Source organism: Adiantum capillus-veneris, chromosome 27, assembly GCF_014529385.1.
Source record: "Adiantum capillus-veneris isolate H3 chromosome 27, ASM1452938v2, whole genome shotgun sequence".
NCBI lineage: Eukaryota > Viridiplantae > Streptophyta > Polypodiopsida > Polypodiales > Pteridaceae > Adiantum > Adiantum capillus-veneris.
This window is the reverse complement of record NC_140957.1, coordinates 34,126,816-34,198,904: the sequence shown is the minus strand read 5'-3', so window position 1 is coordinate 34,198,904 and position 72,089 is coordinate 34,126,816. Positions and strand designations below refer to the sequence as shown.

At 41.4% G+C, this 72,089-nt stretch overlaps 4 pseudogenes; all 4 read left to right on the top strand.

Annotated features, from left to right (window-relative positions):
* Positions 1 to 20,539: 20,539 nt before the first annotated feature.
* LOC147421754 (uncharacterized) lies at positions 20,540 to 24,948 on the top strand (annotated as a pseudogene).
* A 2,888-nt stretch (positions 24,949 to 27,836) lies between these two features.
* Positions 27,837 to 40,150, top strand: LOC147421753 (putative complex I intermediate-associated protein 30; annotated as a pseudogene).
* Positions 40,151 to 45,024: 4,874 nt separating this feature from the next.
* LOC147421752 (uncharacterized) lies at positions 45,025 to 49,438 on the top strand (annotated as a pseudogene).
* A 2,003-nt stretch (positions 49,439 to 51,441) lies between these two features.
* Positions 51,442 to 52,077, top strand: LOC147421751 (putative complex I intermediate-associated protein 30 pseudogene; annotated as a pseudogene).
* The last annotated feature ends 20,012 nt before the right edge of the window (positions 52,078 to 72,089 follow it).

The window sequence follows — 72,089 nt, the reverse complement described above, 5'->3', positions numbered from 1 at the left end:
TTTGATCACCAATCCATTCAAGTTAACTAGGGAATTTATCTCAAGTCCTACAAAAATCCCTAATCTTATTTTTACGCAACAAAACGTACGAAATGACTGTTTTGATGAAAATGTACTAGTCCATCAACTTTGGAGGCTTGGTGTGACCAAAAGATGAGAAATTTTACAAGTTTCTTATTTTTTACATGTGTAGTAGGCCTTGAACTATAACCTCATGAAAGGATTTTACAAAATGAGTGGATCTACTATGGTTTTGGAGGTTTTTTTCAACACCCTGAAAGGACACTTTTATGTTCTGTTAGGTTACCAACCTAGTGTTAAGCGAAAATACCCATGCATGCTGGAGTAATCATCAATGAAAGTCACGAAGTACAGGTAATTGCCCAAGGAGAGAGTTTGCATGGGCCCACAAACATCACTATGCACAAGCTGCAACCTGCATGTGGCCCGTACCCATGCATGCCTGGAGTAATCATCAAAGAAAGTAACGAAGTATAGGTAATTGACCAAGGACGAAGTTTGCATAGGCCCACAAACATCACTATGCACAAGCAGCAACCTGCATGTGGCCCGAACTGAACCATCCTTTGGAAACTTAGAACACTGCATCTTACCCAAAATACAGCCCTCACAAACATGTTTGACAGGTGCTTCAAGAGGCAACAAAGAAGCAACCATATCAGATTTCTGCAAACGCAGCAAACTGGCAAAATTCAAATGACCAAAACGTGCATGCCAAAGTTTTGCATCTGAAATAGCCCTCGAATCTGCAACAGCATTTGCAAAATTTTGTCCACACTTGTCATACAAAGTGAGATTATACAGCCCACGGCACAAAAGCCAAGATGCAACAATTTCATCAACCAAAACTGAGATCATGAACTGTACATCTGTCATCCACAAATTTTACTACAAGTCCAAGTCTAGCAAGTGCGGATACAGACAAGAGATTCTTCTTGATCCCTAGTACATAAAGTGCATCAACAAGTGTGAAAGAATTTCCATTAGTAGAAGTAAGCACAATCTTTCCAACTCCCTGAACTGGATAAGAGGCATTGTTGGCACAAGTGACTGAATTCCCATGAGGGACAGACTCGAGAGAGGTAAACAATTCACGATGTGAGGTAATATGCTTTGTAGCACCACTATCGCAATACCACATATGTGAATCTGCAGCGACTGACAAGCATGCATCATGGACAACAGGATTGTAAGTGCACTCTGCGCTAAAAGCCCATTCTGCATCAACATTAGCATTAAAGTCTCCTTTCACAGAAGACTCAACAATGGCTACATTTGTAGTGGAACCAGCATTTGTAGTGGAACCACCCTCTTTCTTCTTAGCCTCTTTGGCCTTCAACTTAGGACACGACTTGATCAAGTGATCATTAGCTTTACAATAATGGAAACACATCTTCTTTTTGCCCTTATCACCAGAATTTTGAGACGAATTGCTGCTAGCAGAAGCATTAGGAACATAATTTTTGCCACTCGCAGCAGAACCATAAGAAGTGGCTGCATTGCTTTTACCACCCTTTCTTTGAGAAGCAATAAAAGCCTGTTCAACTGCATGCTACCTAGTCCTGTTTTTTCTGGAAAGTGACTCTTGTAACAGCAATGTGCATAATGCATCAAACTTGACAACTTCAGGATTTCCTTGGGTCATAAGTCTCCAAGTACTAGCAAAAGTCTGGTAAGAATCTGGTAAGGCATCAAGAACAGTCTGCACAAGGGAACTGTCTGAAATGACTTCACCTACAGAAATAAGTTGCTCATTGATATCCTTGACACTAGCAAGGAAAGTGTCCATATCATCTTCCTCATGCATAATCTTCGACTCCAACTCTTTACGCAACAAAGCAATTTTAGCCTCATTGCGGCTTGCATAAAGAGCTGCTAGAATATCCCAAGCATGTTTTGCAGATCTCTCTGAACGAATGTGAGGAACAATGGTGCGCTTCACAGACAATGCAATCAATGCATGAGACTACGCATCCTTAACATCCCAACGAGCTTGTTCTGCCGTAAGCAAAACAACTCTAACAGCAGCAATCCTTGCAGCAAGACCTGCAACATCCTCAACATCGCCTACATCCTCAGAACTAGGACGTACATCAATGCCTTGCACAATGTTCTAGACACCTTTTGAAACAAGAACATGTTGCATCATATAAGCCCACATAGGGTAGTTATCATTCAACCTGTCCTCAACAGCAAACATCTTGAACACATCTGTGTTGTTGTTGTCAGCCATGGTAAATGCTGCACCTGATGGGAAAACTGCCCGAAAATAGGAGAAACGGAGCGGGAACAACTTGTGGTATATAGCACAAATCGTAGAAGACTATGAGGCACCTGTTATTCAAAAAACGGCACTAACAGAAATTTTGCACAAAATGACGAAATTGCTTGTGCAGACCTGCCTATAGTGGAAACAGAGACCGAAATGAGCCCGAATCTGAAATTTGAGCAAACTGAGGTATACGAGCTCTCCAGAAATATTTGTCGACCTACGAATGCTCGCCAAACCTCACTGAAATTGAAGAAAGTGAGCAGGCGTGTGCTGGAGCAGCTGGCGACTAAGCCCGAAAGGATGCAACCTGCTCTGATAATTAGGGTTGCAGAGAAACTCACAGAGCTTGGAGAAGACGAGGGAAGATCAAGGCACACAATATAGAGTGTTTTTCTTAGTGTGCAATGGAAAGATTGATAGCCCTAGAGAGATGAGCGTATATACAATGCACGGGGGAAAAAATGCCTTGGCGGTCCTAGTGTGTTCACACACATCACTACCACACGTATATGGTAACACCAATGGTGCTTTCAAGGGGCAATAATCCTTAGTCACTCCCTTAATTGGGAAATTGAGGCTCCATGTCCAAAGCTATGTGGACAAGGAGGTTTTCTTTATCTCTCCTCTCAAGTGAGGATGCAATCCTAGGGGCACCATGGTTTGATCGCATGGCTGCCAATGTTAAGTTCCCTGAAAGGAATATCTACTTTAGGTTCAGGGAAAAAGATATGTACATAGATGCTAAGGAGTTGGGTAACACCATACCCATTGTACAAAAGAAAGATTTCAACGAGTCAATAAAGATCTCTATTTTCATGTATATGATTTTTGTTAAAGATTCTCACAATGAACCTAATGTTTTAGCAAAAGAAAATATAAACAATCAAAAGGAATTAGAGTTATTCAACTTCCTCAAGGGATTCCAAGATATTTTTATTGACGATATCCCTTGTGAACTACCTCCCAATGAGGTAATGACGACCATGCAATTGAACTTCTTCCAGGAAGGTCACCGCCTAATAAACCTCTTTATCGAGTTTCTCAAGCTCAACAAGAGGAGATTATGCAGTAAATGTATGAGCTGGTTGAGAAAGGCATGGTTAGGTCTAGCTCATCTCCATTTTGTTCACTAGTGGTATTAGTGTGAAAGAAAGATGGCACATATCATTTGTGTGTCAACTATAGAGCACTAAATAGGATCACTATCAAGAATAGGTTTCCCGTTCCATGGGTAGAAGACCTATTTCATAAGCTACATGGGTCGACCTACTTCAATAGAATTGGCCTAAAAAGTGGCTACCATCAAATAAGGATAGTTGATCAAGACATTGTAAAGACTGCATTTTTCACTACATTTGGTCTTTATGAGTACATTGTCATGCCTTTTGGCTTGACCAATGCACCTACCACATTTAACCGCTTCATGATGAAGCTATTAAGGCCTCATCGAACCTTTACTGGAGTGTTCTTCGATGATATAATCATCTACTATAATTCACTAGACGAACACAAGCAAACCTCCAGGTAATATTTCAAGTTTTTTGAGAGAATAAACTTTATATTAATCGAAAGAAAAGTGAGTTTTTTCTTACAAGAGATTCGGTATTTAGGTCACATTATCTCTCAAGATGTCATCCAAATGGATCCACCAAAGCTAGAGGTAATAAAACAATGGCCTAATCCAAGGAATCTACATCAACTAAGAAGATTTATAGGTATGTGTGCATACTATAGATGCTTCATAGAAACGTTCTCACAAATCACAGGACCATTACATGACCTAAAAAAAGAAAAATGCTAGGTATACATGGTCTACCAAGGAGAACAATGCTTTCAAAAGGCTTAAAGAAAAGCTTATCTCCCAACCTATGCTTATATTACCGCATATCTCAAAGCCATTTGAGGTCCAATGCGACACCTGTGGTGATTCCCTTGGAGCTATTTTGCTTCAAGAAGGGCATGCCATAGCCTACAAAAGTCAAAGGCTCAACCCTGTTGATAAAGCTCTAGGGATATGAGAAGGAACTCTCAGCAGTTCTACATGCTCTAGACTCGTGGAAGCACTATTTATTGGGGTCTCCTTTCATTCTACAAACGGATTACCAAAGCCTTAAGTACTTTATGACGTAGACCAAATTCTCTGACAAACAAATGAGGTGGGAAAATTTCCTTGCGCAATTTTATTTTCATATTGCTCATGTTGCTGGCAAACATAATCAAGTGGTTGATGCACTCTCAAGACGACCGAGAGTGAATGCAATATCCATAGCAACTCACAATGATCTATCTTCTATGATAGATGAGTATGCTATCAATCACGATTTTAGAGATGTGATTTCATCCCTTGCAATAGGGAAGAAGGAAGAACCATTTACCCTACAAGATGGTTATCTTCTTTATGGCAATAGACTATGTGTTACTAACTCACTACATGAGTAAGTAATGTATGAACCTCATGCTCCTCCTTATGCAGGACATAGAGGGATTCAATCTACCCTAAAAGGGATAGAAACCTAATTCTATTGGCCTACCATGAAAGAGAACATATAGGAGTATGTCTCAAAATTCGTGGTTTTCCAAAAGACAAAGTTTGATAGGGGGAATCAACTTGGTTGGCTTCAACCTTTTCCAATCCCTAGTTCACCGTGGGAGAGCATATCCATGGATTTCATCTTTGGATTGCCCAAGTCTATCCATGGGAATATAGGAATATGGACGATAGTAGACAAGTTCAACAAACAAGCTCATTTCATACCTGTCAAAAAGACTATCAAAGCCCATCAAATGGAAACCCTCTTCATATCACAAATCTTCAAGTACCATCGATTGCCAATGTCCATAGTGTCGTATAGAGATCCTAGAATGACGAGTAAATTTTGGAAGGGTCTCTTTGAGAATTTAGGTACAAGGCTAAACTTCTCCTCGGCCTATCATCCCCAAACGGATGGCCAAAGTGAAGTAGCTAGCATAAACATTTTTTATCTACTAAAATCTTATGTCACAGAAGTAGATCAAAAGACCCAATGGTAGAAGTACTTACCCTTAGTGGAGTATGCTTACAGTAACACTGTACATACTTCCATGGGAAAAGAACCTTTTGAGGTCATAGAGGGAAGATAAAAAAGTCCCTTGCTACTCAAGGTACATGGGAAGATCTTCGCTAACTCCAGATGAATATAGCCGAGACCTATAAGAATATTTCCAAAAGATTAAGGATGTTATATCCATCTCTCAGCAAAGGCCAAAGGCTAATGCCGATAAGCAAAGAAGAGCCTAGCCTTTAAACAAAATGATTGGGTCTTGCTTAAGTTTCTCAAGGCTCGATTAAGGCACACAATGGGCAAGAATCCTACGGGACACCAAAAGCATTATGCCAAGTTAGCAAAATACTATGGTCCCTTCCGGATTCTTAGACCAATCAATGAGGTGGCCTACCGACTCAAGTTGCCCAGCTATTGGCTCATACACAATGCTTTCCATGTGAATCTATTAAAGCCTTACAAAGGAGAGCCACCTCAAGAACCAATTATTGAAGACCCACCGGAGATCGAGGACCAAGAAGAGGTGTTGCAGCCCGAGTCCATTCTACGACATGAAGGCAAGGTATTAAGAGGTGGTAAGATTATCTGACGGTATCTTATTAAGTTTAAGAACTATCATTTTGCATATGCTAGAGGGATGTAAGGCATACAATTAAAGGATAATCTAAAACTTGTCAATGCTTACAATCCTTCCCTAGAGTAAGCAAATGTAAAAATGTTTAAATGAACAAAATTTTTGTCTTATAAGACTCTCTGTTTCTTTATTGTGCACAAATGTGAAGAAATTTGCATGCTTAGGATCAAGTTTGCAGAGACGACGTCTCCCAAACACCAAGTAGAGCTTGTCACTTTACTATGGAAGATTGATAGGACTAATGCGCAGACATGCGTGCGGCAGCTTAGGCTCTCAAGTGCCAAATGGACTAGTCATCCATTCTGGAATGGTGTTGTAGAGGAAAATAGGGATCCTCTACCCGCTAGAAAAAGGACTAATGACTAGGCTTTATTGGCTCTACCTCATAGTCATAAAATAAGTAATATCTAATTCTACTAAATGATTTTCTCATGTTAAAGTTGATCATTTAATATGAGGAAGTACCAGGGGAGAAAAAGCTAGAATATTGGTAAGGCTAGCATACTGGTCACAATAGGGATCCAAACAGCGACCATCTGCAAAAAAGCAATGTGAATCAATGGGCTTCAAAAACCCTAAGGTTCAGCCCATTAAGACTTCCAAAAAGCTTACGTTCCAAAATTCAAATGAAATGTTCAATGGTCAATCCTTACGGAAATTGGATGCTTTGGGATGACCACAAAGTCTTCCCACATCCCTAGATGAGATCGAGGGGGTGAGCCCTAAAGGTATGATAAGAGAGAGAAGAGGTGAGAGAACATACACACACTCAAGGCTTCCCTTTACACAAAGGGCATATTAGACACATGTCAGGTTCCTAGCCCAGTTGCCCCCAATTTCTATTCAAATCCTATTGGATGGACATAGAGATGGACCAATGAGAATTAGGCTAGAGTAAATTTAGTCTAATTAATTTAGAAACACTTGATAAAAGAACCAATAAAAATTAAGTCTCCTAGAAGATTATTGGATAGCCTACCAACGGGTCCAATGAGAATTAAGCAGCCCAATGGCTTGCTTAATTTCTATTGGCAAGAGGGAAAAAAGAACTGAATGGAGATTTAAACGTAATATTTGAATTACCTAAACTCTCACTAAATGAGAAAGAGAGAGACTTCTCACAAGGCTCTCCATTTGACCTCTAATTTCCTATTGGGTAATCTTGGCATGAGCCAATGAGGGGCCAAGAGGAGGAAATAGAAAGAGGGGTCGACCAAGAGTGAGAGGGGGCTGATTTTGCAAGGCATTATGGCACACAACCTCACACAAACTCATGTGTGAAGTAAAGAAGACTATCTCCTTCTCAAGATTTAATGAAACCAACAATCCTTGGCTTTGTGATGCAAATCCAACCAAGAGCCAAGCTCCAATGCATGCTCATCTCCTCTACCATGCTAATTACTAAGCTATGCTAAGATATTAAGAGTGATTATGTGAGGATAAATACTTCTTTCTCATAAGAATACTTCTTCTTCCTCTATATCTACTCTCATACCCTGCTAGCTCTCACCATCTTCGAAGGTGTGTGAGATCTTAGGTCTAAGACTGTGAGGGAATTGCTGTTGTGTTTTTCAAGTGTAAGCTTGGTGCTTGAAGCTTCCATCTTCATTGCACCAGCAAGTTATTGAAGGAATACAAAGTATTGTATTGTAAAATGTGTCCCTTGATGGGGGAAACCTATAATATAAATCCTTTTGGAAGGGGGACCGGCTCCATGTACATCCAGTCCTCAACTATTCTCAATAGCTTAATTTATCTCTCTTTTTGAAGTATTGTTCATGCCTAATTCTAACGCGATGTTATGATTTTTTTGCTCTCTCTCCAACCAAGCACTATTGCTATGATCATTAGGAATCTATTCCTAATGAGATGCTCACTATGTCTATGTTAATTTCCGCTACATATAAGTTACTACCCCTTGTAATGTTAAAACACCCTTAGTATAATATTAATTGGACATGTGAAGTTTGGCACGTCTTTTTCTCCAAAGTCAACGACGCTTTTGGGGGGGGGGGGGGGGGGGGGGGGGGAGAATAGACAAGGGGTCTTTTCTATCATAAAGAACAAGGCAAGATACTAGAAATATATGGCTCTCCTTATGGCTTAAAAAGAAAATCCACCACTTACATAGTGCAAGGACACTCTAAAAAGAAAATAAGCAAAGGCAAACACTATGACTCTATACCTCTCTCTCTCACACACACACACATCCTATGAGATTATTCCTAGTCGTGTACAAAGGTGTCTCTTACGATCCCCTCTTTTGCCAGGCATCATCCTCCCGTTGTTTCGCATCTGATTGTTCACTGCTTTTAGGTTTATCGGACAATTTATTTTCATCACACGAAGCCGCAGTGCTTCCATCTCTCTCTCTCTCTCTCTCTCTCTCTCTCTCTCTCTCTCTCTCTCTCTCTCTCTCTCTCTCTCTCTCTCTCTCTCTCTCTCTCTCTCTCTCTCTCTCTCTCTCTCTCTCTTTGCGCACTCTGCAGGTTCAGAGGGGGTGGATGTCGTGCGGCTCCACTTTCACGATGGGAAAAAGAATAATAATATGCATATCGGGTCTATTTGAAGGATAATCTTAGCAGTTCATTAACAACATGATATGCTAACAGGTTATGCTTAGCAATAGTTTGATCCAAAATGTTGTGCTCGACAATGTTAATCAGCATAAATTTCCTAATGTGGTGCTATTATCAAAGCAAATACCATCACTTGTAATGCCTCTATTGCGGTATATACCGGGTTTGATGGGAAGGGATTTCTCCAAAAGCTATCATCTATGTTTTCATCTTGAAGGCAAGCGGCTTTACCGTAAGCCTATGACATAGACAAGCGAGATTATTTGCCAGCTCAACGAAAGCTATCAAAGGAGCATATTACTCTAGGCAAAGCTGTCAAAGAAGGCGACTTTGGATTTGGGATTGATGACAAGAGACAGTCAGGCGATGTGCAAAAAGGAGTACCTCACATGGATGGGGATGCTTATCGTGTACATGAAGGCCATTGCCGGATAAAGTTTTGTGACTCAAGATTGCTTACGATTAATGGTGGTCAAAGTGGTTGCAGCTCCCATGGATGTGGCGCCTTTTATGGTAAGCTAACCAAGAACAGAGTGGAGTCTGGATATGAGGTAAAGGGTGGTGTGAACCAAAGGCAAGCAAGGTTTTTTTTAATGTGAAACTGAGGACTAAATAAAAGAATAGTGACGAGTATAGTTGTGTCTCAAAAAAAGGGTGCTACTGCCACAAGCAGAAGAATGTGGTGAGGTGCATGTGAGAACTGAAAGGAGAGTTTTTGCGCTATCAACTGGGTAGTAGGAGATGAGTGGGATGTAGATGGCATGGCTGTGTGCATAGGACCGTAAGCAGAGAGCCAAGCAGCTGTAGATAAGCAAGGAGCCACCGCCAAGGTGCTGGGGACTGCAAGGGGCCGGAGTCCTCATACAAAAAGGAAGGGCGGGGCCTTGTGTAAGCAGGGAGAGTTGAGGTGCCACCTCCATGAAAACAGAGAGGTTCCAAGAGGGTGCAGGTGACGGGAGATAGCGGCATATGAACAAGGGGGTGTGCCACCCACAAGGAGCTTTGGACGTGTTTCTAGATAGCAAGTTAGAGTACATGCTCAATAATTCCTAGTTACAAGTAGGAGTTTTCACATTTAATCTAGCAACGAAGCTAGCAATTTTCTAATTCATCTAGCAAATCACAAACTCCTATATAGCAACTTGCTCTTGGACATGTTGATCTAGTAAGTTCATATAGTAAGTCATAAACTCCTATATAGAAACCTATTCTTGGACGTCCTTATCTAGTAAGTTCATCTAGTAAGTTATGAACTCCTATATAGTAGCCAGCTCTTTGGCATCCTCATCTGGTAGTTTATAAACTCCTATATAGAAAAGGGTGTTTCATCTAGTTATTTATCACTTACAATGGATCAAGTAATTGTAGTAAGTTTGTCTGTCCCTAATTTCATTTTAGTAAAAATTCATTAAGCATAGTTAAACAACTAATTATTGAGAAATATCATGGTTACTCGTTCGATATCAATAAGTTTCTTAATTGATATATTTGTTACTAATACAAATAAGAAAACAAAATAAAGTCTCATAGTTGTAGACGAAGCTATAAAAGGAAAGGGATCAAAACATTTTACATCTCACACACTCTATCATTGATATGCAACTACCACAACTGCACACATTGTTCTTAGAGAGGAAAAGATATTACAGAATGATGGAGATTATTGTAAATTTTTTGAATAATTTATGTTATATTCATCCAAGTAATATTAATGATACAATTCTTAACACAAACTAGATCACAATCTATACGAAAAAAACATCCAATTCAAATGTAAGTTGGATACCCTACAAGTACAGTCCACGTTGTGTTGATTATTCAAAAGTCTCATTAACTTCTTCACAAGCTTGGGCCACTAGCATCAAGTTATAAATTTATTAAATCAAAATATTTACATCTTCCAGATTATGCTAGAATACAAGGTCAAAATATCAATGTGGAGGTATATTTAAAACCTAGATTTCTTCAAAGTTTTCAACAAGCTTAGTTGATAACACCAATTTAGGAATTTTGGGACTTATTCAAGTCCCATTTTTAAAAATGAGAGTTGAGCTGTAACATTTAATGGCCTAATAACTTATGTGTAGCGGAAATTAGCATGAACATAGTGGGCATTTCATTAGAATAGATTCCTAATGAAAATTACAAGAGTGCTTGGGTGGAGAGAGCAACAAAAAGCATAACACCTAGTTATATAGCATCGACAATACTTTCAAAAGAGAGAGAAATTAAGCTATTGACAATAGTTGAGGATAGGGCTCGCCCCCTCCCATGTAGGGATGTGCAAAGACTTTTAGGGCACACACAAAGCATCCAATTTTCCCTAGGGTTGACCTTTGGACACAACCTTTGAATTTTGGAACCTTAGCATTTTGGAAGTCTTAATGGGCTGAACCTTAGGGTCTTTTCAGCCCATTGTTGCACATGGCTCTTTTGCAGATGGCCCCCCCTTTGGATCCCTATTTTCCCTCCTTTCGATCCCTACTGTGGCCGGTCTGCTAGCTTAACCAATATTCTAGCTTTTTCTCCCCTGGCCTTCCCCACATTAAATGATCAGTTTAATATGAGAAAATCATTTAGGATAATTAGATATTGATTATTATGACATGAGCTTTGAGCTTTTATTGGCTTACTTTGAATACTCATACCCTTTGAATAACACCAAATTGTTACTAGAACACCGATTTAGGTTTCATTTTCAAAAGGGTCCCTGCAAGGTAACTCTTAATTGACACGTTAAACTATCTAAACACACAAAAAAACCACCATTAATCATAAAGAAAACATCAAGATAATTTGCACCTTTTCAAGTACATATCTTAAATAATTCATGCAAAAAAATAGTGGATTATTTTAATGCTATGACTCTAGAAGATCTTATCAAGTGCTGATTTTTTCTATTACAAAAACATGAACTGTCATGTTTTCTATTCGAATGTCATATCTAGTTATTTGAACCCTTTGTTAGGGATTCACAAAAGTATTTTATTCATTTACTAAATGCAAGATACCAGACATCCTTACTAATATTTGGAGTTACACTTTGCAAACTTTATCCCTTGTTTTATCACAAGAAGTACATAGGCTTCAACACATTAGTATGGTAAGCGTAACAAGCTCTGTTCTATATCAAACTGAGGGTGAAAGAGAGAGTACATAAACGATCACAAGGACGCTGATGAATTTAACTAAATATTTTCTACAATGAGAAAGAGGTTTCTCCATATGGGTATGATTTGTTCCATCTTGCTAGCTTGTGATGATACTCTCTATTGACCAAATAGACACTTAGATAGCATGTGGTCAACTTCACCTTTTTATTGGGTCTAGAAACCTTAGTGTTGTGTTTGTGGCTCCTTAATAAGTTGTTTGTGATGTTATTGTGGCTCATGAGGTTTCTCTTGTTCATTGAAAAATCCTTTCACTTTTCGACATGCTATTCCACACATCCACATTATATTTTAGAGGTTCTTTCCATCAATGTGATGCACAAGTAGATCTACCTCAAGTCTCCATTGTACATGAAAACTTCAAGCTACTCATCTAGACCTCGTCTACAAATGTGGGGACTAAACCATTAGTTCATTTTTGTGTCACGCTCAAATTAAGATCTAGAGCATTATTCAAAAGATTCATTACTTTGTTAGCGTACAAGGTAAAATCACAGCACTGCGCTCTCATTAACCCACGTGGCTACTCTTTAAAAATGCGGGGACTAAACCATTAGTTCTTGTTTGTGTCACGCTCAAATTAAGATCTAAGCATTATTCAAAAGCTTCATTACTTTGTTAGCTCGGAGCTTTGTTTGCAGGTTTGTCTCTGGCCACTGTTTGAGAGAGAGAGAGAGAGAGAGAGAGAGAGAGAGAGAGAGAGAGAGAGAGAGAGAGAGAGAGAGAGAGAGAGAGAGAGAGAGAGAGAGAGAGAGAGAAGGCTATAAAGCGAGTAACATCTTTTTGACGCTCCTCCTTTTAGCCAAAGCCATCATCACAGCACGTTATAATTTCCACACACATATTCACAGGAGTAATTGCTACAAGAGGCTGTGACTTTTTTCTAGCTAGTACTAGCTAAAGGAAGTAACAAGCATTGCTGGATGTGGGTCTACAGATTACCCTTATCTTTCTATGCTTTTCTTCTGTGCTCCAAAATAGTGTGCATTTACCCTACGCTTAAGCAACTTATTAGGAGATTAATTAGCTGCTATGGCCTGGAAGTCAAAATCCAGATGCAAAGTGAGGGCCTCTCTCCAGCTGCAATCACCTACGCACAGGCATCTAGAAGGCATGTGGCTCTGTCGCGCTTTTCTAATCGTTGCAGTCAAAATTTAGATGCAAGGTGAGGGCCTCTCTCATGTTGCAATCACCTATGCATGCATAGATGCAATCACCTACACAAGCATCACATGTTGCAAGATTTTGTAATCACACATCAATCACAGGCGTTGACGACTTTCAAATCTATCATGCTCCCTATCAGGTGTTCCGTTCACAATGTCAGCAGATGCGAAGCGAGGGCCTATGTTTCGATGCAATCAACTACGCATGCATCTTGAAGGCATGTGTCTCTTTGCAAGATAAAAGATGTCGTGCCTTGCACCGTCTTGGTCGACATGTATGCTTAATGTGGTGCGCTTGAGAAAGCACAAAAAGTGCTTGGAATGTCACCTCTTGGAATGCATTAATTGTTGCATGTGCCCAACTAGCTATTGTACTGGCACCTTATACCTGTTCACATGAAAGCAAAGAGCCATGAAGAAAAGACTACCTCGTTGACATGGTGAGCGCATTCTTCAGTAGCATAGAGTCTCTAGGCCAAAGCTCCTCCCTATTCATTCTAGCAATAGAAGGTCGACAATGTCATAGTTTGCCTCATCGGCATATTGGCATCGACTTTCTTTTGCAGTGAAGCCTCTGTGCCTTCCCCGTGTAGCAATCATAACAGCTTTGTGTGCAACAAGACCCAGTGGCTAGATGAATAGTATGTCCAACTTCAACTACCTTACTCAGCTTGTTTCTGCAAGTGCAACTAGTTATGACCAGCATTATGCCGCTCCAAGTATAGCACATGGAGATTCAACAACCCTGTGCCCTCGACCATCCTTCAATGTTCATGGAAATGATATACAACAGGTCCCATGCCTAATTCTCAAGATTCACACCATTTTCATTCCGCGTAGTATGCCCGCGTAGCAGCAAGCCGGACAGACCCAGAAAGGAGTATCAAAGATCTTTCAAACCGTGGTAATATTTCATAGATCATGAAGCTGGACAGTACTTCAGATGCTTGCCGACATGATAGCACTCCCAAAGCTCAAATATTTCACTCAGATATCTCATCAACCTCCTCCATGGTCAATAGTATGATCGGGCGTCGTGCATGTCGAGCCATAGTGATCTTGATTCTTTGATGCGGCCTCCCTCGATGCTGTGTAGTCCTCTGCCAGTCGTGGGCGTTTGGATCTTAATCCTAGCTCTGTCGCTTGGTTGATCAATGTGCCTCTGGTGTGAGGAGAATGTGGGATCTGCTGTGGTAGTAGCTGGTCCGATGGTTTAGTGCCCGCTCTAAAGAAGTCTGTGATCCGCCTTGACACTCACTAGCTTCTCCTCTTGTCAGGCTCTTTCTGTGCGTGCGCAGCTCGAGCAAAAAAAAATCCCAGGCATCGATTATTATCTCTGGTCCTCATTCCCCATGACTCTAGAGAGTGGTCCAAATCCCTCTCTGAACAAGCAATGGAAGCGGCCTCATATCTTATAGTTAACGGGACGTGTCCTGGCCTATGTTGGTACTCCGTTGTATCGAAGCTGGTGTCTTGTCACAACGTCGTCCTTCGCAAGCTGGAGAAGACGCGCTATATAGAAAGCCATCTTCGTGCCTAGCTCATGTGTGGGTTGTATCCAAGATCACAATTGTGTACCATAGTTACCCAACTCTGACAAGCCCCAAAGTGTAAGATCACAGCTCGAAGAGGTGAATGCACCCATTCGTAGTAGAAGGCCCACGTTCACACCTGAATTGAGTGGTAGTTTACATCTTGAATAGAGGGAGATCACTGATTCCTTTAGAGCACTTCAGAGCCAACTTATACCAGAGGCATTGGACTAGATCACTGATTCCTTTAGAGCACTTCAGAGCTCAGTACGACTATTTGCATTGGCGGACATTGACCCGATGTCGGTGTCCTCGGGCATTGATGATGATGATTTTAGTCTCACTTTATGTCAGTTTTTTTTATACCAAGGCATTGGATTAGATCCATCAATATTAAAAAAAGGACCTTTTGAAGAGGCCAGCTCTATTAACATTTTATTTCATTTCATTCACACACTCTCTCTCTCTCTCTCTCTCTCTCTCTCTCTCTCTCTCTCTCTCTCTCTCTACCCTATCGCTATCGCCAGCACATCTTTCTGCACGCGGGAAACCTCAGTACCGCTTTGCTAATTGCAACCGAAGCTAGCTGCATCCATGGCGCCCTGCATTTAGCAGTCGAGCTGCATCGCGCCAATCGACAGCTAGCCGTGCGAGCTGCTGCTCAAGCTCCAGACTCATTCGCTGCCCTCCCAGCCGACGTCGAAGATGTTGGCACGTTGGAGAAACAGGTATTATGTTAGTTACTTAGCACTGCACGCGCGCAGCCCGCCCACCAATTGATTATTGCTTTGATACAGAACCCAAGTTTACTGTGTGCTGATAACATCTCTAATGAGAATGATATTGTAGGGAATGCGGATGCTGCTTGCAGAAAAGCCGGCGAAGGTACGCAACAGCTTGGAGGGAAGAGTAAAAGGGAGGTCAAGAGAAGGGATGCAGAAGGATACGTCCACGAGCTGCAAATTTGCAAGTTCTTCGCAAATACACCATCTTCACAAGTTCTGACACACAGTGTATGTTGTTAAGCAATAACTACTTCCATTGTCCATGGAAACGTCACATGGCTGTGTTTCTGTAATTGCCTCGTTGCAGTCTCCAAGTGCATATCCAGAACGTTGGCAGGGCTGATCACTTGAACACCACACCTAGAAGCTTTCTGCTGCCAGGACCTATATATGGTCAGACCAGTTCGAGTTTGCAAAACTAGACTTGTCTAAGTTCTCAGGACGTGACCAAGTAAAACAGGCTAATGTTGTTTGCTTTGTGTAGCAATAACGAGTACATCCACTGGAAGATGATTACGCCAACATAGGTTCACCACATAAAAGAATCCCAAAAGCGACGTTCTGCAAGCCCACGTCGTCCCCACTCGATCTGCAACAAATTTCCAGCAGTAAGTTTTTTGACGCATAGTCACTCTCACTCACTCCGAGAGAGAGAGAGAGAGAGAGAGAGAGAGAGAGAGAGAGAGAGAGAGAGAGAGAGAGAGAGAGAGAGAGAGAGAGAGAGAGAGAGAGAGAGAGAGAGAGAGAGAGAGAGAGAGAGAGAGAGAGAGAGAGAGAGAGAGAGAGAGAGAGAGAGAGAGACACAGTATTTTCTACAGAGTCTGTTTTTCAAGTCATTTTTTTCTTGCATTCATGCATGTCAATAGGTTCTACATTACTCTGAGCAAATGCTGCATCAGATCAGAATCCTTCTAATTGAAAAGCTTGTGTTCTTGTTGCAAAGCTACAATATGACACAATTGGCTAGAACATAAATCCAAAAACGTTAGCTTATCCATCCTAATAGAAAGCACGTGTTCTCCATGTGTCATGGACTCTGGCTCAGACAGGTTTAGACCACCGTCCACAAATAAAATGGTCCACACTATGGAATTGTGCGCAACTTGCCAAATATTTTTGTGTCAAAGTGTGGAGTGCAATAAGGAAATATGACACCAAGAGGAGGGCAACAAAGAGAGAAAAACGCAAAAGAAGAGAAGTGGCTACTAAAATAGGACGGACTCATGAGAGAGACACTATGTGAAGGCAGGCATATTTGTTCAGCTTTATACAAGCTGCTCAACCTGTTGCTACCCCATCCTGGCCAGCTAGCATCGTCTTACCGACACAGCCTTGACTGCCCCTGCCCTGCCTTCCCTTTGTTGCTCGTAGCACCTTCCGTCTGTTGTGTTGGCTGTCACTCCTTTCTTGTAAGCCTTTACATCACCCTCGCTTGTGTCAAGTAAACAATGACACCCTGTTGGCTCCAAATGTTGGCACCTCTTGTGGTATTTCTTTACTCTTACTGCACTTGAGAAAACCTGTAAACAATGACACCATATTGGCCCCAAAGGTTGGCACCCCTTGCCGCTCTTGGAAGCCCACGTGCACTCTCCACACCATCTCCGAGGACCCCCATTTCGCAGCTCCTCCTACTGCCTTTGCTAAGATCGCGTGCTGCTTCTCGCTCAATCAAACCGCTAGCTAGCGCTACAGTGCAGCCCGACTTGCGTGCCCACTACATGTTGTATTAATAAGCTGCCTTTTAATATTCACTTCCTAGCTATTTATCTATATTGAACTGCAATATATTATCTCCTCTCTACAAGGTTATTCCCGCAACGTCAAATCAAAGAAGGCCGTAATCGTCAGGTGGTCCGTGCGAAGCTGCAAAGAGTATAGTGGTTCGCTTCTTTGAAACATGTGCTAAGAGCGCCCTCTGCCAGCAGCAGCTGAGCGTCCAAAAGCCAGCTGCGCGCCGCTGCACAGGGCCCGACTCATGATCATATGAGCTGCATAATATAAAGCTGCGTGCCCACCTGCTGTAAGCTCTTGCTAGCTAATTAGCTGGATACTGCATTCGACTGCAATATAAATCGTCTGTAGGAGGTTATTCCTACGACATCAAATCAAAGAAGGCCGTACAGCTCGTCAGCTTGTCCGCGCGAAGTTGCAAAGAGTTATACGGTGGTTTGCCGCCCTAAAACATCAGCTATGACCGCCTTTTGCAGCAGCTAGCTGAACGAATTCCTCTTGCAAGCCTTCGGACGTGCGCGTCTTCGGTTAGTTGTGCGGCGCAATTGGTGGCGGACCAAATTGGAAGCTAAGCATCGTCTCTGGATCAGTGCCACCTTAACAAGTTTCCATTACCAGCCAGGTATTTATTTCCAATTTTTTACCAGTGCTCGAAAAAAACATTTTTTCAAAAACTTGCCAAACCTACATATGTGAAACAACACAATTTGAAGGTTTTTATACCAAATTACAGTAAATTTTTCCAAATCTTGTAGGTTTTCTCACTTTCAAATATAAAATTCAGAGGTAAATCTCAAAATTGGTAGGTGGGATTACACTAAACCTAGGTTTTTTTCGAGCTTGTAAATTTCCACCAAAGAAAATACATTTCTTAGCCAAACAGAGGAATGGCACAAATTGGTAATTTCAAGCATCGAATCATGTCGGTTTTTATGTCAAAAAAATGAAGCCTTTATCACAATATTCTACAAAGTGTGCACCTTTTATTTGCATTTACGATTGTATTGAGGGAATGTAAATGCTGCTGGTATTGAAATTAGAATTGGAATGTAAATGCTATTGGTATTGAAAGTTCATTTGGAAATGGTGGTTGGTGCCATAGTTGGGAATGGTATAAATTTATCAATTCAATTTAGCATTGCACTCTAGAGTCTTTGTTTGTACTCTTGTTTGTAGCGCGAGACCCTAAAGGGTCTTCCCTAATGACCCTAAAGAGTTTTATTTGCTACAAAAATATATTCATTTTACATTGTACTTCTTTGATTATTTTAAGCCTCTGCTTTGTAGGTTTGTAGTAGTATTCATGTCTAGCTGTATTTAGCTTACATTAGGTCTTGAGAATATAGCTTGATGTGAATTATTTAATGTGAATTGTAAATTGAGAGGGGTAAGATTAAGCTTTCAAGTTGAAAGGGGTGTCACTCTGACTAGCCAGTGTTGCTTGTGGTATCCACTACAGATGGCTGGTCAAAGTGAGCAAACACTATGTGATGACATTGATAGTGAAAGTATAAGTGAAGTGCGAGAATATCCTATAGAGAAACGCAGAGAATTTGTAGACTTGCAGTCACAAATCTTATTTCATGACTTTGGGCAGGATAGTGCTTGGCCAGAAGACCAATATCTATTGTTTGGAAGGTCTGGGAGAAAATGGAATGTTTTAATCATTTTCATTGACGATGTAATGGCATGGGATGTAAATGTAAAGCTTTTGAATCTCAAGAGGAAGCTAGGACTTGTTGACCGCTACAAGGTAGTATACCGCTCAAACGAGGAGACCATGTCTATGGTCACCTTGATGGACAGAGCGAAAGTGATAGGACATATCATTCCTAGAAGAAAAATTATTTTGTATCGACTGCCTCCACCATATCCCACTGCACAACCACCTTATTAAGTTTACTATGTACTCTCCTTGCAAAATGGATGACTATTTCAGCATCTCTTAATAATATTTGATCACTAATGTACTCATTTAAAGGTGTTTATGTTGTGCGTTCTTTGATTTGTACAAAAGTTCACACGTATATTTATATTTGGTCTGCAGTCATGGGCACAATAACTTCTTGGAAGTGCGCGTGTAATTATAAGTGTTCACACTCTATTAACGGTTGGGAGTTGGTGTCAAAACGGACCTTTTATTTTCATCAAAATCAAGACTCATTAGGAAAGCTACATCCTTCTGTGACCAAGCGTAGAAGGGTACAAAGTGACATTGATTTGGATGTCACACGTAACATCACAGAACGAACAGAAGATCGACATGTAGAAAGAACTGAAGAGTCCAATAGTGATGGAAGGAAGGCTTTCTGCAACTATTCTTTCTATTGCTATGGCGGGCGGTTTGTGCATACTTCAACCCTTTATCGACACCAAATTCTTTCAAAGAGATTTGGGAGCTTGAAGCTCCATTTTGGTTTAGATGTGCCACATGTAGCACCTTCCTGGAGTGAAGGTCTCAACGTGGAGGAAGAGAAAATGGAAGATTCAAATGGCGGTGACCATCATGCAGATGGTGACGACCATTTACAGGCTGATGCTAGCGTGCAAGATAGCAGGGAGGAAAATGAGGAAGGGACATCTAATGTTCTCTTTGAACTAATAGAGAGAATAGTAGAACTTCAAAGTTTATGGGATGAACGTAAAATGCCGATAGGTGTTCAAGATCAAATGCTACGTCTTCTGTTTGGTGACCTTGGTGGAGCTAGGGTAAAGAACTACTCTTCGAAAAGAAGCCTAGCTAAATTGTTGGTTCAGTTGCCAAAGACATGGGAAGGTGAGCTTGGAGGGGTACAAGTACCCGCGTGCTGGGATCAATTACAAACAATGTTGAAAGGTTTGGGGATGGTGACTGCCTCTCGTTATCGTATTTGTACAGGAAGTAATGGAGCAAAGCACGCACCAGAACTTCTATACCCAAGTATAGAGGACAACTTTGTAGGAGAGGTTCTAATGTGTGCCTGTTCAGGTGCTTCAAACTCCAAAAAGCTTAAACGTGACTGTATTACTTGCTATGAAAAGTGCAGAGTATGCACAAAGCCAAGAAAGTCAATGCTTGCTTTTGATTATATTCCAATAGGACCTCAACTGAAGCTTCTTACAAGGAGTAGAACCTTTTGTCATGAGCTATTGAGTTTGTGGCGCCATAAAAATCAATGGTGTAAGGGAGATGCATTTTCTACGGGAAGGCATATAAAGGAATTTTGGGATGGAACAAAATTCCAAGGAGTGAAGAACTTTTGGGACCCATTGTTAACATATGAGCTGCCAGTTGTTTGCTCTACACCTGGATGTAAGAAGTCTTACACAACTTTTCCCTTTGACAAACGCTCTCAAAAACTTGAAGATGCATGGGATGCTGATCGAGCAGTGTACACTTTTATCTGCTCCGAATGCAAGGAAGAAATCGAATGTGAGAAAAGGTTGTGCAAGGATGATGTCTATCTTCCTCTTTTTCTTAGCAAAATATACGCTGAATGTCCTTACTTACTCTGATTGTTGGTGTGCATAATCAGGGTGACCCTAGAAATATAGCTCTCTTGTTGCATTGGGACGGGTTTCAAACTTCAAGAACCACACAAAAAGGTTGTGGGGTTGTGGAGATTATGGTGCTCAATGCTGGAAAACAAAACTCTATGGATATCATGCCAGTCTTGTTTATTCCACAAAGCTGCAAAAAGATTATTAAGTCTTCCGGCGATGTCTTCGGATCATTTCTGAAACCATTAGTGGACCGGATGAGTTGGAATCACTGTATATTGATGGAGTGGATGTATTATATGAGTATCCACTAGAAAACATCTTTGATGATACGAGGGTGGAATCTAAATTCTGTAAGATACGAATTATGGTTATGATGGTTACCGGAGACCATCCGGCCCAATGCAAGATTGGCTTGTTCAAAAATGGGGGACAAGAGTTCTGCAGGAGAGATAAGCCACATGCATCACTTGCAAGAGATAGGCGTGGACTAGAAGGGAGGTATATTTACAATGAAAATCGCTTACAAGTCAGATACCCACCAGTTGCAAGAACAACAAACGAGATGGTTCATGCCATAGCTGAGGCAAAGAGGTGTTGTAATTTTGCTGAGAAGGATGAGATTTGGAAGAAAGCTGGTTTATCAGGGGAGTCAATACTTTGGAGACTCTTTGACTTATATGGATTTGACCCCTCTCTTGACTTGGTTTTTGATGTAACGCACACCTTGTCTCTAAATGTTTTCAAGAAGTATATTGCACACTTATTCCAGAATGCAGATTCTTCAGTGAAGAAAAATATTGATGAAGCCACTTTGACTGTTACAAAATTGGCACCAGCATCTATTCGCTATGGTCGGTGGCCAAACTCACCAAGTGTCTATTATGAATCCTTCAAGGCGGAAGAGAATCAAAAGTTTATGCAGTGGTGTCTACCATATATTCTAAGAGTCGTAGATGGTATTCCGCATGAGATGCAAACTTTAGGAATCTTGTTGGTGGACATAGCACATAGCTTTTATGGCTACAGTCGAGAACATGGAATGTCGACTACTGACATTCAGGTTATCAAATCCTTGATGCAATCTTGGAGAATCCGAAAGGAGGAATACTCAGGAGCAAACTCATCACCCTTGGAGCATGTAGCTGGAAGTGGGGAACTACTTGAGGATATTTTGCGGCATGGACTACATGACATATATTGGTGCTATATGTTCAAACGTTTAGTGAAAGCGTACAGTGCTATCAAAACAAATAGCATAAATGATGAAGCATCTTTTGTACAATTCTATCTGAGAATGTTTTTCACAAAAGTATTCCAAGAAATCCAACATGATAAATATGCCCTGCTACCTTGTGATAGAGTCCTACAACAATTGCATAGTGTATTGGGTCAAACTACTGCAGCTGATTGTGCAATCGGGGCCTCCATTGAGTGCTGCACTTCACATCTTGATGGACTATTCAACGTTACTTCTATTGGAAAGGCAAGATCGTTGTGGAACGACATCTTAAAGTATGGCAAGAGAGCATCTTGTACTGATAACATTCTTATGAAGGGTATTGCAATATCAAAGAGGAGGGGTAATTATAGGGTTCCAACATCTGAGGAGGTTACCTACTTAAGGAGCTTTTGGAACATCGATGATGAAATCTTTTCATTTGGTGATGTGCAAACATATGACAAAGTCTTCTATAAAGGAGAACTTTTCAAGATTGGCAATGATGTAGTTGTAAAGGTGGACGCGTTAGACACCTTGTCTGAGGAGAGAGGTCATTGGAAAGCTCGCATAACCTCTTTCTTCTCCATGCAGCTTGATGGGAAAGCAATGATGTTTTTTGGTGCAACTTACTACAAACAATGTATTACAGGAGACAATTATTCAGAGGAACTAGTCATAGATACAATGACTGGAATGAGCATTCTTCAGAAAACACCGCTTCCATTTACTTGGGATAGTGTGCGGCCTATCTATTCTTTGCTTCATAAATTTATCCCATTGCCATTACCGAGGAGCCAAAGATTGATTGCATATGAAGTTAAGGACCTAAAGCAGAGGGCTAAGCTACTAATGGAAGGCAATTGTGGGAATGTACCCTTGTGGTTGGAGCATGATGACATTGTCAAAGTCCGTTTAGAAAACAATGGTACAATACAATTCAAGCATGCTGTTGTAAGATGTGTACAATGTGACAGCAAAATCACAAAGCTTGCTATTTTGAAATCTGATGCAAGTGATCCTCATATATGGAAAGTTCATGAGGAGGAAAACACATGGAGAGATTGGGATTCTTGTGTTCTTTTAATCAAAGATTGGATTGTACTAAAACGTAAAAAAGTTAGAAATCTTGGAGAAAGTGATCGATGGATCCCTATTTTATGGAGATGTCCATAAGTCAAGGACATGAGAAAAAGACATTCATAAAGTACTTGATCACATAAGGCTTTTGCTATTAGAGAATTAAATGATTTTGTGGTTTGAATTTTATTATATGGTTGAGCATTGTTCTCTCTATGATTTATTTTCATCTTAACTTTTTGTATTGTTCGAGTAATATCTCAAGTGGCACAAATTGAAACTTTTTGGAGTCTATCTTATCTGCATATGTCGACTACTCTTGTAGGGCTCGCATGGATCTTCCACAGTCAATTTTTCAGCAACTAGTTTCACTTCCTCATGAGGAGACTGTGAAACTACTCGACGCTTGGAGGGAACATCACTCTTTGGGTAACAAAAGGGTTGTTGGTAACTCAACTAGTTCTCTTCCATATGATCCGATCATATATGATCAAGTCTTTAGAGCTCCTCCTCCTAAACATAGAGAGCACAATAAGTTGTATGGTAGAGAATTTCTTAAAAAAGAGGATCATGGTCAGTATAGAGTGTTGTGTGCAAATTATGGGATGGTGCGAGGGTGGTTTGCAAAGGTAGGGCCAATTGCAGATTTGAGACATAATAGCAAGGGTAAAGATATGGTTTTGAGTATCATCCGAGAGAAGATGGGTGAGCTAAAGCCAGTGAAAGTATATGGTGTGGAATATTTGTGGAAAGAGTCCGACATTTACAATTGGTGTATAAAGTCATTGGCGTCCAAAAGAAAGTGGACCAAACAAAAGGCTTGCAAAGGCGCTATAATGGTATAAGTTTTTGTATTATCTTTTTATTTTGCTTTCAAATCATATGCTATGTAGATGTTTATCTTATTCTTGAGTTATGTTACATTTTTAAGGATACTCATGATGTTCAAGAGCTTGACAATGATGGTGTAGAGAAAGAGACAGAATTATCATCAAAGGTAATAATATAGAATGATTTTTAAGAGTTTTGATATTAAGTTTCTTATTGAGTAATTTTTATTAGGACGAGGATGCTTCCAAGCAAAGTTATGATGAGAACTTTGTAGATGTGGTAGAGGGCGATAAAGACATCTCAGAATCCACACTGGTAATTGATATATACTATTCTTTATACAAGTGTAATGCCGATCTTTTAAGATTTTTTAAAGTTTTGTGTATGTCTTATGTATTCAGAAAGAACCTGATGTATACATTCCAGAAATATCTTGGGACAATGATGAAAATCATATGGTTGCATATGAGGTATATGAAGATCATGCTACTTCTTTTGCTCTCTCTCATTTCATATCTACATGATGATTTATTTATGTGAAAATGTTGGCTTAGGAGTATCAAAATTTTATGAAAGAAAATATCTTTTCTAGTGCACTAGGAGATGTGGATTCAATGTCTTTGTCTGCTGGTGATAAGTCTCATGAAACTTCAATCGAGAAGCCGGTGAGATTTTGTTCATGTTTTCTTCCCATTGTGTAACATTTTTAGAGATGTAAAAAATATCAAGTTGTGTTTTTTGTGTTGGTAGATATCGGATAAGTTAAATAAAGTTGAAAAAATTGCATCTAAAGGGTGCGATGAAGAGCATTCTAGAAAGAGTACTCGAAAACGGAAGGTATTCAAATTATACTATTAAACTAATGCTAATTGTAAACTTGTTAAATAAATGTCATTAAAGTAAGCTTGGGTTATGTCTTAGGCTACAACTAAGCTTTCTGAACTCCTTCAAAAAAGAAAAGAAGGGTCAAAAGCTAAGAGGATTCAAAAGTCAAAGGTAGCTGTTTTGTTTTTTGTTGATGGCTCTAAACACTTATACTATGGTAATAAATCTAAAGTAATGTGTCTTGTCTCTCTTTTTAGGATGTTGAGAAAGATGTTTTTGTTTCTAATGAGAAGGCTACCTTGGAAGTGCAGGTTTGTTTTCAATCTTACAAATATATCTTATGCTTACTCTCGAAAAGATTGCAACCATATTCTCTAATTTAACTCTTTATTGTGTAGGCACGCAAACTCACTAGAGAAGATCAAGAAACCATTCTGATGAAATGGTTTGGGGTTAGAAGAGTGGAAGAAGTGTATCCATTTGTGAAGCCTACTTACATGGCTTTAAAAAAAATGAACTCCTTTTTTTGTAGAAAAACGTGTGAAACTAGCTCTTCTACTATGTGTGAAGATTTGGTAGCTTGGCTTTTATTAGAAGGCATGATGATTGTAAGACTTGAAAAGATTGGCTCTCTTTCTTTGAAGGATGTAGAAGTAGCTAATGATAAAGACTAATGGTTGTATGATGGACTTTGTAAGAATTTTTGAGAGACATCTATATGAAAGTGATCATTTTTAGTTTTCTATTTAATCTTTATCTCTTTTAGTCAAAAAGTATGTGCTATTTTGTATATGTTATGTTAAATTGATTATTTATGTGGATTATTATAATACAACTACATAGATAGCATTGTGTGGTTACAACTATGTAGATGAAAGAAGAATTTCTTACTATATGGTTAGTTAAAACTCCCATATAGCTATAATATTATGGCTACAGCCATATAGGAGAATCCGAGTCAAAATAGTAAGAAATATTGCTATATGGTTACTTAAAACTCCCGTATAGCTATAATATTATGCTTACAACCATATAGGAGTATTGTCAATATTACTAGTTTGCACTCTTACTAGATATGTGTATTCAATCTAGTAAGTTGCCTAGTAATTATATTTTTTTTGCTATATAGAAATGCGTCCAAAGTTCCTTGTGGATTGCTGCGCCCAAATTCGATGTCTGCAATCAATAGCTTTGTGACCAACAGCTGGAGGGGAACTTCTCAAAGCAAAAACTTTAGAGAATCATGGTGATGACAAGCTAGATTTTCATGGCTTCTCACCTGCAGGACCTAATCAAAACCGGATTGGGTGGCATATATATGAGTGGGCATTTCTAATTATTAGATGCAAAAATTGGGAGCGAGCGGTTCAGTCTGCAGTAGACAGGGGGCCTCTTGGGCTATCTCTGGGCGAATTAAAGAGGGGTCGCCATTCTAGAGATAATATAAGTGAGGCCGCCATAGTCAAGCCCGTACATGCCATCTACAGAGGCGGTCTTCATTGTCAAGCTTTTGGGGCATCGAAAGAAGGTCTTCTTGACCTGCAAGCTTAGCAAGTGTAGCATGAATGGCGGTGGGCTGGGCGGCCATAATTGGAACAAGGATAATCTCTTAGGAGAGCGACTTTTGAGGAGGGGGCGAGGTCCAAGAGAATTTGGTTCAGGGATCAGAACAAGAGAGAGAGTCAGGGAGGGTTGTAGTCCTGTGGAGCCTCGGCCCATCTCTCCTGCTCCTTTTCTTGTGGTCTCTAAAAATAACGTAGCCCTGTATGTACAGGAAGCTATAAGGGCCTAGGCTGGATGCAAATTAATGAGGCCTTCATTAACATCTTATGAGTGTATGTGCCTAATGATGCATGGATGAGATTGGGCTCAGATGAACAATTTTTGATTTATGGTGAGCTGTGGATGTGCGGATCATTGGTGGGTTTTTAATTATGTCATGGCACAATAATTTTCATTGGCAAGCCTCGTGATTTTATTACTCTTTTCATCTTGTTTGGCAAGAAATTGCCAGACAAGTGAATAAAAAAGGTCTCATGTGCATGTCTTGCTATTGGGGAAGCAACAATAAGAGATGGAAAGATCTAGACCAACTGACTTCACAATTTCACCTCAATGGCCCGGAAAGACCACTAGTCACCAGAGTTGTGGAAGGGGCTCGATAGCATTACAATGCCTATTTGCAAGTCCAACTTCGATTGGAAAGCCTAGCGTTGGCCTAAGGGAAGATTGTTTTGTAAACCACAAACCAAGGGTATTTAGCATGCTCTTCCTATATTCAAGGCGGATTGGTTCTCATCTCTCAACAAACAATGGGGTAAACAATGGCCAGCACCTAGCTCGATTGCGGCGATTAATAACATATGAAACACACAATGGGCACTGATATTTTTGTGGAAGGTGTTTTTGGGGGCCTTGCCGACATGTACCAGAATCCAAGTCCGTGGTAATATAGGTGTTTGGGATGCAGAATGGTGAGTGAGGATCTTACCCACCTCTTCAAGGAGTGCCCAACGATTATTGGCCTAGTAAGCAAGATATGCAAGTAGGTCCAAAGGATGTAGAAAATAGGGTTCTATAAAAACAATCTTTTCCTAGGAGCATAATCTATTCATATGTATTCAAACGATGAGGGTCTTCTTTTTCCAGCGCATGTGGAAGGCCAAGAACCGTCGGACATTCGAGAATGATACGTCGACGGCTAGCTTCAAGGAGATTCTCTACAAACGTAGGGATCTGATAATTGCCATTGGGAAGAAGAAGAACTCGTATGGTGGAGGCAGGCCTGTCTAACCGTCACAACCCCCTGCAAGTAAAGTTGTGTGAGCAATGACTGTATTGCTTTGTGTTGTATCACACGTCTCCGCAAGGCGTTGCAAGGGGTTTTGCTAGCATTGAAGGACTGGAAAAAGAAGCATCCAAGCAACTGCAAGTGAAGGGGGCGCTCTAGGAATGTCGATGTTTACTTTACCTAAACTGGATATTTGCCGCGAAAAGGCTTGACGGTAAGCTGGTGATTCGTTGATCTACGTAACCATGCGATGTGGCCTCCTTCCACCGTCTTAGTCCAGATCACAACATAGTGAGTTCTCTTCTTATTTATTGTGCGTCCCTGGATAATCTCTCTCTCTCTCTATCAAGGTGAACTGGATCCCCCCCTCTCCCCCCTTCAAGATCAAGGTGAATAGCTGGATGCTTGCGACCCTCCCTCCTTCTCTTTCTCTCCCTCCCTCAAGATCAAGGTGAATTGGATGCGCCCACTTGATGATCTCCCTTCCTCCATCCCTCCCTCTCTCTCTCTCTCTCTCTCTCTCTCTCTCTCTCAAGTTTAAGGTGAAGTGGCCGCCCACTTCAGCTTGGACTTGAGAGAGAGAGAGAGAGAGGAGGCTGAGACAAGAGAGTCAATAAGCTGATGCAAGCTCATAGAGGACAACAAAAATTTCACAGGAAAACATCTTAGGAAGCACATGTTTCGAGCTCTTGTCCACGCCACGACTGATGCAGCTTGCCGAGCTGTGGCCTGGAAGTTTGAAGATCTACAACCCTCCAAGGAGTTGATTTTGTTCAGGTTTTCAAGCCAGGATGATTTGAGGAATTGGATTGTTCATTCTGATTATCTGATTATGGTGGTCTATCCAGCGCACGTTTGGAATTGGGTAGCGACACAAATAAAATTGCTGTCTTTTCAGGCACTTTGTTAGGAAAGTGAAGGGAACCAGCAAGTGGACGCATTGCGCACCATTCAAGGCTATAGCAGCTTTGATCTGCACTCAATTGATACCATTTCTCTTCGTGTGAAGGGTGATGGACGCTGTTATGTATCAACGATACGGACGCAGTCATGGTGGGGAACTTTTGAGGATGCAAATACGTGGCAGTCTATGATTTTCGCTCCAAAAGATGAATGGTTTGAAGTCATGATTCCATTGAGTCGTTATCTACCTACTATGAAGGGCAAAATAATTGAACTCAAGAGCCCCCCATTTCATCCACCGTGTAGGTGCAGGCAAAGTCCTCCACATCCTCTAGTACGTCTACAACATTGTGGAAGCCAATTACACTTGCATCCGACTAGACGCATGCAACGTATGCACTACACCTAGCTCTAGTCCCACTAAGAGCTTAGAGCACATAACCAGGCGTATGTGCAAAGAGTGGCACATGGGACACTTTCTCGTTGAGTTCAACGAATGATTGTGCGACACATAAGCAACGAAAGTGTAAAATAACGTATGCACTACACCTGGCTCTAGTCCCACTGAGAGCTTAGAGCACATAACGAGGCGTACGTGCAAAGAGTGGCACATGGGACACTTTCTCGCTGAGTTCAACAAACGATTCTCCGACACATAAGCAAGGAACTTACAACGCATACAAAGCATACTCCACCTGCTGCAAGTTTAATTGCAAGAAGTAGTTAGGACGTGGGGACACCTCAACTACAGGGCATTAAACCCGTGGATGCATTGTATTCATCTACTGGGATGTAAGTTGAAGCTCTTAAATCAACTCATCTTGTTCCACAGTCAGCCTATCAAAAAGTGCTTGCATTGCTATTTATTTTATTGAGCCCAATTATTGGATTTTTTGACATTTTTTATGAAATATGGCATAAAAGACTCTTGAATATATAGTTTATGAGATAGAGAGTATTAGTTGTACACAAATGAGTTCGAAATATCGAGGGACAAAATCTACTCTCTTCACAATACATTAAAGATATATTTAACAATAATTATTGAATAAAAGATAAGTTGATTGAAGACTATAAAATAAAGACGTAGTCAAAATTAATGTTTTCATCAATATCCATGTTTTATTTTTATGTTTCTCAGCTTGAAATACATAGGTAATCTTAAAATAAGTTAAAAAAGTCGTGGAGACAAAAAAAAAGAGGGTCTATAAGTCACGATCTAAAAGTTTTGTTTTTAGCCAAACGAAGGTTTTTTTCCAATTTTGTCCACGATGCCTTGTAGACCAGACCCGTTCCCACCGTTTTCAATACTTGGAAGTCTATATTCAGAGTTCGTATGACAAAGTTAATGTAAAGAATGAGGATGCAAGAGAGCTACACAAGACAAGCACAAAGCACACAGAGATGGAAAGCTTCTTCTTCTTCTTCACAGAAAAGAGAGTGCAAAATGACTAAGTGCTAAAGCTGAAAAGTAGCACATATGTACATGCGGTCACTAAGTGTGAACTCGCTGGAAGCGTACTAGGCTGGCACTATAAGTGTAGTCCAGCTGTAGAATCACTGGCAGAGATCCTCCGTGTGGGTCACCTAACGCACCAGTGAGTAAATGCCGTAAGCGGCCAAGACCCGTAGTGGATGCCAGCTCAAGGTGTAGAGCTCGACATCTCAACACTCCCCCTCGAGCTCTGCATGTCGCAGAGTCCAAGCATAGTCCGGAAACGTCGAAGCTTCTGAGCTCTGAGGGCCTTGGTAAAGATATCCGCTATCTGCTCCTCTGTGCTGACGTAGACCAAGTCGATGTCGCCCGCCAACACTCGCTCTCGAACGTAGTGGTAATGGACCTCTATGTGTTTGGTCCTAGCATGGAACACTGGGTTCCTAGCCAACTGCATGCTGCTGAGGTTGTCACAATGAATGACAATCTGCTGGTCCACCTGCACTCCCAAGTCCTCAAGTAATGTGCGTAGCCAAGCTACCTCGCACGCCGCAACTGCTGCACCTCTGTACTCGGCCTCTGTGCTCGATAAAGCAACCGTAGGCTGCTTTTTGCTACTCCAAGTAACAGCAGCACTCCCAAAAGAGAACATGAAGCCACTCGTAGATCTCCTATCAACAATGCTACCTGCCCAACCTGCATCTGTATACCCATACAATGCTAATGGTGCATCTGCTGCATAGAACAATGCGTAGTCAAGAGTCCCTTGCACATACCTAAGTGTGCGTCGTACTCCATCCAAATGTGGCTTCCTCGGAAGCTGCATGAACTGACTCTCCAAGCCTACTGTGTAGCTCAAGTCTGGCCTTGTGATAGTCAAGTAGATTAGACTACCCACCATCTTCCTGTACATATTGACATCCTCAACAACATCACCCTTCTCTGCACTCAGCTTTGCATTCACATCCAAGGGAATGGAAATCGGCTTACAATCAGCCATACCATACTTTGACAACATGTCCAAAGCATATTGTCTCTGTGACAGCCATACACCCTCTGGAGTCCTGATCACCTCAATGCCAAGAAAGTAGCGCAACTCGCCCAAATCTTTCATTTCAAACTCCTGTTTGAGAAGACCCTTCACATGGTCAATCTCCATAGCATTGTCACCAACAATAATAAGGTCATCTACATATATGGTAATGACCACAATTCCCACATCACTCTCACGTACATAGAGTGAATGATCAGCATGAGCTCTCCTAAAACCAATACTGACAAGATACTTGGCAATCCTGTCATACCATGCTCTAGAGCTCTGCTTCAAACCATACAAAGCTTTGAGAAGTCTGCATACATAATCTGGGTAACCTGGATCGACATAACCAGGTGGCTGATCCATATACACTTCCTCTTGCAACTCACCATTCAAGAAGGAATTCTTTACATCCATTTGATGCATAATCCATCCTCTAGATGCAGCCACTGCTATGACAGCTCTCACAGTCGTCATCTTTGCCACTGGAGCAAAGGTCTCCTCATAGTCTATGCCATACGTCTGTGCATAACCCTTTGCGACCAGCCTTGCCTTGTGACGCTCAATGTTACCATCAGCCTTATGCTTGGTTTTATACACCCATTTACAGCCAATAGCTTTCTTGCCACTTGGCAATGGAACCAACTCCCATGTGTCATTTGCTTTCAATGCAGCCATCTCTTCATTCATTGCATCATCCCAATGCCCATTTCCAACTGCATCCTCAAAACATGTGGGCTCCACATCCTGTATCACCTTAGCCATGTAGGCTTGGTGATGCGCTAGATACCCATCATAAGTCAATTTCTGAACTGGATTTCTGACTCTATTAGATCTGCGCGGTCCTGGGTCACTCCTTTGCTCTCTAGAATCTTCTTGTACTTTCCTTACACCAGGTGTCCTGACAGCCGGAATTCCAAATTCCTCATCAAGACTTTGTTCAAAACCATCTGAATCCATGTCTACATGTGAAAAACCTGATGATGCATCAACCATAAAGGGAGGTTCATCAACCTTTTCCTTTCCTTTTCGTGATACATTCCCTGTACCTGTTGGTGGAGTAACCTGCGTACGTAGTCTACCATTCCATGGTTTCTCAACAGATCCACGAGAAGAGGACTCTTGTGGTCCACTCAAAACCTGTGACTATGGCCTCACATTTTGTACAACCACATCATCTTTTACATCAGCCCCAATAGTGCCATGTGCATTACTGTACCAGCTGCTCATCTCATCAAAGACTACATCTCTGCTCACTCGTAATTCTCGTGTAGTAGGATTGTAGCACCTGTACCCCTTTTGTTCAAGGGAATATCCCACAAGAATACATTTCTCTGCTTTAGGATCCAATTTCCTACGCAACTCATCTGGTACATGCACGTAAGCTATGCAGCCAAACACTTTCAAGTGTGCCAAATCAGGCTTTGTACCTGTAAACTTTTCCTCAGGTGTTACATCATGCACCGCAGCTGTAGGTGTCGTGTTCATAATGTACACAGCTGTATTTACAGCTTCAGCCCAGAAATGATGGGGCATGTTCTTCTCATTCATCAATGCACGTGCAACCTCTGCAATGTGCCTGTTTTTCCTTTCTGCGACCCCATTCTGCTGTGGAGTATATCTGCATGTAAACTGCCTGTGTATACCATGCATTCGTAGAAAATCTGAAAAATCATTGGAGAAGTACTCTCCCCCTCCATCTGACCTCAATGTCTTGATTTGCATATCTGTCTCCTTCTCAATCATGACTTTGAAGTCTTGAAAGTGACCAAACACTTCACTTTTGTTACGCATGAAGTAGACCCATACTTTCCTTGTATGGTCATCAATGAAAGAGACATAATACCTGCAACCATGTATACTTGCAGTATCGGTTGGACCCCAAACATCTGTGTGCACCACCTCAAGTGGCCTTTTACATACATTGCGCTCATGTGGAAATGAGCCCTTTGACTGTTTTCCAAACTGGCATGCTGCACACACTTTATGCATACCATCCACCTTGAATTTGGGCAAACCTTTTACAATCTGTTTTGATTGCATGCTGCGCAATCTCTGCTCATTGACATGGCCAATGCGTTTGTGCCAAATGTCAACATCAGCCACAACACCTGTGCCCTGTGCAAATAATGCAGCTTTTACCTCAGGCATGTCTACATTCAGCGTAAACATTCTGCCCACACATTTGCCCTCTGTGATCAGCTTATAGCCATTCTGGAAATCTTCTACATAACAACCATTTGGATTGAAGCGAACCTGCAAACCCTGCTCAACCATTTGTCCAACAAAAACAAGATTCTTTGTAATGTTTGGGACATGAAGTACATCTGCTAAGTACTTTGATTTCCCACTCTTCGTATTTAGAGGTATGTCCCCTACATGAGCAATGGGGTGAGCTGTATCATCTCCTGTCTGCACATAGCCTGACACATCTGGTTTGCGCATATCTCTAAACCACTCTCCACGAGACGTCATGTGATTAGAGGCACCTGAATCCACATACCAAACATCATCTTGGGTGGAATTCTCTGCAGTCATTGTATTCATTACATGCTGCATAACAAACATGCGCTTGTTTTTGCTGTCATCTGCATCTCTGCTAGTAGATGCATAGTTGCCCTGTTCTCTCTTTCTACTTGCTTTTCCCTTTGGACAGTCACGTGACATGTGACCTCTTTCACCACAAGTCCAACATTCTCTACTATCTGGAGTATGTTGCTGCCTGCTTGATCCTGCACCACGACCTCTTTGATTCCCCCTGCCTTGAGACTGGTTTCCCCTGCCACCTATATTGTTTTGATTTGATTGACCTTCCAGAAATTGACCCCTGCAACCCCTTGGGCCTCGACCACGACCTCTACCTCTACCTCTGTTGGAGTTAGAATAGAAGGCCTGTTCAGAATTATTTCTGCCATGAGAAGAAGATGTGTCAAGGTTCTTCTCCTCAAGAATAAGCATAGAAATCAAATCTTGGAACACGGGGATGTCGTCTCTTGTATTCATGGAAGACCTAAAATGTACATACTCATCTCCTAGACCATCCAAGCATGCACGGACAATGTCATCGTCTTCCACTGAGACTTTAATAGATCCAAGAGCCTCAATGATACTCTTGATCTTCAAGGAATAATCATTGATTGAGAGGTTGTTCCTCTTAACCTGATTTAGCTCCGACTTTAGTTGAAGCTTCCTGGCCTTGGTGTTCACCTCGAACACTCTGCCTAAGTTTCTCCATGCAATGGCGGGGGTTTCAGCATCCTGTAGATAGCCCATCATGCCATCTGTGATGCTCATAGACAGCCAATACATCACTTTGCTCTGGCCTTGTTGCCAGTCCCTCAAAGCTTTCCTTTGTTCTACTGTAGCATTTGCCTCGGGAATCTCTGGTTCCTTTTCATTGTCTCCTTCTACATAGTCCCAATAACCTTTTCCTTTTAGGAAATTTGTTATTCTGAACTTCCATGCAGGGTAGTTATTTTTCTCAAGCTTCTCAGTAACAATCTGACTGAAACCGTCAGACATCTTGAAGCACTAAGACAAAATAGCTGCAATCTGCAAAAACCTACAAATCTGCTGAACCTGCTATCGTGGTTCCTGTAACGCTTTCTACACTCAACGAGTGTCCACAATCAAGCGTTTCACAACCACTGTACTTGTACATTAAATCTCTGTATACTGCACTTTGGAGACCTGTTCAGAGATGGTGATGCTCTTGCTCTCTTAGCCTCTCTTGCCTGCACCAGGCTCTGATACCATGTAAAGAATGAGGATGCAAGAGAGCTACACAAGAGAAGCACAAAGCACACAGAGATGGAAAGCTTCTTCTTCTTCTTCACAGAAAAGAGAGTACAAAATGACTAAGTGCTAAAGCTGAAAAGTAGCACATATGTACATGCGGTCACTAAGTGTGAACTCGCTGGAAGCGTACTAGGCTGGCACTATAAGTGTAGTCCAGCTGTAGAATCACTGGCAGAGATCCTCCGTGTGGGTCACCTAACGCGCCAGTGAGTAAATGCCGTAAGCGGCCAAGACCCGTAGTGGATGCCAGCTCAAGGTGTAGAACTCGACATCTCAACAGTTAAGGCATAAACAAATTGTCTGCAACAACATGATAACCTACAAGTAGCAACAAGTTAGCTTACAAATAGATATACACAGATAATATCTCTTTTGTTTGATCCAATAAAGAAGTGAATGTACTATTTTGTGATCGTAATAAATTACGATTTTTAATTTGATTTATCATGTTGAATTTCGTTAAACGAGTATGTTCTTTTGGCTATTTTAAAGACGTTACAGAAACCAATGTGATATCTACTCTACAAAGTGAAGCGACGCACAAGTGGTATCAGAGCCGTTTCGATTCTGCTATAACGATGAAAGAATTCAAGAAACAATTGAAGAAAGGAGAAGATGAAAGTGGAGATAAATAATCAAAGAAGATAGAAGAAGCAGAAAAGAAACAATGGCGATGATAAGGATGACAATGCGGGAGAAGCGATAGTCAAAATAATTCAAGAAGGCTAAGCTCAATGAGTTTGACGGCACAAGAAAGACATACAATTTTTATGTCATAAACATGGTGACAATGGAAAGCTTAATGAGTTTGACGGCATAAGAAAGACAGACAATTTTTATGTCATAAACATGGTGACAATGGAAAGCGCAAAAAGGACCCTAGCGGCCTCTATGCGAGGCCCGTGCACGTAGAACTCGTCATGGGGAGTGAACAAGGGGCACCATCTAACTTTGAGCGGCTAGGACGTAGATAGTATTGATTCAAATAACACTAACACAGCACACGGTATAGAGAGAGAGAGAGAGAGAGAGAGAGAGATGGAGATGTAGACAGAGGAGATGAAAACCCTTCGGAATATGAGGGCAAACTTGATTCAAGATGGTATTTACAGAACCCTTCGTTTCGCATAGACTTCTCATAAAAATTACAAAATTTTAAAATATCGCGGCCTTCAAACCGCTGCAACTTCTCCATAACACTTTGTCGAGCTTTAAAAATATGCTCTTGCAGATTATGTTGTTGTTGGGTAGCATGTTGCGGTTACATGTACATTGCAAATTGTTGCATCTTTTGCTGCATGGCTGCCTCTTGCGGTGTAGACATAGGCTTCAACTATCTTCCCACCCTGGCTCGGTTTTGCATCCAGTTCACTAGGTGTCGGTGGATACGTGTTCGAAACCTAAGTCGGGTCAGCACCGGCGGCCGACTGCTAACTGTGGGAGAAGAGAGAAGAAAAGATACACCACACCGCAACATTGTCAAGTAACCTCTTCGAAACATAAACAAAGTGCTAAAATAATTGAATTTTATGATGCCGACAAAATCCGACGCACAATAGCCAAGGTAGTGCTGTTAACAACACCATTAACTTAATTAATTGCAAATTAAGAAGTTTAAGCTTCGATTTACAAAATCTAGGCCAAATTAGTTTAGCGTGCACTGATTCAAAATGTTCGCCGGTGATCGGTGTTGTTGAACGTAAGACTAAACATGTTGAATTGCCATAAAAAATTTCCCTGTGTTGCTAATTGTGCTTCTTTCTACTTCTCCTTCTCGAGAGAGTGAGACCCGCTTTGGTTTACCTTCTTCTTTTCCTCTTTGCCTTGTTGAGGACGAGAGGAAGAGATTCTCCCTTTGTTTTTCTAGTCGATGACGAGAGAGAGAAAGAGAGAGATTTGCTTCACCTTCTCCCTCCGAGCTTCCGGCACTTCTCCTTTCTTTTGTCCTTACAACCACACCAACATCCCTCGTTGAGTTGCCTCTTCTCCTTGCTTTGCTAGCCGAGGACGAGAGAGAGAGAGAGAGAGAGAGAGAGAGAGAGAGAGAGAGAGAGAGAGAGAGAGAGAGAGAGAGAGAGAGAGAGAGAGAGCTTTCCTTGTTTTGGTAGCTGAGGAAGAGAGAGAGAAAGAGAGAGTTTTCTGCACCTTCTCCCCTTCGAGCTCCTCGATCTTTTCTTCTCATAACCCTCACAACTACAACACGTTGTTCTTCCCCAATAAGCCACACCCTATATTTAGTTTTACTCCTCTCTTAGCAATGACGGCGCCATCGTTGCTAGGGAGCATAGAAAAGAACGCTTGTTGACATGGCAACGGGTAGCGCGACCAACAGGAAACAAGCCAAATTTGCAGCCAAAATGGGGTGCACTGGCCTGCTCGTCATTTCCCATTTCTTGCGCGTTGTCGTTAGAGCACCACAGCCTCCAACGCGAGCTCCTAAATGGTGGGCGGCCACTCTTTGAGTCAATGTGTTTGGCCACTTTAACTTATAATCTTCGGCAAGCGCCCTTCAACCCATCTTCTTTGGTGCCTCATTTGGTACACATGTCGACCAAAGCATTGCCAAGCACGAGAACTCCAATTCCCCTCAAGGACACCCCATTTGGCATACATAAAGGCACCTCATTTGGTACACATGCCGGACAAGGCAATGCTAGGCACCTCGTGCACCTCACCACATTTTGTATACATATCAGCCAAGGCTCCGCATCGCATGGCATTTGACACAGAAAGCTCATTAAAACCTTAACATTATTCCGTAAAGGCATCGCATTTAACTAAAGAGTGTCAGAGTTTTATTCTTGCTAGCTAGGCACTACCAATCATGACGTTTTCCAGCCAAGCACTGCATGAGATGACATCCCGGACATGAGATTCCTCAAGCAATTACTGTTGCCGCATTTTAAATTCCGTGGTTGAAGCCCAAAATTCCTAGATGGCACACCAATCGAATGTACCGGACTGGTACAGAACCGGCCTCCGATGAATCTTTAACAACCAATATCTTGGCAACTGAAACTTTGATTGCTGATCTAAAAAGACGGACGTGCTCCACAAAGGGAGCACTTCAGTCCCATGCATTCACTTTATCTCTGTCCCCTTGGTTGCAATTGCCCAATCCGGTATGGATCTGGTATCGACTCAAACTTCAAACTGCCATAACTTTTGCACCGTAGCTCCAATCAATGAGCCATAAAGACAAGCCGATAGAGCACTTCAAGCACTATAGCTCTATGATCATAATCTCCCATATGTGATCACTTAAAGAATACTCCTTTTTTAGTATCATTAAGGCATCCATTGGCCCTTTCAAGCCGCATCTGGCATACATTAATCGTAAAAATAGCTTGTTACCAAGCCTTGAACACTGATCATTAATCAAGTAAGCTTCAAAGTAGCTCAATGTGCATTTTTTTGTAATCTTTCTTAGCATGGGAGAAGAGCTGCACGACAACGGGCTACTAATTGATATTGATGAGTATGAACATTTCCTAGATCATGCTAATTGTGAACAAATTATTGACAGGGATTCTACATCTATATTTATACATGGGTTGCATGAGCAGATAACTCCTACAATCTGATGAATGTTGATATTTTACAGAGTGATTTTTCCGAGGATGCTATGGATGAAGATTTACAGGCTAAATTTGTTTTCCATGATCAAGGTAAAATTCCAGGCAGGTAAAAATTCCTCTGACGATATAGGTCCAGATTGTTCGAAGGTTCTTCATGATGGTTATGAAGCTAGAGGGGGTGATGATGTTAAATCACCATGGGTACTGAAAAAGGTGTATAGGTTTCTTACTTCCTTGTACAGTATGAAAATTATGGGAGGATTTGGATGCTAATTTTTTAATGATGCTTATGCAGTGATGGTTTGGCTGCCAATAAAAGGGAGTCAATGCTCTTTAAGGCTTACTGATAAAATGATCTTAAGTTACCAGGAGTTTATGGGATATGGATGTTGCACTATGCTTCAGGTGATGCTCTAGTATATTGTGGGGGCCATCAATGCTATGTCCTCTTAATGGTATATGATCCAGGAGATTCTAAGGATCTTCAAAAGTATGCATTTTGGTTGCATGCTATTTGATCCAGAAATAACATACCTAATCCAGAAATGTTTGATGTTGATTGATACAGGAAATGTATGCTCATGTGGGTATTATGCCGCTCCATTATTGGGGAAATATCTTATTATCCCATTTGATCTTGGTGGACTACTAAAGTGAAACTTGCAGATTCAAGGATATCAATTATTTTCTTGTAGCAGGTTACTTGGCACTAGGTTTTGTTTTTGGTTTTTATGCAATGAAGACAAGAGTTTTGGATTTTGTGGTCAGCAAGCTTACATGACTAGCTTCCAATTGACTTCTTTGGACAATTGATGAAGTATCTTCACATATTTTGAGTTGGTTATGTTGCTAGAACTTGAGAAGAAGGACTTGACGGCCATTCCATGTGCAGACAGACTAAGGCATACTTGAGCTTGACAGAGTTCCCTAAATCAAGCTTGATGGTCAAGACGTGTGCATAATTAATTCGAGCACTTGATTTTGGCGGGGTTCACTAAACATGTTTTTCACATTTGAAAGCTTTGGAGATAAGGCAGGTATGGTTCAAAGGATTGCAATGGACAACTACCTAATGATTTAAGTGCTTATAGAAGATGCAGGATTGAAGACCGGTTGGCACAAACCGGAGACTCTGCAGGTTCAAAGGGGGTGGATGTCGTGCGGCTCCACTTTCACGATGGGAAAAAGAATAATAATATGCATATCGGGTCTATTTGAAGGATAATCTTAGCAGTTCATTAACAACATGATATGCTAACAGGTTATGCTTAGCAATAGTTTGATCCAAAATGTTGTGCTCGATAATGTTAATCAGCATAAATTTCCTAATGTGGTGCTATTATCAAAGCAAATACCATCACTTGTAATGCCTCTATTGCGGTATATACCGGGTTTGATGGGAAGGGATTTCTCCAAAAGCTATCATCTATGTTTTCATCTTGAAGGCAAGCGGCTTTACCGTAAGCCTATGACATAGACAAGCGAGATTATTTGCCAGCTCAACGAAAGCTATCAAAGGAGCATATTACTCTAGGCAAAGCTGTCAAAGAAGGCGACTTTGGATTTGGGATTGATGACAAGAGACAGTCAGGCGATGTGCAAAAAGGAGTACCTCACATGGATGGGGATGCTTATCGTGTACATGAAGGCCATTGCCGGATAAAGTTTTGTGACTCAAGATTGCTTACGATTAATGGTGGTCAAAGTGGTTGCAGCTCCCATGGATGTGGCGCCTTTTATGGTAAGCTAACCAAGAGCAGAGTGGAGTCTGGATATGAGGTAAAGGGTGGTGTGAACCAAAGGCAAGCAAGGTTTTTTTTAATGTGAAACTGAGGACTAAATAAAAGAATAGTGACGAGTATAGTTGTGTATCAAAAAAAGGGTGCTACTTCCACAAGCAGAAGAATGTGGTGAGGTGCATGTGAGAACTGAAAGGAGAGTTTTTGCGCTATCAACTGGGTAGTAGGAGATGAGTGGGATGTAGATGGCATGGCTGTGTGCATAGGACCGTAAGCAGAAGAGTAAAAGGGAGGTCAAGAGAAGGGATGCAGAAGGATACGTCCACGAGCTGCAAATTTGCAAGTTCTTCGCAAATACACCATCTTCGCAAGTTCTGACACACATTGTATGTTGTTAAGCAATAACTACTTCCATTGTCCATGGAAACGTCACATGGCTGTGTTTCTGTAATTGCCTCGTTGCAGTCTCCAAGTGCATATCCAGAACGTTGGCAGGGCTGATCACTTGAACACCGCACCTAGAAGCTTTCTGCTGCCAGGACCTATATATGGTCAGACCAGTTCGAGTTTGCAAAACTAGACTTGTCTAAGTTCTCAGGACGTGACCAAGTAAAACAGGCTAATGTTGTTTGCTTTGTGTAGCAATAACGAGTACATCCACTGGAAGATGATTACGCCAACATAGGTTCACCACATAAAAGAATCCCAAAAGCGACGTTCTGCAAGCCCACGTCGTCCCCACTCGATCTGCAACAAATTTCCAGCAGTAAGTTTTTTGACGCATAGTCACTCTCACTCACTCACTCCGAGAGAGAGAGAGAGAGAGAGAGAGAGAGAGAGAGAGAGAGAGACAGTATTTTCTACAGAGTCTGTTTTTCAAGTCATTTTTTTCTTGCATTCATGCATGTCAATAGGTTCTACATTACTCTTAGCAAATGCTGCATCAGATCAGAATCCTTCTAATTGAAAAGCTTGTGTTCTTGTTGCAAAGCTACAATATGACACAATTGGCTAGAACATAAATCCAAAAACGTTAGCTTATCCATCCTAATAGAAAGCACGTGTTCTCCATGTGTCATGGACTCTGGCTCAGACAGGTTTAGACCACCGTCCACAAATAAAATGGTCCACACTATGGAATTGTGCGCAACTTGCCAAATATTTTTGTGTCAAAGTGTGGAGTGCAATAAGGAAATATGACACCAAGAGGAGGGCAACAAAGAGAGAAAAACGCAAAAGAAGAGAAGTGGCTACTAAAATAGGACGAACTCATGAGAGAGACACTATGTGAAGGCAGGCATATTTGTTCAGCTTTATACAAGCTGCTCAACCTGTTGCTACCCCATCCTGGCCAGCTAGCATCGTCTGACCGACACAGCCTTGACTGCCCCTGCCCTGCCTTCCCTTTGTTGCTCGTAGCACCTGCCGTCTGTTGTGTTGGCTGTCACTCCTTTCTTGTAAGCCTTTACATCACCCTCGCTTGTGTCAAGTAAACAATGACACCCTGTTGGCTCCAAATGTTGGCACCTCTTGTGGTATTTCTTTACTCTTACTGCACTTGAGAAAACCTGTAAACAATGACACCATATTGGCCCCAAAGGTTGGCACCCCTTGCCGCTCTTGGAAGCCCACGTGCACTCTCCACACCATCTCCGAGGACCCCCATTTCGCAGCTCCTCCTACTGCCTTTGCTAAGATTGCGTGCTGCTTCTCGCTCAATCAAACCGCTAGCTAGCGCTACAGTGCAGCCCGACTTGCGTGCCCACTACATGTTGTATTAATAAGCTGCCTTTTAATATTCACTTCCTAGCTATTTATCTATATTGAACTGCAATATATTATCTCCTCTCTACAAGGTTATTCCCGCAACGTCAAATCAAAGAAGGCCGTAATCGTCAGGTGGTCCGTGCGAAGCTGCAAAGAGTATAGTGGTTCGCTTCTTTGAAACATGTGCTAAGAGCGCCCTCTGCCAGCAGCAGCTGAGCGTCCAAAAGCCAGCTGCGCGCCGCTGCACAGGGCCCGACTCATGATCATATGAGCTGCATAATATAAAGCTGCGTGCCCACCTGCTGTAAGCTCTTGCTAGCTAATTAGCTGGATACTGCATTCGACTGCAATATAAATCGTCTGTAGGAGGTTATTCCTACGACATCAAATCAAAGAAGGCCGTACAGCTCGTCAGCTTGTCCGCGCGAAGTTGCAAAGAGTTATACGGTGGTTTGCCGCCCTAAAACATCAGCTATGACCGCCTTTTGCAGCAGCTAGCTGAACGAATTCCTCTTGCAAGCCTTCGGACGTGCGCGTCTTCGGTTAGTTGTGCGGCGCAATTGGTGGCGGACCGAATTGGAAGCTAAGCATCGTCTCTGGATCAGTGCCGCCTTAACAAGTTTCCATTACCAGCCAGGTATTTATTTCCAATTTTTTACCAGTGCTCGAAAAAAACATTTTTTCAAAAACTTGCCAAACCTACATATGTGAAACAACACAATTTGAAGGTTTTTATACCAAATTACAGTAAATTTTTCCAAATTTTGTAGGTTTTCTCACTTTCAAATATAAAATTCAGAGGTAAATCTCAAAATTGGTAGGTGGGATTACACTAAACCTAGGTTTTTTTCGAGCTTTGTAAATTTCCACCAAAGAAAATACATTTCTTAGCCAAACAGAGGAATGGCACAAATTGGTAATTTCAAGCATCGAATCATGTCGGTTTTTATGTCAAAAAAATGAAGCCTTTATCACAATATTCTACAAAGTGTGCACCTTTTATTTGCATTTACGATTGTATTGAGGGAATGTAAATGCTGCTGGCCATGGTATTGAAATTAGAATTGGAATGTAAATGCTATTGGTATTGAAAGTTCATTTGGAAATGGTGGTTGGTGCCATAGTTGGGAATGGTATAAATTTATCAATTCAATTTAGCATTGCACTCTAGAGTCTTTGTTTGTACTCTTGTTTGTAGCGCGAGACCCTAAAGGGTCTTCCCTAACGACCCTAAAGAGTTTTATTTGCTACAAAAATATATTCATTTTACATTGTACTTCTTTGATTATTTTAAGCCTCTGCTTTGTAGGTTTGTAGTAGTATTCATGTCTAGCTGTATTTAGCTTACATTAGGTCTTGAGAATATAGCTTGATGTGAATTATTTAATGTGAATTGTAAATTGAGAGGGGTAAGATTAAGCTTTCAAGTTGAAAGGGGTGTCACTCTGACTAGCCAGTGTTGCTTGTGGTATCCACTACAGATGGCTGGTCAAAGTGAGCAAACACTATGTGATGACATTGATAGTGAATGTATAAGTGAAGTGCGAGAATATCCTATAGAGAAACGCAGAGAATTTGTAGACTTGGAGTCACAAATCTTATTTCATGACTTTGGGCAGGATAGTGCTTGGCCAGAAGACCAATATCTATTGGTTGGAAGGTCTGGGAGAAAATGGAATGTTTTAACCATTTTCATTGACGATGTAATGACATGGGATGTAAATGTAAAGCTTTTGACTCTCAAGAGGAAGCTAGGACTTGTTGACCGCTACAAGGTAGTATACCGCTCAAACGAGGAGACCATGTCTATGGTCACCTTGATGGACAGAGAGAAAGTGATAGGACATATTATTCCTAGAAGAAAAATTATTTTGTATCGACTGCCTCCACCATATCCCACTGCACAACCACCTTATTAAGTTTACTATGTACTCTCCTTGCAAAATGGATGACTATTTCAGCATCTCTTAATAATATTTGATCACTAATGTACTCATTTAAAGGTGTTTATGTTGTACGTTCTTTGATTTGTACAAAAGTTCACACGTATATTTATATTTGGTCTGCAGTCATGGGCACAATAACTTCTTGGAAGTGCGCGTGTAATTATAAGTGTTCACACTCTATTAACGGTTGGGAGTTGGTGTCAAAACGGACCTTTTATTTTCATCAAAATCAAGACTCATTAGGAAAGCTACATCCTTCTGTGACCAAGCGTAGAAGGGTACAAAGTGACATTGATTTGGATGTCACACATAACATCACAGAACGAACAGAAGATCGACATGTAGAAAGAACTGAAGAGTCCAATAGTGATGGAAGGAAGGCTTTCTGCAACTGTTCTTTCTATTGCTATGGCGGGCGGTTTGTGCATACTTCAACCCTTTATCGACACCAAATTCTTTCAAAGAGATTTGGGAGCTTGAAGCTCCATTTTGGTTTAGATGTGCCACATGTAGCACCTTCCTGGAGTGAAGGTCTCAACGTGGAGGAAGAGAAAATGGAAGATTCAAATGGCGACGACCATTTACAGGCTGATGCTAGCGTGCAAGATAGCAGGGAGGAAAATGAGGAAGGGACATCTAATGTTCTCTTTGAACTAATAGAGAGAATAGTAGAACTTCAAAGTTTATGGGATGAACATAAAATGCCGATAGGTGTTCAAGATCAAATGCTACGTCTTCTGTTTGGTGACCTTGGTGGAGCTAGGGTAAAGAACTACTCTTCGAAAAGAAGCCTAGCTAAATTGTTGGTTCAGTTGCCAAAGACATGGGAAGGTGAGCTTGGAGGGGTACAAGTACCCGCGTGCTGGGATCAATTACAAACAATGTTGAAAGGTTTGGGGATGGTGACTGCCTCTCGTTATCGTATTTGTACAGGAAGTAATGGAGCAAAGCACGCACCAGAACTTCTATACCCAAGTATAGAGGACAACTTTGTAGGAGAGGTTCTAAGGTGTGCCTGTTCATGTGCTTCAAACTCCAAAAAGCTTAAACGTGACTGTATTACTTGCTATGAAAAGTGCAGAGTATGCACAAAGCCAAGAAAGTCAATGTTTGCTTTTGATTATATTCCAATAGGACCTCAATTGAAGCTTCTTACAAGGAGTAGAACCTTTTGTCATGAGCTATTGAGTTTGTGGCGCCATAAAAATCAATGGTGTAAGGGAGATGCATTTTCTACGGGAAGGCATATAAAGGAATTTTGGGATGGAACAAAATTCCAAGGAGTGAAGAACTTTTGGGACCCATTGTCAACATATGAGCTGCCAGTTGTTTGCTCTACACCTGGATGTAAGAAGTCTTACACAACTTTTCCCTTTGACAAACACTCTCAAAAACTTGAAGATGCATGGGATGCTGATCGAGCAGTGTACACTTTTATCTGCTCCGAATGCAAGGAAGAAATCGAATGTGAGAAAAGGTTGTGCAAGGTAATGATGTCTATCTTCCTCTTTTTCTTAGCAAAATATACACTGAATGTCCTTACTTACTTTGATTGTTGGTGTGCATAATCAGGGTGACCCTAGAAATATAGCTCTCTTATTGCATTGGGACGGGTTTCAAACTTCAAGAACCACACAAAAAAGTTGTGGGGTTGTGGAGATTATGGTGCTCAATGCTGGAAAACAAAACTCTATGGATATCATGCCAGTCTTGTTTATTCCACAAAGCTGCAAAAAGATTATTAAGTCTTCCGGCGATGTCTTCGGATCATTTCTGAAACCATTAGTGGATGAGTTGGAATCACTGTATATTGATGGAGTGGATGTATTATATGAGTATCCACTAGAAAACATCTTTGATGATACGAGGGTGGAATCTAAATTCTGTAAGATACGAATTATGGTTATGATGGTTACCGGAGACCATCCGGCCCAATGCAAGATTGGCTTGTTCAAAAATGGGGGACAAGAGTTCTGCAGGAGAGATAATCCACATGCATCACTTGCAAGAGATAGGCCTGGACTAGAAGGGAGGTATATTTACAATGAAAATCGCTTACAAGTCAGATACCCACCAGTTGCAAAAACAACAAACGAGATGGTTCATGCCATAGCTGAGGCAAAGAGGTGTTGTACTTTTGCTGAGAAGGATGAGATTTGGAAGAAAGCTCGTTTATCAGGGGAGTCAATACTTTGGAGACTCTTTGACTTATATGGATTTGACCCCTCTCTTGACTTGGTTTTTGATGTAATGCACACCTTGTATCTAAATGTTTTCAAGAAGTATATTGCACACTTATTCCAGAATGCAGATTCTTTAGTGAAGAAAAATATTGATGAAGCCACTTTGACTGTTACAAAATTGGCACCAGCATCTATTCGCTATGGTCGGTGGCCAAACTCACCAAGTGTCTATTATGAATCCTTCAAGGCGGAAGAGAATCAAAAGTTTATGCAGTGGTGTCTACCATATATTCTAAGAGTCGTAGATGGTATTCCGCATGAGATGCAAACTTTAGGAATCTTGTTGGTGGACATAGCACATAGCTTTTATGGCTACAGTCGAGAACATGGAATGTCGGCTACTGACATTCAGGTTATCAAATCCTTGATGTAATCTTGGAGAATCCGAAAGGAGGAATACTCAGGAGCAAACTCATGACCCTTGGAGCATGTAGCTGGAAGTGGGAAACTACTTGAGGATATTTTGCGGCATGGACTACATGACATATATTGGTGCTATATGTTCAAACGTTTAGTGAAAGCGTACAATGCTATCAAAACAAATAGCATAAATGATGAAGCATCTTTTGTACAATTCTATCTGAGAATGTTTTTCACAAAAGTATTCCAAGAAATCCAACATGATAAATATGCCCTGCTACCTTGTGATAGAGTCCTACAACAATTGCATAGTGTATTGGGTCAAACTACTGCAGCTGATTGTGCAATCGGGGCCTCCATTGAGCGCTGCACTTCACATCTTGATGGACTATTCAACGTTACTTCTATTGGAAAGGCAAGATCGTTGTGGAACGACATCTTAAAGTATGGCAAGAGAGCATCTTGTACTGATAACATTCTTATGAAGGGTATTGCAATATCAAAGAGGAGGGGTAATTATAGGGTTCCAACATCTGAGGAGGTTACCTACTTAAGGAGCTTTTGGAACATCGATGATGAAATCTTTTCATTTGGTGATGTGCAAACATATGACAAAGTCTTCTATAAAGGAGAACTTTTCAAGATTGGCAATGATGTAGTTGTAAAGGTGGACGCGTTAGACACCTTGTCTGAGGAGAGAGGTCATTGGAAAGCTCGCATAACCTCTTTCTTCTCCATGCAGCTTGATGGGAAAGCAATGATGTTTTTTGGTGCAACTTACTACAAACAATGTATTACAGGAGACAATTATTCAGAGGAACTAGTCATAGATACAATGACTGGAATGAGCATTCTTCAGAAAACACCGCTTCCATTTACTTGGGATAGTGTGCGGCCTATCTATTCTTTGCTTCATAAATTTATCCCATTGCCATTACCGAGGAGCCAAAGATTGATTGCATATGAAGTTAAGGACCTAAAGCAGAGGGCTAAGCTACTAATGGAAGGCAATTGTGGGAATGTACCCTTGTGGTTGGAGCATGATGACATTGTCAAAAGTCCGTTTAGAAAACAATGGTACAATACAATTCAAGCATGCTGTTGTAAGATGTGTACAATGTGACAGCAAAATCACAAAGCTTGCTATTTTGAAATCTGATGCAAGTGATCCTCATATATGGAAAGTTCATGAGGAGGAAAACACATGGAGAGATTGGGATTCTTGTGTTCTTTTAATCAAAGATTGGATTGTACTAAAACGTAAAAAAGTTAGAAATCTTGGAGAGAAAGTGATCGATGGATCCCTATTTTATGGAGATGTTGTCCATAAGTCAAGGACATGAGAAAAAGACATTCATAAAGTACTTGATCACATAAGGTCTTGTTGCTATTAGAGAATTAAATGATGTTGTGGTTTGAATTTTATTATATGGGTTGAGCATTGTTCTCTCTATGATTTATTTTCATCTTAACTTTTTGTATTGTTCGAGTAATATCTCAAGTGGCACAAATTGAAACTTTTTGGAGTCTATCTTATCTGCATATGTCGACTACTCTTGTAGGGCTCGCATGGATCTTCCACAGTCAATTTTTCAGCAACTAGTTTCACTTCCTCATGAGGAGACTGTGAAACTACTCGACGCTTGGAGGGAACATCACTCTTTGGGTAACAAAAGGGTTGTTGGTAACTCAACTAGTTCTCTTCCATATGATCCGATCATATATGATCAAGTCTTTAGAGCTCCTCCTCCTAAACATAGAGAGCACAATAAGTTGTATGGTAGAGAATTTCTTAAAAAAGAGGATCATGGTCAGTATAGAGTGTTGTGTGCAAATTATGGGATGGTGCGAGGGTGGTTTGCAAAGGTAGGGCCAATTGCAGATTTGAGACATAATAGCAAGGGTAAAGATATGGTTTTGAGTATCATCCGAGAGAAGATGGGTGAGCTAAAGCCAGTGAAAGTATATGGTGTGGAATATTTGTGGAAAGAGTCCGACATTTACAATTGGTGTATAAAGTCATTGGCGTCCAAAAGAAAGTGGACCAAACAAAAGGCTTGCAAAGGCGCTATAATGGTATAAGTTTTTGTATTATCTTTTTATTTTGCTTTCAAATCATATGCTATGTAGATGTTTATCTTATTCTTGAGTTATGTTACATTTTTAAGGATACTCATGATGTTCAAGAGCTTGACAATGATGGTGTAGAGAAAGAGACAGAATTATCATCAAAGGTAATAATATAGAATGATTTTTAAGAGTTTTGATATTAAGTTTCTTATTGAGTAATTTTTATTAGGACGAGGATGCTTCCAAGCAAAGTTATGATGAGAACTTTGTAGATGTGGTAGAGGGCGATAAAGACATCTCAGAATCCACACTGGTAATTGATATATACTATTCTTTATACAAGTGTAATGCCGATCTTTTAAGATTTTTTAAAGTTTTGTGTATGTCTTATGTATTCAGAAAGAACCTGATGTATACATTCCAGAAATATCTTGGGACAATGATGAAAATCATATGGCTGCATATGAGGTATATGAAGATCATGCTACTTCTTTTGCTCTCTCTCATTTCATATCTACATGATGATTTGTTTATGTGAAAATGTTGGCTTAGGAGTATCAAAATTTTATGAAAGAAAATATCTTTTCTAGTGCACTAGGAGATGTGGATTCAATGTCTTTGTCTGCTGGTGATAAGTCTCATGAAACTTCAATCGAGAAGCCGGTGAGATTTTGTTCATGTTTTCTTCCCATTGTGTAACATTTTTAGAGATGTAAAAAATATCAAGTTGTGTTTTTTGTGTTGGTAGATATCGGATAAGTTAAATAAAGTTGAAAAAATTGCATCTAAAGGGTGTGATGAAGAGCATTCTAGAAAGAGTACTCGAAAACGGAAGGTATTCAAATTATACTATTAAACTAATGCTAATTGTAAACTTGTTAAATAAATGTCATTAAAGTAAGCTTGGGTTATGTCTTAGGCTACAACTAAGCTTTCTGAACTCCTTCAAAAAAAAAAAAGAAGGGTCAAAAGCTAAGAGGATTCAAAAGTCAAAGGTAGCTGTTTTGTTTTTTGTTGATGGCTCTAACCACTTATACTATGGTAATAAATCTAAAGTAATGTGTCTTGTCTCTCTTTTTAGGATGTTGAGAAAGATGTTTTTGTTTTTAATGAGAAGGCTACCTTGGAAGTGCAGGTTTGTTTTCAATCTTACAAATATATCTTATGCTTACTCTCGAAAAGATTGCAACCATATTCTCTAATTTAACTCTTTATTGTGTAGGCACGCAAACTCACTAGAGAAGATCAAGAAACCATTCTGATGAAATGGTTTGGGGTTAGAAGAGTGGAAGAAGTGTACCCATTTGTGAAGCCTACTTACATGGCTTTAAAAAAAACGAACTCCTTTTTTTGTAGAAAAACGTGTGAAACTAGCTCTTCTACTATGTGTGAAGATTTGGTAGCTTGGCTTTTATTAGAAGGCATGATGATTGTAAGACTTGAAAAGATTGGCTCTCTTTCTTTGAAGGATGTAGAAGTAGCTAATGATAAAGACTAATGGTTGTATGATGGACTTTGTAAGAATTTTTGAGAGACATCTATATGAAAGTGATCATTTTTAGTTGTAGTCCTGTGGAGCCTCGCCCCATCTCTCCTGCTCCTTTTCTTGTGGTCTCTAAAAATAACGTAGCCCTGTATGTACAGGAAGCTATAAGGGCCTAGGCTGGATGCAAATTAATGAGGCCTTGATTAACATCTTATGAGTGTATGTGCCTAATGATGCATGGATGAGATTGGGCTCAGATGAACAATTTTTGATTTATGGTGAGTTGTGGATGTGCGGATCATTGGTGGGTTTTTAATTATGTCATGGCACAATAATTGTCATTGGCAAGCCTCGTGATTTTATTACTCTTTTCATCTTGTTTGGCAAGAAATTGCCAGACAAGTGAATAAAAAAGGTCTCATGTGCATGTCTTGCTATTGGGGAAGCAACAATAAGAGATGGAAAGATCTAGACCAACTGACTTCACAATTTCACCTCAATGGCCCGGAAAGACCACTAGTCACCAGAGTTGTGGAAGGGGCTCGATAGCATTACAATGCCTATTTGCAAGTCCAACTTCGATTGGAAAGCCTAGCGTTGGCCTAAGGGAAGCTTGTTTTGTAAACCACAAACCAAGGGTATTTAGCATGCTCTTCCTATATTCAAGGCGGATTGGTTCTCATCTCTCAACAAAAAATGGCGTAAACAATGGCCAGCACCTAGCTCGATTGCGGCGATTAATAACATATGAAACACACAATGGGCACTGATATTTTTGTGGAAGGTGTTTTTGGGGGCCTTGCCGACATGTACCAGAATCCAAGTCCGTGGTAATATAGGTGTTTGGGATGCAGAATGGTGAGTGAGGATCTTACCCACCTCTTCAAGGAGTGCCCAATGATTATTGGCCTAGTAAGCAAGATATGCAAGTAGGTCCAAAGGATGTAGAAAATAGGGTTCTATAAAAACAATCTTTTCCTAGGAGCAAAATCTATTCATATGTATTCAAACGATGAGGGTCTGCTTTTTCCAGCGCATGTGGAAGGCCAAGAACCGTCGGACATTCGAGAATGATACGTCGACGGCTAGCTTCAAGGAGATTCTCTACAAACGTAGGGATCTGATAATTGCCATTGGGAAGAAGAAGAACTCGTATGGTGGAGGCAGGCCTGTCTAACCGTCACAACCCCCTGCGAGTAAAGTTGTGTGAGCAATGACTGTATTGCTTTGTGTTGTATCACACGTCTCCGCAAGGCGTTGCAAGGGGTTTTGCTAGCATTGAAGGACTAGAAAAAGAAGCATCCAAGCAACTGCAAGTGAAGGGGGCGCTCTAGGAATGTCGATGTTTACCTGAACTGGATATTTGCCGCGAAAAGGCTTGACGGTAAGCTGGTGATTCGTTGATCTACGTAACCATGCGATGTGGCCTCCTTCCACCGTCTTAGTCCAGATCACAACATAGTGAGCTCTCTTCTTATTTATTGTGCGTCCCTGGATAATCTCTCTCTCTCTATCAAGGTGAACTGGATCCCCCCCTCTCCCCCCTTCAAGATCAAGGTGAACAGCTGGATGCTTGCGACCCTCCCTCCTTCTCTTTCTCTCCCTCCCTCAAGATCAAGGTGAACTGGATGCGCCCACTTGATGATCTCCCTTCCTCCCTCCCTCTCTCTCTCTCTCTCTCTCTCTCTCTCTCTCTCTCTCTCTCTCTCTCTCTCTCTCTCTCTCTCTCTCTCTCTCTCTCTCTCTCTCTCTCTCTCTCTCTCTCTCTCTCTCTCAAGTTTAAGGTGAAGTGGCCGCCCACTTCAGCTTGGACTTGAGAGAGAGAGAGAGAGAGAGGAGGCCGAGACAAGAGAGTCAATAAGTTGATGCAAGCTCATAGAGGACAACAAAAATTTCACAGGAAAACATCTTAGGAAGCACATGTTTCGAGCTCTTGTCCACGCCACGACTAATGCAGCTTGCCGAGCTGTGGCCTGGAAGTTTGAAGATCTACAACCCTCCAAGGAGTTGAGTTTGTTCAGGTTTTCAATCCAGGATGATTTGAGGAATTGGATTGTTCATTCTGATTATCTGATTATGGTGGTCTATCCAGCGCACGTTTGGAATTGGGTGGCGACACAAATAAAATTGCTGTCTTTTCAGGCACTTTGTCAGGAAAGTTAAGGGAACCAGCAAGTGGACGCATTGCGCACCATTCAAGGCTATAACAGCTTTGATCTGCACTCAATTGATACCATTTCTCTTCGTGTGAAGGGTGATGGACGCTGTTATGTATCAACGATACGGACGCAGTCATGGTGGGGAACTTTTGAGGATGCAAATACGTGGCAGTCTATGATTTTTGCTCCAAAAGATGAATGGTTTGAAGTCATGATTCCATTGAGTCGTTATCTACCTACTATGAAGGGAAAAATAATTGAATTCAAGAGCCCCCCATTTCATCCACCGTGTAGGTGCAGGTACAGTCCTCCACATCCTCTAGTACGTCTACAACATTGTGGAAGCCAATTACACTTGCATCCGACTAGACGCATGCAACGTATGCACTACACCTAGCTCTAGTCCCACTAAGAGCTTAGAGCACATAACCAGGCGTATGTGCAAAGAGTGGCACATGGGACACTTTCTCGTTGAGTTCAACGAATGATTGTGCGACACATAAGCAACGAAAGTGTAAAATAACGTATGCACTACACCTGGCTCTAGTCCCACTGAGAGCTTAGAGCACATAACGAGGCGTACGTGCAAAGAGTGGCACATGGGACACTTTCTCGCTGAGTTCAACAAACGATTCTCCGACACATAAGCAAGGAACTTACAGCGCATACAAAGCATACTCCACGTGCTGCAAGTTTAATTGCAAGAAGTAGTTAGGACGTGGGGACACCTCAACTACAGGGCATTAAACCCGTGGATGCATTGTATTCATCTACTGGGATGTAAGTTGTAGCTCTTAAATCAACTCATCTTGTTCCACAGTCAGCCTATCAAAAAGTGCTTGCATTGCTATTTATTTTATTGAGCCCAATTATTGGATTTTTTGACATTTTTTGACATTTTTTATGAATATATAGTTTATGAGATAGAGAGTATTAGTTGTACACAAATGAGTTCGAAATATCGAGGGACAAAATCTACTCTCTTCACAATACATTAAAGATATATTTAACAATAATTATTGAATAAAAGATAAGTTGATTGAAGACTATAAAATAAAGACGTAGTCAAAATTAATGTTTTCATCAATATCCATGTTTTATTTTTATGTTTCTCAGCTTGAAATACATAGGTAATCTTAAAATAAGTTAAAAAAGTTGTGGAGACAAAAAAAAAGAGGGTCTATAAGTCACGATCTAAAAGTTTTGTTTTTAGCCAAACGAAGGTTTTTTTCCAATTTTGTCCACGATGCCTTGTAGACCAGACCCGTTCCCATCGTTTTCAATACTTGGAAGTCTATATTCAGAGTTCGTATGACAAAGTTAAGGCATAAACAAATTGTCTGCAACAACATGATAACCTACAAGTAGCAACAAGTTAGCTTACTAATAGATATACACAGATAATATCTCTTTTGTTTGATCCAATAAAGAAGTGAATGTACTATTTTTTGATCGTAATAAATTACGGTTTTTAATTTGATTTGGCTATTTTAAAGACGTTACAGAAACCAATGTGATATCTACTCTACAAAGTGAAGCGACGCACAAGTGGTATCAAAGCCGTTTCGATTCTGCTATAAAGATGAAAGAATTCAAGAAACAATTGAAGAAAGGAGAAGATGAAAGTGGAGATAAATAATCAAAGAAGATAGAAGAAGCAGAAAAGAAACAATGGCGATGATAAGGATGACAATGCGGGAGAAGCGATAGTCAAAATAATTCAAGAAGGCTAAGCTTAATGAGTTTGACGGCACAAGAAAGACATACAATTTTTATGTCATAAACATGGTGACAATGGAAATCTTAATGAGTTTGACGGCATAATAAAGACAGACAATTTTTATGTCATAAACATGGTGACAATGGAAAGCGCAAAAAGGACCCTAGCGGCCTCTATGCGAGGCCCGTGCACGCAGAACTCATCATGGGGAGTGAACAAGGGACACCATCTAGCTTTGAGCGGCTAGGACGTAGATAGTATTGATTCAAATAACACTAACACAGCACACGGTATAGAGAGAGAGAGAGAGAGAGAGAGAGAGAGATGGAGATGTAGACAGAGGAGATGAAAACCCTTCGGAATATGAGGGCAAACTTGATTCAAGATGGTATTTACAGAACCCTTCGTTTCGCATAGACTTCTCATAAAAATTACAAAATTTTAAAATATTGCGGCCTTCAAACCGCTGCAACTTCTCCATAACACTTTGTCGAGCTTTACAAATATGCTCTTGCAGATTATGTTGTTGTTGGGTAGCATGTTGCGGTTACATGTACATTGCAAATCGTTGCATCTTTTTCTGCATGGCTGCCTCTTACGGTGTAGACATAGGCTTCAACTATCTTCCCACCCTGGCTCGGTTTTGCATCCAGTTCACTAGGTGTCGGTGGATACGTGTTCGAAACCTGAGTCGGGTCAGCACCGGCGGCCGGCTGCTAACTGTGGGAGAAGAGAGAAGAAAAGATACACCACACCGCAACATTGTCAAGTAACCTCTTCGAAACATAAACAAAGTGCTAAAATAATTGAATTTTATGATGCCGACAAAATCCGACGCACAATAGCCAAGGTAGTGCTGTTAACAACACCATTAACTTAATTAATTGCAAATTAAGAAGTTTAAGCTTCAATTTACAAAATCTAGGCCAAATTAGTTTAGCCTGCACTGATTCAAAATGTTCGCCGGTGATCGGTGTTGTTGAACGTAAGACTAAACATGTTGAATTACCATAAAAAATTTCCCTGTGTTGCTAATTGTGCTTCTTTCTACTTCTCCTTCTCGAGAGAGTGAGACCCGCTTTGGTTTACCTTCTTCTTTTCCTCTTTGCCTTGTTGAGGACGAGAGGAAGAGATTCTCCCTTTGTTTTTCTAGTCGATGACGAGAGAGAGAAAGAGAGAGATTTGCTTCACCTTCTCCCTCCGAGCTTCCGGCACTTCTCCTTTCTTTTGCCCTTACAACCACACCAACATCCCTCGTTGAGTTGCCTCTTCTCCTTGCTTTGCTAGCCGAGGACGAGAGAGAGAGAGAGAGAGAGAGAGAGAGAGAGAGAGAGAGAGAGAGAGAGAGAGAGAGCTTTCCTTGTTTTGGTAGCTGAGGAAGAGAGAGAGAAAGAGAGAGCTTTCTGCTCCTTCTCCCCTTCGAGCTCCTCGATCTTTTCTTCTCATAACCCTCACAACTACAACACGTTGTTCTTCCCCAATAAGCCACACCCTATATTTAGTTTTACTCCTCCCTTAGCAATGACGGCGCCATCGTTGCTAGGGAGCATAGAAAAGAACGCTTGTTGACATGGCAACGGGTAGCGCGACCAACAGGAAACAAGCCAAATTTGCAGCCAAAATGGGGTGCACTGGCCTGCTCGTCATTTCCCATTTCTTGCGCGTTGTCGTTAGAGCACCACAGCCTCCAACGCAAGCTCCTAAATGGTGGGCGGCCACTCTTTGAGTCAATGTGTTTGGCCACTTTAACTTATAATCTTCGGCAAGCGCCCTTCAACCCATCTTCTTTGGTGCCTCATTTGGTACACATGTCGACCAAAGCATTGCCAAGCACGAGAACTCCAATTCCCCTCAAGGACACCCCATTTGGCATACATAAAGGCACCTCATTTGGTACACATGCCGGACAAGGGAATGCTAGGCACCTCGTGCACCTCACCACATTTTGTATACATATCAGCCAAGGCTCCGCATCGCATGGCATTTGACACAGAAAGCTCATTAAAACCTTAACATTATTCCGTAAAGGCATTGCATTTAACTAAAGAGTGTCAGAGTTTTATTCTTGCTAGCTAGGCACTACCAATCATGACGTTTTCCAGCCAAGCACTGCATGAGATGACATCCCGGACATGAGATTCCTCAAGCAATTACTGTTGCCGCATTTTAAATTCCGTGGTTGAAGCCCAAAATTCCTAGATGGCACACCAATCGAATGTACCTGAGAGAGGATCAAGGCCAAATGTTGCATGCTGTGAGCTAGTGGATTTGGTCTTAAGCATGGAAAATTGAAGGGTTGAGGTTAGTGCATTCAAGGCCTTCGAGAGGTGGACGATAAGCAAGGGAGTGAGGAGAAAGGAGTTGGAGGGACCAAGGCGCTATCGAGTAGACAAGATGGTGCATGTGTGGTGCTACCAATAAATGGTGGACGAGCATCTACATCGAATATAAGAAGACAGAGAATTTCTATCGTTGGCTCTTCATTAACCAATAGCTAATTACAAAATCTCTCTCCGTTAGCCTAAAGCTCCATCGCCAAATTTCTTCATCTTCATCAAGCCATAATTAAATATCTCTCTCTCATTCCAGATTTTTCTTAATATCTTATTATCTTATGCTTAATCTTGATAAGTTACTAATATATACGTATAATGTTAATATCTTTGATAACCTAATGCTCTATTTTGTTATATCTTGATGATGATAAGGTATACAGGTTTGTGAACACCTCATTCAGATGAGCTCGGAACAAATAAATAATTGCCAGTGTTGATGCTAAAAATCCAATCTCGGTTCATTGAGGAGATCGAGCGTATGCGGCTATGAGGGCTTAGACTTGCGTCGAGAAGACTCGAATATCTCAATATGATTGGAAGTGAAACTCCGGATCTAGATTGGTATCTTTGCTAGAGCTTATGACCTAACCCATTGTTGTTTATCATTTATGTGATTATAAGTGGTCAAGTCAACCAAGCCTTGTACAATTTATTTCAATTCCTGATGATATATTGCTCATTTGGGTATCCTATTGGTTTTTTATCCCTCTATTTCTGTTGCTTCCTCTCTACCACCTCTCATAGCCAGAGGCCCCGAGCCTTCCTGGCTCACCTTTTGAACACAAATCCCTCGACAGTGTCTTAGTCATGGCCTAGGATCTCTGAAGTGCATGAATGAACAATGTGCCCGCTTGGTTAATGATCATATTCCCAATACAAGTTATTTCAATGGGTACATACAAAAGGCAGCTACCCCCGGATAATATTGTAAGATTGGAGATAAGAGCCTAACATGCCACTTTTGTAAGGCAATTGCTTTTTATATTGCAACATGTGATTGTGTAGTATACTATGTCTTGCCATCAGATGAGACGGCCACCAAAGTCATGATTCATTGTCACTCACATAGACAGGATGTGTGCATCGACACATCCAAAACACTAACAGACAACACCAAGGTGATGGTGCAAAGGATTTTGACCGTTGATCCACATGAAGGAGCCGGGAAGGTTCAAATGTGTTTAGCAAAAGAAGTTATAAGTAAAACTCTCCTTCACAACACCACCAACAAGGGAATTTTAGGTGAGTAACAACTATTTACAATCGCTAAGGAGTTGGGACCATTGGTGCAAGATAATTGGTTTGTGCATTTCTCATATTTTTATTTCTATGCAAAACTCTATGTTGCAAAACACTATGAACGTTGCTAGGTTTGGAAGGTCAATATCTAGTTTACAGAGAGGTGGTGGCAAAAAATCTTTGATGCACTCCTAAAGCTGAAGCGAGATTGCACATATGACTTCTTCCATGGAGCAGGTTTCTAGGTCAAGGTACGGAGGGAGAGAAATGTTATGTCTTCAAAATGTTACCAATTGGTCGAGCATTTGATGTGAACTTGGTGAACCGAATGAGACAAGATGGGAATGGCGATCTTCGACATCGGTGGATCCAGTTTGATCACACTAGACGCGTGAACGATTGGATAACTAATGGCCTATCATGTCTGTGATCCAAGGTACATGGTGCACCTTGAGAGCAATGTAGGTTGCCTTTGACTCCCTCTCTAGCAATTTGTTTACAGTATGCAGGACCTTCAGACTATTGCAACTTGTAAAATGAAAAAGGAAGAAGTATGTGGCGCAAGATTCTCAACACATACACAAAGAAATATGTGAGAGGTGGAGGCAAGCACCAACAAAAGAGGCTACAACAGTAGAGACTCGTTTAATATGCCAATGGTGGCGTAATGGTCATTGCATAGACCGTAAAATTCCATACATGGATTCATGGCTTAGTTGGTGGGAAATTTGTATTGCACATTGGGAAGGCACTATGACATGCACAGAAAGAAGTTAAGCTCTGATGGACCAAACACTCCATGCACAAACCTCGTCGAGAGAAAACATGGCAGCTGGCTAGCAGGGGAGGGTTTTAGTAAACGCATTTCATTATATGATGCATGTACAACCGACCTAGAAAATTCCATCTTATAAAGCACAAAGGTCATTTCATACATCCATGGAAAACACATTGGGAAGGGCCTGTCGATATAGAAGCTTGCGGAGCGCCATGAAAAACTTCCTAGTCAAGTAATAAGAGCAGTGAACGAGGCTACCGAGGGCACTCCAATGTATAAAACAGCCAACTCCATTGACAGGAGATAAGGAGACATCAAGGCAAAAACGCAAGCCAAATGAGGTTATCAATGTGTAAGATGATGCATCGCATAGGTCTGAGTACAACTCGGTCACCAAAGATCGCAAGAAGTGTGGAAGACCGCATAAGATCAACTTTGCAAAAGAAGGGATGTCACAAACCCCAAAACGAATTATAGGTTCGGGTGGGCAGTATGTAGTGGAACGCAAGGTCAATGAGGTAATGTGGGCCATACGACAAACTCCACAAGGTAGTCACATGTAGTGGCAAACCAAGAGGAGGACAAAGGTGTGGAAGTAGTATTGCATGTTCAAGCCTTGGTATACCGGCCCCATCTTTTGAAGGATATCAAAAGCATCTGAATGGTGTGGTGCACCACTGGTTTTGGTTTTGTCTGGATTGTGTCTTTCATTGCCACATAGTAGACCAGAACATTGAGTCACAACCTCAACATCTACCACACATTTGGCCTGTGCATGTCGGCACCAACCTGTCTGAGGATGAGGTGCAAATATTGCATGAAGGGGGGTATCAAGTGGAGTTCAGGAAAGAAGGAATCTCTACTGTAACGCCGGTTGTTTTGCACAAAATATAACCAATTCTCTTTTCAAGTCAAAAGATACATCCACTCCTCAAGGCAGTGCACGAGCCACAATGCAAGATGGTGTGCATGTATGATACCGGAATTCCATTTCTGAGGATGCTACTCGCAAGATCAGTCTAGTGCTAGTGCTGAGAGATAAGGTCATAGAAGAGATATGTGGGGTAGATGGTATTCATGAGGTCTTTAAAGTAGAGAGAAAAAGTGAAGATGGTCATGCCGGGTTATACAATGTTTGTATTTGCAACCATCCATCGTGCACATGTCCAGACTTGATGGAACGGGTGACAAATCAAAAACCATATCTTGCATGTAGACATGTTTATTTTATTTATCTGCGTGTGCTAGAGTTAAGCCAAAATGAGAATATGTTTATCCATCAACCAATTTTGGCAGATGCTGATATATTCAGGGCACTAAGCCAAGGCAGGACCTATCCAAAGCATGGATGCATACCATTTGTCATTATTTATTTTTTGTATGTCAGTTCACAAAATGGACAGTACTACCAGGTTCTAATTTTATCTTATGATGGCCACATTTTGGTGCATTGTTTTGCAGTTTTTTTCAAACAATTTTCAAATTGGGAAGGTGGTTGTTTATGTGTCACATTGTGAATAAATCAATAATTTAATATTCCTACAATTGATATAAAATGGTATTTCTTGTATTAATTTTGTGAAACCGTTCACTAGCTACCGTAGTGCACTTCTCTTTGTTTTCCCCAATGACGCATGATCTTGAGAGTAGATTCAAGTCTGCGTGGGATGCCATGGAAGCCATTCCCAATGGAGAGGCATTGTATGGAGCCAAATAGTTTAAGGAGTCTCTAAAGGCAACAATCAATGTGTATCGCCTCTATCATTGCTGCACAGATCTCAATATGCGGTTCTTGTTGAGCTTGAACGAGAAGGGACAATTCACTTTCTCTTGCTAGAAGAAGATTGGGCTCATCACAGAGGATGAGGAGTGAATGATGTAGCAGCTAGGGAATGTGGTGAATCTTCTTTTGCCACTTGAGGGCAGCACTACTCCGACTCCTTGGTGTTCCAAAAGATGAGCACTTCTTGCCTAGGTAATGCAAGTGCAATAGAATGTAGTCTTTCTATGATTAATGGATGTTCTTCTTTCAAGTACCCTTGTCTCTGTTGTTTTTGAAACAATTTGAAACGTGGAATATCTTTTTCTGTGTCTCAACCTCCCTATTACCTCATTGCCTCTCTCTCTCTCTCTCTCTCTCTTTGAAAGATAGAGAGAAGAAAAAGGAGTGGACACTAGAAAAAATTGCATGAGAGAGATAGAGAAGGAGGAAGAGAGAATAGTTTTAGGAATTTTTTTGCATGATTCCTAAAAAGCACGCACCAAAAATTGCTCGCCTAGAAATATCCCCCGGACTTGTGGACAATGGCAAAGGCAAGGTGTTTTCAAGAGAGAGAATCATGGAAGCAAGTACATGGATGAAGGAGGGAACCCCCAGTGCGTAGACACCTTGCATGTTTTCCAGATCTCATTAGTATGGAGTGGATTCATGAGAGAATGACGAAGCAAAAGCGTCGGAGAAGATATCACCGACAAAGAATGGGAGTATGCACGAGACTGTGTACCAAAGGTAGAGTACTCATATACCTAAACCATATTGTATAGTTTTTTCTTGATTTAATCTTTTTAATTGATAAAAGGTATTTCTCTATTTTTTGGTGTCTTCCCTTTAACTATGTGGTCAAAGGGTCGTCACTTTTGTACGCGCCACATTGCCGAGCGTAAAACCACAATGGACTAAGGCATCATGGGCAACTTTGACACAGATGGTGATAAAGCCATGTACTATGGAACTATTGAAAAGATATTAAAGGTTAATTTTAGAACCTTTCATACCTTCATCTTCGAGTTCAAGTGTTTTGTAAATGTGTCTAGACGACATGAGAATGGCCTCTACATGGTGGACGGTAGTGTGCATCACATAGGGAGGTATGCCGTTTTGACACACAATTTTGAGTAGGTCAGTGATTATCTTTTTTATTCTTATTTGCTTGTAACATTAATTATACCAATGTTACTCACTTTGAGCTTCTCTTCTATATGTCATCTATATCCCAGTAATCCATAAACCAAATCTGTGGTTTGTAACTCCCGTCACACCTCGTGGGTGAACCATATTTTTCACTAATGAATTGGAGACCATCTTCAACCCTCTTCCACCTCCTATTTTGGATGAGGGGGAGACAGAGGAGAGGGAGGTCGATGAATCAAGCTCGGCAGCTGCAAGTCTTAGCGAGGATGATTGTCATTATGATAAAGATGATGAGATGGAGGATGACAAATTCAAAGATGATGAAGCCAATGCATCCACAAATGGCAATTCTGTTTCTCTCTTATATTGATTTAAGAGCCATGGGCTTAGAATTGGATGATGCTTCTTTTAGGGATCTTTTGAAAGATGATTCATAAATATTTTGCATACTTTAATTTATGAAATTTTTTGGTCGTGTCATCCATTCATCTCTGTCTCCCATCTCTTCCTCAGTAATAGGACTAAATTTTGAAGTTCTTAAAGTCGAAAAGAATGTAGTAAGCCATATCTTTCATTTAGCACGATTTGAAAGATTGTTGAATAGTCTATTAGATGGAGCTTATATGAATGAGTTTAAGATATCAAGAGAGAAAATATACTCTCTTCTTTTCAAATACTACACCAAAGACATATTTCATAAAGATTAATGAACAACAGATAGTCCAGATGTCTATCAACAATATAATAAAAACGTAATTAAAACTGATATTTTTATTACTATCAATGTGTTATATTTATGTGTTTTAGAATGCATGGGTAGGTTTAAAATAAGTTGAAAAAGTAGTGGAGACCCAAAAATAGTGTTTTTAGGAGTCGCGATCTAAAAGTAGAGTTTTTAGCCAAATAAAGACGTTTTTTCGTAATTCTGTCTACGATGCTTGGTAGATCAGACCTGTTCCCGTCGTTTTGAGTACCTAAAAGTCCATGTTTTGAATTTGTTTGATCAAGTTATGACAGAAACAAATTGCCAACAGCAACAGGGTAACCTACAAGTAGCAACAGCTTAGCTTACAAACAGATATACACAGGTAATGTCTCTTTTGTTTGATCTAATCAAGAAGTGATTATACTCTTTTATGATGGTACAAAATGATGTTTTGAATTTGATTATCATGTTGATTTGGTTGCACGAGTATGTTCTTTTGGCTATTTTGTAGACGATGCACGGTGTCATGATATTGGGATTGTGATCGTGTTGCGATTTCGATTATGATCGTTGTTGCCATCAAGAGATTGAGATTGAGAGTGTGATTGTGATTGAGATTGAGAGTGAGAGTGTGATTGAGATGGCTCGGGGGTGGTCGGGAGGTTATGAAACGAGCTATGCTCTTCTTGTAATGATTACCTTGTATCCATACAGACTCTTTATTTCATCTATTTACTCTGCGTACTCTGTATATTCTTTGTTTATTATCAATGTATTTCGCTCTGTCGTGTCGCGTGACAAGTGGTATAAGAGCGGTTTCAATCCTGCAGTAGCGATGGCATTAGGAAAAATATGGACTCTCCTTGGGCCTTTTTGATTAGTGAAGTCTTAAGGGAGAACCAATGAGAAGGCTCTTGGAATATCACCTAGAGGGGGAGGAATGGTAGGGATGCAGCCTAATTGTCTCCCTCTTCAATGCTAGGTTCTTAGAGAGAGGTGGGAGGTAGGCTGGGGGGGGGGGTAAATAGGAGGAGAGAGCTGTCATAAAAGAGGGAGGGACCCCCAAAAAAATAACGCGTATGCTTAAAAACCCTAAAAATTGATTTTTTTTTAAAAGTTCCAAAGTTGACCCATTTGCCTCCAAAACTGTCCCAAAACATAAACTAACTTTAAAAAGTCAATTTTCCCCCCCAAAATCCACTTTTCTCTCTCTCCCTCATTACTTTTCTCTCCCACACTCTCCCTCCTCCCATTCTCTCTCTACATTCAAGGCATCCATAGCCAAAAGCTTTCCACCACTCTCTTCCTCTCTCTCCATAGCTCCCCCTTCTCTCACACCTCCATCAACCCTCTATAGTCCTACACTCCATAGCCCACAGCTCCACTATCCTCTCTACCTCTCTACCTCTCACTCCTCCCCTCTTTCTCTATCTCCACTGTCAAAGCCACCATAGGCAACTCACCTCACCCTCCCCTCAGCTCCTCATTCTCTCTCCACAGTACTCAACTCTTTCAAATCCCTTGCTAAGCCCAAATTCCCAAGCATGTCCACGCATAGACGGCCCAAACCAGAGATAGAGGGGATTGCGTTGCACAACACAAAAGACTCAGAGGGGGTATGGATCCCACAAGTATTCAAGAAGGGTGCATGGATCTATATGCAACCGTCACGTGCTGGACCTCATCGCGTACGGTGTCGAGGCGTATTGGAATGTCATTGGAAGTGCCGGCTATTGGCATTCAAAGAAACAAAGTCCGGAATGGTGGCCATCGTGCAACACGTCTACAGTGTAGCTGAGATCCACCTCAAGAGAGCTTCAACTCAATTTGCACCTCATTGTAAGTTTTCATGGTTTAGCTATCCCATGCATATGTCATGTTTACGTTTATGTGATCATTATGTTTAACTAAGGGCATTTGTAAAGATGTTTTTCCATCGAGCTTAGTTGAGGAGCAGCCGCTTGAGTGCCTCTCAGGCACGTTCATGGTTTTGCATGCTCACATTGGGGAGCTTATGTTTCCTAATGTTTCATCGAAAAAACTTAAAGAGCAGCGAATATTCATGTACTCCCACAAGTACGTGGTGCCAAAGTCAAGCCAAAGCTATGGTAGGTTAGAAGCCGTGTAAACACCCTCATTCTAGAGTGCAGAATGGCTAACTCCAAACCATTGGGATTTGCTTTCTTTCAAGCGCAAGGTGCTGCAAGATTTACAAGGGCCCCTAAAGTTTGGTAAGGCAACCAGATCGGTGGGTCTCAGTTGGCATTGTCCCATTCATTTGTTTGTGCATGCATTCCGCTCTCTGCCGATTGTAGAAACACCAACAATGTTTGTTTGCAAAGAAGTTGACATAGATGCAATGGACACCATTCTAGGTGTCAATTGGGGCTATGTTGACGGTTTGCATGATGGTGACTGTTATAAGTGCAATGTGTCCCCCACACAGCTTTGCCTTCGGTATTTGAAAGCAAGGTACACCTTGTATGCACGGTTTCGCTACGAGAGGTGGATGCACAAACGCGGCAAATGGATACCCTTACAGTTGACAGCTGAAGAGGTTCAATCCTTTGAAATTCGTGTCCGCATGCCCAATAACGAGGTGGAGGTGGTTTCAGTGAATCCGCATTGGACTCTTGCCAATCTTCGGGAACATTTGTCATAATGGGATTCGAGAATGTCGGTAATGCAATTTCCAACCTGGAACAACGCAAGGTCTGCTTTGTGCTTGCTTAGCTACCTTTTCTTATTTTTTGTGGGTTTTTGTATTTTGATTGCCCATTTTTTGGTTGTATAGATTGGAAGGCGGATGGAGGCCAGTATGCTTGTTTACAAAGATTGGGCTACAGACGAAATCATCTTGTCTAAGTAAATTGGCTTGTAACTTTAATCGTTTATATATTGGATATTTTATTAAAGATTTTGAAAAGTTTTAAGGTGTTGTACTTGATTTTGTGCTTAAGTTTTAAGGTGGTGTAAATTTATTTTTTAAATGCATATTTTTAATTTTTTTCGAGATGGAATATGTCTATATAAGGAGGACCACCTCCTCATTTCACCATTTTCATCCCAGTATTGCAGAGAGACCTAGCCCAATCACGCAAAGAGAAGACATGGCTGCTAATAGTGCTTTAGATGCATTCCTTACTGAGGTTGGGCATGCAAATCGCCCTGAGCTTCAAGCATTTTCCACTGTCAATCTCTTTAGCACATTACTTCATACATTTCCACGTGCATGGGGAGACTCATTGTTGAGTTACCAAACCGGCCAGGGCAATGGGTCCCTGAAGGCCTTCTCCACCACATCTACCAAGGGGACAGGCCATTTCATCAGCGGCTTGCACGCTTTGCCACCATAGCACAACCCACCGGACAATATGTGTGGCTTGAAGCTGATGGTGTGCGAGCAATGCATAAGGGAAGGATCGGAAACACTTTTTTCTCTGTTCAGGCCATAATGATCTTCCTCCTTCACAAGTGCCTAGCAGGCCCTGACGTAGTGCTACCACACTTGCAGATCGGCGGGGTATTGGCTGATCTGAAGGACCCCAAGACCGCGGCCATTGACTCATCCGCAGAGGAGAGGACGCTTGCCTTGACCTACCCTATAGAGATTCAAGGCCTCTTGGAGGCCTCTCCATCAGTCGGTTCATCCTTGGGACCGCCAGAAGGAACCACCACTTGGGATGCCATCCCTGAGGTAGAGATTACCCGCTTCTCCTCCATCCTGGTGGGTGGGGAGGAGTTTGTGTTTATGCACGATCTGGAGAAATCCTTTGAGCTTCGCATGGATGAGTGTTTTGCCATCCTCGATGCCCATGGCAAGTTTGAGGTTGATACCACCACCTCCCATGATGATGATCTCCTACTGCCCATGGGGAATACTTTGGCGGACACAATGGAGATCGCACAAGCCGAGGTGGCAGCGGCCAAGCAGGCCAAGGTCTGTGAGGAGGAGTTTGTGGCCATGCAAGCCATGTGTTTGGCTAAACGCGCAAGAGTGGATTCACCACCATCTGCTGCAACACCTGTTTTGCTTGATCCAAAGGGGAAGTCAAGCGTGGATCTTTACTTGCACCCGGATGCCGATGAGGAGGATTGTAGACAAGAGGTATAGATGCTCACTTACATTTGATTGTTACAAATGATTTTGTTAATGTTATATCATAATTCTGTGCCCTATCTCAGAAAACCTATGTTTTTGCAGGATGTTCTAGAGGTTGACGCCTGGGCGCAACGGTCAGGGGGGAGGAGGACGCCGTTCGGACCTCAAGAGGCACTTGCTCACTACCTCGGCACACTTCCCACTGGTGTCGTGGTGTTTGTCAATGCCGACTACTCTCCGAATGATCGCTACAACATTTTTGCTCTTCGTTCACTCTCCAAGGCGTTGTGTTTAACAACACTTGCCCAAACGGCCAACCTTGTAGTGCTTGTAAAGAAAGATTTTGCAATATCCACTTTCGGTGTAAACTTTTGCTAGCACCTTATTGCCCATGTCGGCATGAACCAAGCTGTAGGGGTTAATGAAACCCAAGAAATCACAACCACTCTACTTAACAGGGAGCCACCCCAAAAGGCCAAGCGCCAGAAAATTGTAATTAGAAAGATCCTAAAGCAAAAGCCGGATATCATGTAAAGCATTGATTTCTTTAGTGAAACTACTTTTTGCTGTCTATGACTCTCTTTCTTGCAAGGTTTTGAATTTCTTATATTTTGTGCTTCCATTGTGTATGAGAAGCACCATAATTTCTGCTATGACTACTAAAGGGTTTGGCAGGTATTAAAATTTATAAAATGCATACATTGTTATATCTAGGCTTCCAAAGTTATGGATGTGCCTAGTAAAGGGCTTGGAAGTCCCTAAAATATGCTGCCACAAGGGCGCGCATTGGGGCCTTCCATCAACAGATGAAGTGTGCAAATGCGTGCCCTTGTGGCAGATGAATTTGGACACATCTAGGAGCATACCCAAGTACAAAACAGAGTGAGAAGACATTAATACACACTTGCAAAACAGAAAGACATGGATACCCAGGTACCCTTAAGCCCATCTTGCCCCAGATACCTAAAGTCGTATTAACAAAACACAAGAGTAAACTATGTGGCAATATCTAGTCCTTTTTGGAGTATAGGACTGACATGGACTAAGGGGGGATGATTGCCAGAAGTATCTATGCTAATTGAAGCATTGAAGCAAACAAAACATACTTATTTCTTGTCAAAATTGTCTGGAAACCACTGGAAAGTGTCTGGAAAGCACTAAGAAAGGCTGCCACAAGGGCGCGCATTGTGTCCATCCATAGGCCTCATGAAGCCCCAAATGCGCGCCCTTGTGGCAGCCAGTTTGGGGGCATTCCAAGCCATTTTCAACACTTTGTAGATGCTTTTGCCATGCAATAGTGAGTCACATAGCATGGATACATCAGGAAGTGCATGCCCCACTTAGCCAAGGTGCTAAACATAGGCAATTTTTCACAATAACAAGCTAATGGCTACATACATACAATAGAAGGTAGACAAAACTTGGACCAGTGCTACATTGCATGGTACAGAATTAAAACAATACAATGCACAGTGGGGTATACAATAAAAGACGCTTATATTCAAATTCTTCCCAATACAATGCACAGAGTGGAGTATACAATCAAAAGACGCTCGTATTCAAATTCTTCCAAATCTTGGAGTTCCGTAAATACAAAAAGGTTTGATGCCTAATTACAAGCTACTCCTCATGGCGCAAACGGCGAGCAAGCTACATATCCTTGGGTATAATGGTTACACGCTTTGCATGGATGGCAGAGAGGTTAGAATCCTCAAATATGCTAGTTAAATATTGCTCTGGTGCCTCTTGGACTGCCTCTATGGCCATGACGCCCATCCGAAACTGAGTGTTGTACAATTGCAAAACCTCCCTACATAGCCTTGCAAAAGGGGCCCTCCGAATCAAGAGCTCGGTGCTCTTTTGATAGTGTCGAATCTCCGCAAAAGCATGGCTGCGCTTTCTTACCTTCTGAGATCGACGTGGAGGTGCATTTTTTGCACGAGTTGGGGCAGCTTGCTTCCTCTTCTTGTAGACAATGCTCTTTCTCTTTTTTTTCTGCATAGGCACTTCCAACACCTCATAATCTGATTCCACCCACTCTCCATCTGATTCGTGCTCTTCACTATTGATCGGATGTGATGGTGTAGGTCCACTCTCTTTAGGAAGTGTCTTACCCTCAATAGACATGTGAGCCTGATAAGTTTGTATTTGGACGCCAACCCATGGGGCATCTTCATCCGTTTGCGTCTCTTCGGAGCCTTCTGACGGTTGCTTTTGGCTGTTTGTTTCTTTGCCTTGGTCGCTCTCATCCTCCCTGTTGCCATCAGAATCGTTGGAGTCTGATGAATTGACAACAAGGCGATGCTTCTGTCTCTCTTTTGCTGCTGTAGAGGACTGGCCATGCTGATTTGAAGCTCCAACTTCTTTTGTGTGGACTTCACCTTGATCTTGTGAAGTTCCAGCTTCTGTTGCTGTACCTTTGAGTCGTTGGCCATCCGGCCCCTCTGGATATGCAATCCTAGCCATTTGTTTTGTTCTTGCCATGGTAGCACCTAGTAGGGAAAATTACAAAATGAGCGCCTTCAACCTTTAAATAGGTTTTTTTGAGATTTGGGCCCTTTCACACTATGCGGCCAATTGAGTGAAACTCAAATAAACCAATTGAATTTAACAACTAAACCTGGATAATGCAGACGGTTGACGCGAAGCCCAAACGCTGCCTTTTTGATACTTAATTGCACGCCAAGCTTCATGGCCCAAGGACGCTCGCGAGCGTTTCCACTTCTTGGATGCTGCAGTACGGGAGGCGTTGCGTAACTGCTTTGCTAACATAGACTCTCTTGCTTTCTCAATAGTACGAGTTCTCCCAAAGGTGTACCTAAAAAACCAGTTAAACATCTCTTGGAGGTAGTTGGAGTGTGAACTACCACCACCATGCCGAGTATTCTTGAAGTAGACTCCTTTTGCTCGATAGTGGGACTTCTCCATGCCTTGTGTACTCCATATCAAGCGAACCATAGCGGTCCATGAAGTATGCACCATGCGCATAGAGAATGTGATAAAACAACCAAAAAGGAGATAAGCTAATAGAAAAGTTGCATTTTCAAACATTGCATATGTATTAAGCCTGTTAAAACAAACCATGTAGTGTGTAATCTTACTTTCAGACCATCCATCCTTAGCGGCCTTTGTGAATTCATAAAGCACCTTTTTGAATTCCTCTCGCTGCTCAACGGTGGTGCTTGAAAGATTCATCAATTGCAAAACCTTTTGAAAGGATGACCATACTAGCTTGCGTTGGTTAGCAACCTCCACATTGGGATCTTTGTCCGTCGTGCATGAACACAATCTTTCCACAACTCCCACCGCTTCTCACTTGCTAGATCGACACGTACTCGCCTTGGATACCTGCATTGGAGACTTTGACATCTTCTTGAAAAATCGACGTGCCTTGGCTCCATTCATGGAAAACTTCTGTGCCACCTCATATGTCTTCTCCCTACAAGTCTCAATGTTCACACTTGATCGGTGACATCCAATCTCATTAAGGAGCGTCTCCACCCCGTGCAAGGAGTCTTTTGACCGTTGAAGGGGCTTCATTGTGAAATCTTAATCAATGTGATGCTTTAGGATCCTATCAAATATTCGCATAAACGCATGCAATGTACAAAAGTGAACATTGTTGAGGGAGAAGGGAATTATGAGGTTCCACCCAGGATCTTTGCTATCCCTATTGGGCACATGCAGCATATCACATGAAAGAACCGAAGTTTGCCACTCATTATTTATATGGTCATCATTATCTTCGTCCTGACCTTCCACTTGACTTGCTAGACTTGTCTTGTGCCCTTTCGTACAGAATGGACAGGGAAGTAAAGAATTTGCACCTTGTTTGCATCCAAGCATGCACTTTATGGTCTTTAGATCACCACCTAAATGCCATTCAACATCAAAATCCCAACGTCCTAGAACCATGAGCTTCTCACCGTTTATTTGAGCTTCAATGACCTCTGTGACCCATGGGATTCTACTGAAAATCCATGCAAGGACTTCATGTGTCTCTTTCGGAACTTCAATTGCACCAAGCCACCATATATCCTTCTCTGATTGCACACTAAAAGAGGGCTTTGTTGCTTCACTCGAACTGCAAGATTGCTTGGCATAAGCTAGGGCTTCATTCATAAGCGTGATGCTCATTCTCTCCAACTTTCTCCCTTTAACAATTACACACTCATCCAACTTCAGCACGAACACAAGCTTGCCTTCAAGAACTGCCAACAATATAAAGCCTCAGAACGCATGTTATGACACATCATAGAGCATGTAGGAAACTCTAAACTAACCTGCATCACTCAAATTGTAGAAAACAGCCATGGACTGCTGCAATCGTATTAAGTCCACAAACATATTGTTGAATTTGGTGTAAACAAACCCTTGGGTCCGCAACACACTGTTAGAAACAGAACCGCTTCCCTTCCCGTGGCCCTTCCTTCCTTCTGATTTTCTACGGAGCGGCTGAAGAGGCATCGTGTCTTCAATATACAAGTAGTCCCCTAATTGGTGAACAACATCTTCATTTGACACCTTCTTGGCAATCGACTTCTTAATGCATATTTTAACACTTTATGTATTGCTTGATAGCCCTTGGTACTAATCCCAACAGCATCACAAATATCCTGAACATCTAGATCATTGACAATATTAGAAAAATCACTAAGAACTCTCTTAGTGATTGCGTCTTTCAAGTGTTTTGCCTCTGGAGCATCAAGCATCCCAATAAACTCCTCTTTGTTGAAACAAGAACGAAGTAAAGTAGCCCTAGCTGACGCATTCTCGCCGCCTCACGTTTCGTGGACGAAGTTCCTATTGCCCAAAACAGCAATGATGAGCGGTATTAGACTTAAACAACATGAGGGCCAGAACATGTTACCTCATAGCTGTCACCCTTCGTTTTCTTGCACCTCCACGTGGTGCAAGAGTCTGAATTTCGGACAACTCTCGTTTCCTCACCCTACCTCCCATGGCAGTACTCTTCATGTGTGAAAGAGTATCCTCAAGCTTTTTAATTACATTTTCCTTGGTTGTGATGGTGCTCTTTGCCTCCTCAAGCGCACTAGTATCTGTTTGCATCTGATCTTGAAGATTGTGGAAAATCCCATTGAGAAACTTCTAATGACGCAAGTAGATCTCGGACCGCGCAATCTCGTGTTTGTTGAGTCTCTTGCAGTAGCCCAACAAACCTTGCTCTCCATTTCCAACGTATTGCAACAATGATGGAATGTTTGTAAAAGACGGATGAACATTGAGAGAAGGATCCTTTGGATACAAGCATCCGTATGTCCAAAGATCCACATTCTTCTCCCCTTGAGCGCGGCGTTCGTTGGCTGAAGGTAATGTACCCAAGCATGTTTTCTTTGTCGGAACATACTCTTGAGGTAGGCGTACGAAAATCCCTGGAGACCTACCGCGTGAAGAGCTTGCTGGGACATTGGTCACGTCATCAAGAGGCATTGTACGATGGAGAGATGGAGCTTGAAGGATGGAGAGATGGGTGTGTAGGTGTAGCAGCAGGTGCAGGTGCGAGGGGAATGGGTGTAGGAGAGGAGCTTAGATTAGGAGGAAAAGTTTTCAATTTTGGGGGGAATTTCATAAAAGTTTTGGAGGGAGTCAAAAAATGTTGAATTATGAGTAATTTAACTTAAAAATATTTTTTTTTATTATGTGTATATGTTGGGGGTACTTTTTAGGGGGGAATAGAGTTTTTTTGAAAGGTTTTGAAAAAAGTCATTTTTTTGACCTCTTTGACCCACGAATTTGCTTAGGTGGCATGGGAGAGTTAAGAGGACACTTACAAGTTGGCCAAAAAGCTAGAGAGAGAAGACCCCCTACCCCCCTACTTTTCAAATGGTTTACCCCCCCCCCTTCCCTACTTTTTAAATGGTTACCCCCCCCCCCCCCTACCTTTTTAGGGGTCAAAGGTGGAGGAGACCCTACCAAAATAGCCCCATTAAAAGACTTTGTCTCCCTTAATCTTGGCAGGCTTCCTTTAAATTAGGGAATCTTACAAGGCCCATGCAGAGTCCATTTTTTTCCTAATAGAAGCATATCAACAGTGATTGAAGGAACAAGAGGAGATTATTCGATAGCTCAATGAAGATCTTAACAGATATGGGGAAGCAGATAAAGGAAAGAGAATAGCTGGTGCAAGAAGACAAAGTGGAGGAGAAGATGAAAGTTAAACATGGAAACGGTCCATCGCAGTCCCCAAGAGATGAAGGATCAAAGAAGAAGAAACGAAAGAGGAGCGATGATCAAGACGATGACGATGCGGGAGAAGCTGCGAGATCAGTCAAGTTTCAAGAAGAGTAAGGCCATCAGACTTTCAAATGCCCGAACAAAGCCATTGATAAGGAAACATGTACGAAGATGGTTGAATTGGAGACTATTGACGATGCGGATGATAAAGGTAAGTCATCTAACTCTTCTTTATGATGCTTTATGTCTTTGATGCATCATTTGAAAGCTTCTATGATCAAAGTCATGCATAAAATTTAAGATTTGAAATTGAATTTCTTAATTGATTCAAGTAGTACACATTGATTCTTGTCCTCTAATCTGGCCGAGAAATTAAATCAAAAAATTAAGAGAGATGGTTGAGAAGAAATTTTGTTTACATA